The 72,089-nt window shown below is 39.3% G+C and overlaps 1 protein-coding gene across 2 annotated transcripts; it reads right to left on the reverse strand.

Moving 5' to 3' along the window:
- Nucleotides 1-7,889: 7,889 nt before the first annotated feature.
- On the reverse strand, nucleotides 7,890-40,312 carry C15H1orf198 (chromosome 15 C1orf198 homolog). 2 transcript variants are annotated; one of them, XM_049789664.1, is made up of 5 exons: nucleotides 39,962-40,312; nucleotides 29,645-29,695; nucleotides 16,525-17,064; nucleotides 8,737-10,541; nucleotides 7,890-8,700 (listed from the first exon to the last, which is right to left on the reverse strand). In XM_049789664.1, exons 1-4 carry the CDS (start codon nucleotides 40,292-40,294, stop codon nucleotides 10,485-10,487), a joined length of 981 nt encoding a protein of 326 aa, XP_049645621.1. In that variant the 5' UTR covers nucleotides 40,295-40,312; the 3' UTR covers nucleotides 7,890-8,700; nucleotides 8,737-10,484. The 2 variants fall into 2 exon arrangements, with proteins under 2 accessions (XP_049645621.1, XP_049645620.1); XM_049789663.1 differs by lacking the exons at nucleotides 7,890-8,700; nucleotides 8,737-10,541 and having other exon boundaries at nucleotides 16,424-17,064.
- Nucleotides 40,313-72,089: the final 31,777 nt, after the last annotated feature.

Genomic DNA, 72,089 nt, shown 5'->3' on the forward strand with positions numbered 1-72,089 from the left:
CTCCTCTTCAGACTTCTTAAAATGGGACATTCTTGAGATCCAGGAGCTGGCTCAGCATGAACCATGAGTTCAATCTCTGACTTGATCTGGTATTCCTGCACTTTGTGTCTGGCAGTTCACCTGTTGCTGATCTGCACCAGAAGCACTTTCTAGCTGTTGTGCATTTAGCTGTGTGCAAGCACCATATGTAAATGAGTTGCTTCGTGCAACATCAACAGAAGAAAGAAAGAAAGTAGAGGGAATGAAATATATATGCATAAAAGTCCCGATGTGGCCTGGCCAGTGAAAGGTATAAATGGGTTATCCCCTTTTCATTTGGGGTGAGGGAAGTGAAGCAAGATAGCTTCTATTGAAACTTAGAACAATGTGAGATGGAGAGAGATTTTCCCATTTTAATGTACCTATGCAAAAAGGAACAATGCCACAAGGTATTACTAGTTCATATGGGGACAGAGGTAACAAGCCCTCCAACCCTCATAACCTGGGTCTAATATGAACTCTAAACACTAGAGAACTTGGGGTTATACCTATTAAGGAAATACATATAAAGAAATATTCAAAGTATATATACATATCCCCTTTATATCTGGGAGGTGGGTAAAATCCAGAGAACAGCTTCAGCCTGTGATCTGGTCTTGTGGAGTCTGAAAATGGTTCCCAGCAGTCACATATCAAGAAATGTCCTTGAGCTTGGGGCTTCTCAGAAACCAACAAGGTGAATGGAGGTGGGGGAAAAGGGGCTGTGGAAAGCAAATCAGTAGCAGTAATATAACAGCTTCTCAGGCTGAGAATCTATCTTTTCACTTGGGAGCTGGTTGGCAGCTGGCTGGGGTGGGAGGAAGTGTTCTGCTTCATGGGGAGTTAAGAACTGAGGGTAAAAAGAGTTATATGGGGGGAAATAACAGATGGGAGATGAACTGTGAAGGGCTAGAAAAGGATTTGTAAGGTGGTAAGCAAATGGGGTTATATATGACAGGCAGAAGCATTATATATATATTACAAACGCATTAGATAGATATTAAGGTGGCCACACATACTCATGCACTGCACATATAGGCTTCATGGGTTAGATTATGTATAGAGCATTCTTAAAAACAATCATAATTTTCAAGTCTAGAAAATTAAGTGGTATGGCAATGAGCATTATAAGAGGAGTCTACCATGAAATACTGTCTGGCAGGTCTTAAGCATCCAGTTTCCTTTCCTAAAAACAACCTAAAATTATGAGCATTATGATATAATGATAAACTACCTACAATTGAAAACAGATTACAATAACACATTCAATGAATGAGCTCTGTAACAGGAGTTCATGGCATGCAGTTGCATATTTCATTGCTATCTGTGGACATAAACATTAGATTATATTACAGGCATAATCAAGTAGGAAATGAATAAATTAAAATTTTTGTTGTGATTTCTCATAATGAGCACTGTCTTCTGAGTCTAATATAGTATAGCATTGCAATGTGGAACTGGGGCGACCTACCTATATCTCCAAGTACCACTGTGGACAAAAATATCAAGGAGTTGTTATAAATATAGTAAAATTAAGACATAAAACTTCTTATAGTGAGCACTGTAGTGGAAGTCCATGGCTTCCAAATACATTCTGCACCCATTTCTGTGGATAAAAGCATTAGAACATTATTATAGATACCTATAAAGATCAGTTAATTGGACACCTGCTTTAACTAAATAACTGTTTTCATTCTTGACTGGAGAATTTAATCCACTGACATTGAAGGAAACTATTAACAGAAAGGTTGCTGTGCCATTATATTGTATAGGGTTGTTACAATTGGGGATTTGGTTTGTGTAATTGCTCTTTGAGTAGTAGCTCATTAGGGTCGGTTTGATTAGCAAAAATATTGTGAGTTCTTTTTTGTATGAGAATGTTTTTAACCCTCCCATGTAAGAGAGTTATGCTGGGTAGTGGACTTTAGGTTGAAAGTTTCTTTCAGTAGTTTCAATATGTCATTCCACTCTTTTCTTGCCTGGATTGTTTCATTTGGAAAATCTGGTTTGATTCTTATGTTTCCTTTATACTTGAGTATTTTTTCTCCCTTACTGCTTTAGAGTCGATCTTTTTTTTTTTTTTCCATTTGGATTACTCTTCCACCATTTTGAAGCTTTTACTTGTAGTTCGTTTTTATGGAACATCCAAGCACAGTTGAAATATATGTGTCATAGACCAGAAATAAGAACCACATGCAAACCTGGAAACCATTTGAGCACTTGCAAAGCCATGTGTGAGCTCCCTTTCTTTTCTTCCACCTTTATTTCTTTCTTCACTGATTTCATGCCATCATCTAACCCCAGCACTATAAAAATATGTTTTCTTTGTAATTTACAATTTTGGAACATGTTGCTAAACACAGAGAATTCAGTGATATCTAATACAAACTTCTCTGCTTCCCCCAGGGGGGTGTATCTTCTAGTCAAGGAGGCCTAAACTAGATTACTATACATTTTTTTAAAAATTGTCAGAAGAGGTCCTTCCCTCAGTCTCCTTGTGGGTTCCAGTGCCATAATTGTTCATCTGCCCTTTGGGGCCAGCCAGTTTGGTGCTTGGGATGCTCTCACAACCCATAGACTTTTATTTTGCAAAGGGCAAAAGAGAGTACAGAGAGGTTAAGGTGCTTGCGTTGCATGTGACCAAATCAGAGTTTAATTCCTGGCACCCCTTATAGGCCCCTGAACACTATTACCAGGACTAATCTCTGGCTACAGGAATAAGCCCTGAGTGCCATCAGGTGTAGCCCCAAACTATATATATTATATACATAGATATACACAATTTATATATTTGTAGCAAAATTTTTCTAAACAAGTATTCAGACACACTGAAAGCCCACAGTTCTCCTTCCAGGGTGCATGTAATACTAGATTATATATTTATATATACTGTATATGCTACACATCACATATATAGCGCATTTATTACATAACCATGGAATAACCATGGAAGAAAACTGTAGGCTTTTAGGATGTCTGAATAATCATTTACCAAAAATTTGCTGCAAAACCTCAGTACAAAAATTGTACTATAGGGGCTGGAGAGATAGTACAATAAGTGGGTAGAGGTCTTGTCTTGACATGAGGCCAACTTGGATTTAATCTCGAGCATTTTGTAATCCCCAGAGCACCACTAGGAGCAATTTCTGAGTACACAGTCAGGAATAACCTCTGAATATTATCAGATCAGGTGTGGGCCAACCTCCCCCCCCCCAAAAAAAAAAAGAAAAAAAAAACCTGTACTACATAGTTTTATAATACCCTTGGCACAAAAACTATATAGCTTCTTTATTCTAGGACTTCTCAACTTTGGACATATTGACAACTTAAACCAAATCATTCTGGGGTGGGCATTTTTGAAACAATTGTGATTTACAGAGTCCTTCATAGTTGACTTTCAGATATACAATGAGTCAGGGCCCTTCTCACCACCAGTGTCAACCTCCCTCCACCAATGGACCCAGAGTGCATCCTATACCACCACCCTTTGCCCCTGGCCTGCCAGTATTACAGTCCCCTTTAAGTTTAGATTGTTAAGATTTAGGTTCCTTTATTATCATTTACTTTGGCTTGGATATTTAGTTCTGTCCTTATTTCTCTGCCAATGCATCCAAAACCACTTGGCCCCTGGCCCCCAGCCTTTCTTTATTCCTTTCCTCTTAGTTTTATAGAAAAATGTGGGAATATGCGGTAAACTAACCTGTGGCCCAAGGTTCTATGACAAAGCAGGAGTCCCAATTTAAAGAATATTAAAAATATACAAGGAAAAAAAGGTGTATGGCATGTGGCAGGGTTTGTGTGTGTGTGTGTTTTTGTTGTTTTTGTTTTTTTGATATAGGCGCAGAAAATTATGGAAAAAATAGAAAATAAAAACAGGGAGACCTTATCATGAATCTTCCTGGCATAAGAACTACACACTCTGGGGATACTAAGTTGTCTAACCCCAAAGTCTTTCCCTGGGGTCTTCACAATCACAGCTGTCATGGTCAGGTTTCTATAGTTTTTGTGCAGATCCTATGCCAACGTTAGGGCGACCTAGAGCATCTTCTGGTTTCATCTCACTATTAGGTGGCAATGCAGAGAACTCTGCCCTGAAAGCAGGTTGTTGCTGTTACCAAGGTGTCAGGATGTCATATGAACCCACTCTGGAGCAAGTCAATGTCAGGGCAGCATTAGGGCCTTGTCTGGTGGAAGTCCTATTCCTGGTGCTGGTGTAGAAACTGTGCTAATTCCATAGATGGGAATCCAAAGTTCGGGGGTGAATGGCCAATGTCTGATATTCTGAAGCCTTAATCAAGTTACTAGACAAGTGTTCAGGGTGTAAGGCCTCACTGCAATATAAAATCTATGTGTTCCTTTCCCTATTAGATAATAACTTGTTTGCACACATAAGATTTCCCTATTTTAATGTGACTATGCAAAAAGAAACAATGCCACATAGTACTACTGGTGCATATGGGGGAAAAAATAACAAACTTGGGGCTGGAGCGGTGGTGCAAGTGGTAAGGCTAACCTAGGACGGACCGCGATTTGATTCCCCAGCATCCCATATGGTTCCCCTGAACACACTGGCTGTGGCTCAAAAAAATAAAAATAAAAATAACAAGCTAAATAAGCCTGATAATTTGGTTCTAACATGAACTCGGAACTCTAGAGAAACTTATCTACTAGAATTTCCTACTAAATAGATGCACAAATATGGAATGGGGAAAACTGCTGCTACATAAGATAGACAGACAATAAGAGTTATACTTATTAAGGAAACACATCTAAAGAACTATTCAAAGGAGATATACATATCCCCTTTAAGACTTCTGAAATAGTCTTGGGAGAGGGTGGATAAAATCCGGAGCTCAGCTTCAGCCTGTGATTTGGTCTTGTGGAGTCTGAAAAGAGGCTCCCAGCAGTCACATATCAAGTAATATCCTTGAGCTGGGGGCTTCTCAGAAACCGATTCTGGTAGCAAGCAATAAATATTTCATAGTGAAGGAAGTGTGAGGAAAGGGATCTCAGCAAATTAGCAGTAGTGGCATGGCAGCTTCTTGGGCTAAGGCAAGCGGCTGGGAATCTGTCTTTTTTGCTTTGGGAGCTGGTTGGCAGTCGGCTGGGGTAGAGGGAACGTTCCACTTCCTGGGTGAACCCACAGAGCAGATGATCAGTGATGGCACTGGAACCCAGGAGACTGAAGGAAGGCTGGAAAGAAGGCCCCATTTGTGCTTGGTGGAGGGGACAGACGTTTCCCTGTTCTGGCCCATACACAGTCCTGACTGTCCCCAGGGTACAAAAAATCAGCAATCCAAATCATTGTTTTTCTGGAGGCTTCTGCATATGTTTGGCAGCATCCCTGGCCTCAAACACTATACTCCAATAAAATATTCTTCCTTCATGGGAATGTTGCACTGGTGATGGGTGGTGTTCTTTACATGACTGAAACCCAAACACAATCATGTATGTAATCAAGGTGTTTAAATAAAATATATAAAAAAAAGAAAAAAATACTCTTCCTTCAGTTGTGATTAAAAACATGTCTCCCATCACCATCAAATATCCATCAAATGGGTAAGTTTGAGGTAAAATCAGCTGGTAAGAACCTCTGATTCATCTTATTCTGTCAATATGGCAACTGCTATTTCCTTGACTTTTCTGATTACTAGTCACTTTTCAGCACCTTTTTATATACTTTAATTTTTTAAAATTTTTCTCTGGTAAAATTGCTGACATCTTTGCTGGTCAGTAGGACTACTCTATATTATATTACCACTTGCCCTTTATTAGAATTGACCCAATAAATATCTACTCATAATGCACATAGTGGAAAATACCCTAAACTTTTTGAGTATTATCAATATTTTGTATTTTATACTTTAGAATTTTATTAAATAAATCTTAATTTATAGTTTATACTTTTGAACTTATTTAAATAAGTTGAATTCATCTGGAATTCATATGAAGCCTATCTTCTATGAAACAGTGGACAAGAATGTACACTTCTAGCTCACTAATGACAAAAATCTTTACTTCCCCTGCCAGGTTATGGTGCCACTTAGATTCAAGTTAAATTCTGAAAAACCAAGTTTTTATCTTTAAAGCCTCAATATATTTCAGAGACTAGTTGTTTATTGATCTTGTTTCCTCACGATCTGTTTCTATGGACTGGAAATGTTTTCATAAATAATAATAACCATAAATAAGAATAGCCTCCGTGAAATTGTATTTCCTCATTTAACTTAGCCTACATATTGAATTTCTGAAATTACCCAACTATTATTTTTGTTGAGATTGCACAATTATGAAGAGGGAAATTTAACTTTAAATGATCCCATTTAATGATCCCATTCCCAAGATTATGTCTGTCTTTAATCCCATTTTAATGATTTCTTTTAATAATAACTCCTAAATATTTTATATATTTTATGGCCACATTGTAAGTTGGAATCTTAATTTTCTAGCTAGTATAATTGCTCTTGATTTTTGCAAAGTTTATCTTATATTCAGGACTTCACTGTTCTGCCTAAATTTGAATATAATCCAAAATTACTGATTAGGTCCTTGTCCATTCCTCATTCTGTATATGGTCCTGAGTAATTCCTATGTGGAGCCAGGAGTTAAATTCTGAGCACTGCGAGGATTGGTCCCAAAACAAAAAAAAAAACCCACCAAAAAAAAAAATCATTGACTTTCTCCTAGTGGGATTTTCTATATGAAGGAACTTGGAAAGTCGATATGTTCATTAGAAGATTGCATATAAGCGATAAATCAATTGATAAAAAAAAGTGATTACTCTTTCCACAAGAGGGCATTCTTGTCCCCTACTAGGCTCCAAAGTGAAGATACTGAGACATATTTTGTCTCTATTTTAATGCACAGAAACATGCTGTATTTGTTCTTGTACTGAGACTCAAAGCTGGGGCCTCACAGATAGATACAAGGCTAGTATTCAATCACTGACCCACATCCCGAGTAAAGCTTTTATTAAAGAAATGAGATATGTTACTACTACATACTTAGCAACCATTAAAGTTGTAGGAATTACTAACCTCCTCTTGTAACATGTAAATGTAACAAATGTCTGCTGGTTCATCTCAATCACTAAGGGGAAATGAGCAAATGTGATTACTTTTTCACCAACCTTTGGTGTCCAAGGTGGCAAAAGTCCCACTACTGTGCCAGCAAGTTGGGATAAATCTGTCAAACTGAGTTACCATTTTCTGAAGTTGTATTAGCTTGAAAAAGCTAATGGATGGAAAATGATATATAAAATTTCCCCCTAATCTAATTGGTAATTTGCCATGATAATTATTGAGATAATATTGGTCTTGCTTACTATAGCATTTCTTCCCAGAGAAATCACCTTCACCAGATTCAGGTTGAAAATTTTCAGGAAGGTAACATCAGTTCTTCCAAGTCAGTTTCTTTTTTTTTTTTTTTGATTTTTCGGGCCACACGCATTTAATGCTCAGGGGTTACTCCTGGCTAAGGCTCCCCTGGCTTGGGGGGACCATATGGGAGCCGGGGAATCGAACCGCGGTCCTGATCCTTGGCTAGCGCTTGCAAGGCAGACACCTTACCTCTAGCGCCACCTCACCGGCCCCCCCCAAGTCAGTTTCTTGATGTGAAAAGCTTATTATCTGTGGAAAGACATTTGCCATACCATTTGAGGGTCAAATAAGAATTCTCTAGGACTAAGCCCATCCCTTCTGTGAGAGGCCTGTGCACCTTGGCTGCAACTTCCCCCTAACAGAGGGAAAACTGCAGCAGTACTGTGCAAAGTGGGCTTTCTGAAAGTGTATAGATGTATTACAAGCTAGTTTGTACAAACCATTTTCTTTCTCAGTTCTTAACTATTAAGGGCCCCCAAACAGACACATATGGCATAGTTTAAATGACTTTATTAAAGACTATTAATATAAAATACAAGAGATTTACATGAAGAACCTTTCAAATTTAAAAAGTATATCAAAGAAAGGGAGGCTGTGATGATAATTATGTGGGGTAAAGTACCAGTTGGGTGATTTTATTGGTGGGCAATATTCCCAAAAGTGGGGAGGGGAATCCTAAGAGAAAGAACTGAGACAAGTTTCTTACTTCCTGAAGGAGATTTTCAAAATAGTCACTCAAAAGCAGGCTAGTGAATCCTTGAGCTGAGTCCTATAAGCAGGAGGAGATGAGTAGTATTCAAAACTACAGATAGGCTTTGTAAAAAACTCAAAAGCATGTATTCTTAAAATAATAATTCCATCCTATGGAGGGAAACACAAGAGCTTATTTTCCCCCTCCCTGAAACACTATACATAACTTCTCAGGAGTATGGCAAAGTAACAACAGCCTGTATAGCCTGACTGAGTTCAGAGGAAGACCTGCATTTGTCTTCCTGCACTCTCCTCCCCTCATATTCTTTTATTTTAAAAGCCGTGTAATATAACACAAATTTAGGATTTCCTCTAGCACCTGTCAAGTTTTGTTTCAGATCTGATCTCAAGAGACTGTTCCGCTAAATATTGCTGGGTACTGTACCCTTACTACAAGTAGCAGAAGCTTCAGCTCATTGAGAGAATCTAAAAGGAACAGTACACTTCATAAGAACATGGGAATTAAGTTAGAAACATCTTCCAAAACATTAGTCAGAGGCTTGACTGACCCACAAATCTTTCTTCCTATTATACCAACCCAAGAAAAGCAAATCTTTCTTCCTATTATACCAACCCAAGAAAAGCAAACTCACATCTGGATTTCTTTTTAAAAAGAAAAACAATGCATTGAGTCATGCCACCCAAAAGTTAAAGTGAGTATTAGCCAGAGGCTGGGTATTGGCACCCTGCTGCACTATTTGCACTACTTTCTCCTTTGTTACCATGCAACCATACCCTTTTTCTTTCTTTGTTACCATACCTTTTTCTGTTTTTTTTTTTTTTAATTCAACTATACTTAAACAGCATAAAAGAACTTGTATTTGTCTTGATGCAGTCAGTCACCAAAAAAGGAAAGCAAGACCACAAGTGGTCAAATGAGGCTTAGAGATGTTAAGCATTTGGCAGGAACCAAAATACAGCAAAGCCACAGCTTTGGCAAAACCTTCTGGAAAAAAGTTACTGTGTGCTTTACTTTGAAATCAGATATTTTAGAAATCATTTAAGATGATCCTTTTGAAACGGAAGGCAATATAAGAGACATTTTTTATACTGAAACCAGGCTCTTACTGGCAGGCTTTAGGTTTCACAGGGGTTAAGGCTTTAGGTGAGAACACAGTGAAAAGCATTCTTGGAGAGAGTATTCTTGGATAAGTACTGTAGACTGAAACAGCTCAGGGTAAAGGTTTTCTAGGGTAAGGCATACAGTCCTCCCTACCAAACCCTGAGCAGCAAAGTCCATCGTGGGAAGACAAGTATGGCTCCAGAAGATGCCACTGCTAGGACCACAAAGACCACAAAGGTCTTCAGGGGATGATGCTGAGGCGATGTAGTAACTCTGACTTTTCTGCTCTGTCCAAAGTCAGGCACATGGTGATGTAGCTTGACCAGTCGTTGGGATGAAGGTGTCTGCTCACCCAGTATGGAAACTTTCAGGCTGTAAAGTTCTAACACAACTAAGTAGAAGAGCCAAATCATCCAGCCAGGTTTGCCATCAGTTCTAACTACTGCAGATGTGCCACCATCAGAGTGGTAGAGACCAGAGTGCCACAGACATAGCAGAGAACTTCCAAAAGGAAACTGCAAGAAACTTGGGAAACTGCTAAATCTATAAGTGCTAAACCCAGATACAAAATAATAAAAAGTTAATACATAAAACTGTTAAACATGCAACTCTTTAAACAATGACAAGTAGTTTGAATAAGAATCAGGGCAGTTTAAATATGATTTCTGCCATGTGCCAAAAGTCTGTTTTCTGTAAATGACATGAGGCTAGCACACTATTCAAGAAATGTGGCTTTAGAAATGAAGTCCTTGGCAGCTGGGTGAATTGGATGAGCCCACATGGCAGGGTGTGGCAAAATTCCCCCAAGGTTACAGTCAATATGCCAATACCTTTATTGCTGACAATATCATCAACAACTATCAATGGTAATCTCGTGTATACTTTTGTTTATACTTGATCTTAGCCAAAAAGCCAAGAAAAGATCCCATATATTTTGGTAAAAAAAAAAAATGGAAATCACTTTTATGGTTTTTCAGATATGAATAAGAAAAATCACCAGGAAGGGGGAAATTGGGTAAACTAGGAATACACGTTTCATATATAAGATTTACTGAATTCCTTATTGTCTTGTAAAACATGTTACAAATAATTGAAAATAGCATATGTCTGGTTTTGCAAAGAAAAGAATATACAAAAACCAGAAAAGTACAGAGGAAAAATACCATTCTCTTCCACTACACCTCTCTGGAAAACATTTTGGGATTCTTATTTTTTGTTTGTTTTGTTGTTGGTTTTTTTTTATTTTGTTTTTAAATATTCTACCCCAACATATTTTACCAATTGTCCAGAAAATCAAATCCCGTCTTCAAGACGATATTACTTGCACTGACCTGTGAAGGGACAAAATAAGTTATGAATTTTTTTAATCATGCACAATTTAAAAACAGTTTATTTAAAATGACCCAAATGGAAGTCTCAGCTTTCTGTTTTGAAATGTTCCCTTACATCAATTTGCCTTAATGTTTGAACACACACACATTCACACAAGTATAAATTTAAATGAAAGCTACTTCCTCTCAGAACCCAAAACCTCCCCTTCACAATCCTAGGCATGTCTGTAAGCAGCTTATAGACTTACTTAACTGCAGAGAAAAATGTTATCTTTTTTACTTCTGAATGACAGGCATGTTTTAATTTAGTCATTATGAAATAAAGTAACAAATACAGTTTTTTTTTTAAAAAAGACACATACAAGAAAAAACTATCAAAGCCGATGAAAGTTATTATGGCAAGGTTCATTAATTTAAAGGAACCCATACAGCTGCAGTTTCTTTGAATTTGCTGCTGCTGTGTTTAGAAATCTAACCAGCTACCTATGATTTAAGTTGCACTTTTCCTCTAGTCTAACAAAAGCTGACATTCACCTGGATTGAGATAACCTGGACAGGAAAATTTTGATCCCCTGCTAGTAACGAATAAAATACTTTACAAGGAAGGAACAACAGGCAATATGAGTGACTTCCTTTGAATTCTGCTTAGAATCAGTTTTACTAAATATGGGTTTTATGCAGAAAGAAAGAGCCAGGGCACAAAACATTGAAAAAGCTCAAGCTTATCTTTGCCTGATTTTTGACTTTCTTCAATGTGGCAGCAGTTTCCTCTCTGTGCTTTTTAATCAAAAGTTGTTCTTTCAAAGCATGTCATATGGGGCTGGTACAATAGTACAGTGGATGGGGCATTTGTCTGGTAGACCTGGGTTTGATCCTTGGCACCCTATAGGGACCTCTCAGGGGTCCTCAAACTTTTTAAACAGGGGGCCAGTTCACTGTCCCTCAGACCATTGGAGGGTCTGACTATAGTAAAAACAAAACTTATGAACAAATTCTTATGCACACTGCATATATCTTATTTTGCAATGAAGAAACAAAACAGATACAAATACAATATGTGGCCCGCGGGCCATAGTTTGAGGACCACTGCGAAGCTCTCCCAGGAGTGAGCCGTCAGTGTAAAACCAGGAATATGTAGTGAACAATGCTGGATATTGTGGAACAAAAGGTGTGTGTGTGTGGAGAGGATATCATATGACCCAGATAAAGGCTATATATATAAAATATTAAGGTCAACAAAAATAAACCCAAAAATCCTATCAAAAAATGGACAAAAAATAATGAATGCCTTCTCAGAGGGAGACAGATTGCCTTGAGGCACATGAAAATGTGCCCAATATTATCATTAGGGAAATCCATATCAAGACAACAATAAGATATTATCTCACATTAGTGAGAATGGCACATCAAAACTAGTAGGAACAATCTGTGCTAGTGGGGATGTAGTGAGAAAGTGCCCACTGCTAGTGGAATGTTGTCTGGTTCAACTCATGTGGAAAATGGTATGGAGAGTCCTCAGTAAACTTAAAAACTTAGAATTAAACTGCCTATGACCTAGCAGTTTTACTTTTGGGTATCTACCCAGATATAAGCATTAATTCAGGGGCCAGAGCAATAGTAAAGTGCTTAAGGCGCGAACCCTAGTTCAATCTCAGCATCCTGAGCACCACCAGGAGTGATTTCTGAGTACAGAGCCAGGAGTAACTCCTGAGCACTGCCAGGTGTGACTGCTCCCCTCCCCCCCATAATAGTCAAAAATATTAATTCTAGGGGTGGGGGAAAAAAAGGAAGAAAAAACCTGTTAATTCCAAAGGACATATGTATACCATTATTCATTGTTGCAATGAGTACACTGGCTAACATATGGAATTAACCTAAGTATCCAACCACAGATGAAAGAATTATGATGATGTGGTACATATACAAAATGAAATACTATGCAGCTGCAAAGAACAATAAAATCAAGCAATTTCCTACAACCTAGTTGGAAGTGGAAGATATCATGTTAAGTGAGGTTAGCTAGAAAAGACAAACATAGGGCCCGGAGAGATAACACAGCGGCGTTTGCCTTGCAAGCAGCCGATCCAGGACCAAAGGTGGTTGGTTCAAATCCCGGTGTCCCATATGGTCCCCCGTGCCTGCCAGGAGCTATTTCTGAGCAGACAGCCAGGAGAAACCCCTGAGCACTGCCGGGTGTGGCCCGAAAACCAAAAACCAAAAAAAAAAAAAGACAAACATAGGATTATATTGGTGGCATATAAAATTGTATTAGAAAATATAATGTAGTAAAGAGAGAATGCCTATATTACTTTTTACCCAGAGTTTAGGGAAGAGGACACAGAAGGGAAAAAAATCAAAGTAAGGAGAAAGAAAATGAGAAAGTGAAGTAATGGGGATCAGGGGTCTGGGAATTAGTCACACTGGGGATATGGGATAGTGGTGTGCATGCATAGACTCAACAACATTGAAAAAATGAAATTTAAACTAAGCCTGCAGAGCTTTAATGTGCCTGTTAAGGTGGCAGGCAGAAGTAGGGGAGATAGGTTGGGGGTGGGAGTTGGGATGACATATTATGGGAGCAATAGTAATGGGAGTTGATACTGGCAGTGGAAATGATGTTGAAATATTATATACTTAAAACTCAAATATCAATAACTTTGTAAACCACAGTTCTTTAATTAAATAAAAAAATTTTTAAATATACATGTGATCAGAAACATACTGATGAAAGATAACCCAATGAAAATCATTATTGCAGATAAGATAGATGCCATCTCATATTCACCAGAGGCTATTATAAAGAAAATAACAAGCAATGATGATATAGAAAAACTAGAAGCTTTGTATAGTGCCAGTGAAAACGTAAAATGGTATATCTGATAGTTATTAGAATGGCTGTTCCTCAAAAAGTTAAAAACAGAATGACCCTATACACCAAACATTCTTCTTTAGGGTGTATAACTCAAAGAACTGAAATCTGGAACTTGGGAACAAGTATTTGTACACCCATGTTTGTTTGGGTTTTTTTTGTTTTTGGTTTTTTGGTTTTTTGGTTTTTGGGCCACATCCGGCAGTGCTCAGGGGTGACTCCTGGCTGTCTGCTCAGAAATAGCTCCTGGCAGGCACAGGGGACCATATGGGACACCGGGATTCGAACCAACCACCTTTGGTCCTGGATTGGCTGTTTGCAAGGCAAATACCGCTGTGCTATCTCTCCGGGCCCCCATGTTTGTTTTTGATTTTCTCTTTTAATTACACTTGGATAAGTTACATTAGTATTAACACTTATAGTTTGATACCCAAAGTGACTGCACTTTCACTACACTCCACCACTATCCTTTTATTACTCATCTGCTTCTTCCTTACCTTCTCCTAGTACTTGATAATCTACCTCATAATCCAAGGTCAAAGGTTTGCCATTGTTTGATATCATCTTTTGTTTTATTTCTCTTTCTACAGATGAATAAAGATCATATTTTTATTTGGCCTCTCTCTGTCTTATTTTGCTTAACATGCTCTCCAGATCCATCTAAATGGTAGCAAATTGCAAGGTTTTATGTTTTCATATAGCTCCATAGTATTCCATTGGGCATATATACATTTTCTTGTTCAGTTGTTTTGGGGCCACATCCAGCAATGCTCATGTTACTTCTGACTCTGCACTCACGAATCACTCCTGACAGTGCTCTGGAAACCAGATGGAATGCTGAAATTCATACCCAGGGTAACTGTGACAAGTGCCCTTCCTGCTGTACTATTGCTCCAGCACTACATTTTTTTTTTTTAGTTTGACACATTTACTTGCAGCTTAGAAACTTGTTAATCAGCACAATGAGGTGCAGAAACATTCCAAGGGCCCCACCTGGTTAGGACATGTTTAGATCCCCCCACTTAGGGGATCCCAACCCCACCCAATTTGCATGCAAACCAGAGCGGTGGAAGCAACATCTGGGGGTTCCATCCACCCCCCAATCCACGACGAAAACCTCACGCAGGAGACCAGCACTACATTTTTAATTCATTCATTTTTGAACATTTAAAATGTTTCCATATCCCTAGCTATACACCCATGTCTGTAGCCGTTTTATTTATCATAGCCAAGGGGTGAAAATAACCCAAATTGTGTCCATTGGTGGATGGACGTAAAAACAGAAGCAACCACTTTATATAATGTGATATATATAACCTTTAAAAAGAAGAAAATCTGACATAAGCTACAATATAGATGAACATTGGGACATAATGCTAAATAAAGTAAGCCTGACAAAGAAAGACACTGTATAATTCCATTTTTATAAAATATCTAGAGCAATCAAAATAAAATGTAGAATGGTGGCTATCAGGGCTAAGGTTGGGGAATTAGTGTTTATTAGGATGTTTAAATAAACTCTTCAAGACAAACTTCGATGGCTAAATGATGGTACTGATGTGAATGGTACAATGTGAATTTAATGCCATAAAATTGGATACTTATTATAAGTATATTTTGTTATGTATTTGCAACCACATTAGAAAAGCTAGTGTATATTTAAAAAGTCAAGAAGTCCAACTGACTCTAAACACTAATGGCATGCACAGAGGTTGGGTAGGAAATGGGGGTGTCTTTCACAAGAACCTGCCTATCTTAACAGGTGATTTCCTCCAATTCCAAAATCCATATCCTAAAGAATTGTTGTTTATCTAGATAGTTCCCAATAAAAGGTTTCAATATAGGTCTGAATTATAACAATGCTACGTGCTAAGTCTTCCAAGGGGCTCCTCTGAAATAGTAGAAGATAGAGGCTGCATAAGCACTGACTCGCCTGTTTAAAAGTTAAATATATCTACCAATGTATGCCCTCATACTCCTGGGAAGCTAGAGCAGATCCCTAATTCCTCCCTGAAGTTCTCACTTTTGAGGAGACTTTCCTTCCCTAGGGGCTCCACAGTAATCTGATCCCTTCAAAAAGTGCTGTCCATTTCCAGGATAGATGGGGCCTAGAACTCTGCTTGTGGTCTTACCCAGGTACACTATCAGTCAAAGATTTCCTCTCTGAAAATGTTCTCAACTGTCTATCCAAAGGCTTGCTTGCTTTGTTCATCATAAAACAATATAAAACTATGGCTTCCTTCTGAAATATTACTAAATGTTTGGTTTTGTACTGTATGATCTCTAATATCTGAATCCATAAGTAAACATTTATCCTCTTTGCTGGCCTGTTTTCTTTTCCAGTGCTAAGGACCAAACTCATGCTTCATGTATAAAAAAGGCATTATATCCCTAGATCTGTAGATTCAATTTCTTTATTATTTAAAAAAATTAAATTAAACCATTATCATTTAAGAGGTTATTCATAGTTCAGTTATAGACATAGTCTAAAACTGATGACACAAAAAACTGGAAACATTCAAGAGTCTCTCATTACTACTTCATTTGCAGAGACACTATTGCTTCCTTACACACTAACCCTCATCCAGTAGCCAGTTCAAATCTATTTCTCTTCCACAACTTCATAAAATTGAGACTTAACCTCATCCTGAAAATGAGAAGCTGCCCATCACTTCTGGAACAAGTCTAAATTTATGGTTCGCAAGAACCAATATGGAGGCTCTTTGTTGAGGCTCTGGGATATACTTTCTTCAAAACATCTGTCAATCCCTTCATCATTTGCACACCAACCTAACCTAAGAGGCTGCTTGAGTAAAGTAGGCATCTAAATCCCTCCACACTAACCACTTCTCCCAAAGATTCCTGTTTTACCTGATCTCACATATCTGCAGGAAGGGGACGATGAGCATCAGGACACAATCACAAGGCAAGTCACAGAGGCTCAGAAAACACAATTCTGCATTATTTGTTAATATCTTTGCTGAGTAAAAAATATCAGCTCTTCTGAGGCAAAAACAGACAGTAGAAAAAAGGTCCTATCTATATCCCACACCTCCATCCTATGTGATATTTTCCATCAGATTTTGCTTCCTGGTCTAATGCAAGGCCACCCACCTGTGCAGGTACAGCTGCATCTTCCGTATCCTCCACATCCTCTTGTCTGGCTTCAGGAGAGGACAATTTGGGCACAGGTTCTGTTATGGTAGCATCATTCTCTGTGCTAGTAAAGGCCTTCGTGAGCTGGGGTCGCTCCTGCTCCACACTAATGCTGGAAAGGACACTTTGGTCCTGGCGTGGATTCCCTGACCTTTCTATCTTGGCCTCCCTATCCTTTGAGGCAGGGTCATGCCGGTAACAGGTGGGTAAGATCTTTTCACCTTTCTCTATGGACTTAATCTGACTGGGTGTTAGTGACTGAAATTCAGACTCAGGTCCCTCTCCTCGGGACCGTTCTGCATTGATCTTCCAGAAAGATGCTTCCTCTTCCTTCCAGGCAGGACCCAAAGCATCCAGGCTGGAAGACTTGCTGCCTTGGGAGGGTCGCAGGGCTTGTGAGCCCTGAGTAGTTTTGGATGGCTGCCTCAGCTCACTGGTGGTGGAGCCACTACTTGGCTCTTGAATGGTTAAGGAAGAAATGCTGAATTCCATCTGACTCTACATCCAAGACAAGAAAATGGAGAAAACAGAGTCACTTTTAACTAGCCAAAACAAATGTTCCCTCCCCAGCAGCAGTCAAATTGGTCATAATTCATTTACTGTATGGTTATTTCCAGAACTAACCAATGAATACCTGAAATAAAGCAGAAGCTTTGAAATAACAAAGCCTTGCCATACTTCACACTACTAACATATCGGAGATGCCCGAATCTTGCTGATGATTAAAGTCTCTCTGGTTAGAGAGCATCTCATCCTGCAAATACTTCAGTGGTAGATTGCAGGTAAGAGGCCACAAGTTCCAACCTCCCTCACGCCGAGTTCAATTCCAATGGCACTACTTTTAATGATACCTGGCACCAGAATAAAGTGCAATCTATATTGCTCACCACAACTACAGTGTGCCTATGCCCACAAACAAGTATGCAACTCAACAACAAAGGATGTAAAGAGGAAAAATAATAAAACAGCAAATAAAAAAATAAGCCAAGTATATATAGAAAGAACTAGAAATTCTACAATAGCCTAGACATGAAAAGTTGCCTGTGTTTATTAATATAAAGATACAGAAGTAGGGGCCAGAGAGATGGTACAGAGGTTAAAGCACATAACTTGCATGCAGTGACCCCCTTTCAATCCCCAGTTAACATATGGGTCCCAAATATTACTACATGAAGCCTGGGAGAAGTTCCTTCCCAAGAAAGTAAAGATGGTTTCTGGAGAAAAATTAACATGTGCATGCATATGTGTATTGCTTAATATAGCCTAATATTTACCTAATATTTTAATGTTTACCTAGTTTAATATAGACCTAAAAGTTCTGAAGTGAGGCTGGACCCAACTTCCACCTTCTAGGTCTCTACCCTCCTGATCTAGACAGGAAAATGTGAAAAGAAAACCTACAGAGCTAAATCTTATTTTCCTGAATAAACTAAGAAAGTCAAGGGCAGGCTTGGGTGATCCTGCAGAAACCTGAACGTTCCTCCATTTGCTTGAAATGCTGCTTTATTGCTCCTATAAACTACATATTTACCTCCCCACTCCCACGTCTAAGTTGAAGCTAACTCCCAACAGAAAGGCAGAGGTAGGGCCTTTCAGAAAGTAGAACAGTAAACACAGATGCTCTCCTAAGTTTTATGTGAAATAAGGTGAGCTAACCTCACTTCTATGACAAGTTATGGGGTAACACCAGTGGCTCCCCTCTGCCCTCTAACTCTTCTTAAGCTTTTCTCAGGCCTCAGGAATTTGGCAGATGTTACTAGCACTCTTCAGTGAGACACACCATCTCTCCCATATATCCAGATGAGTGGTATCCCCATCTGAATACCTATTCCCAAGTAAGTTTTGGGTCCTGAGCTAAAGCATTATTCTACCAGAGGTTCTGAGAGATAGTGATGAGGCAGTCCCTAAACACCTGTGTAATATAACCATGGAATAGATTAATAAGCAAGAAGTAGATAGTCCTGCCACATGCAACAGAAAAGCCAGCAAGAAGACTAACTCTGGTTCCTGAGATGAGCCATGTCACACCTTGACCTGAGGCAAGAGTGATTGTAGGGCCAGGAGGGTTATAAAGAGGAAAGTCGATGATGTTCTAGATGTGATATTATTTCTGGCCTTATTTTTCAAATGTGGAGAAAGTACTATTGGGAAAGAAATAATGCGCCAACATGTCCCATCCATATCAAGCACCACTAAACAGGGGCCCAGTTGCAGAACACTGATGTAAAGTCTGTGGGAGGGTCAACAAAATCCAACTTAGCTGCACTGTGGTCACTCAGGAACTCAGCAGTGTCTGAGGCAGGCAAGATGGGGGAGTAAACAGGAAACCCCCTTTTCTGGCAGCAGCAATGCTGACCACCCACTCTTCAGGGTCCTAAACTCAAGCTACAGGCCCAGGGAGGATACTCTGAGGGGAATTAGGACTGGGAATCGTCACTCCATGTGGCCAATAGTTCTCAGCTCACCATGTCTGTTCTGAAAACAGAAAGATGAGAACTGAGTCCAGAATCTATTTTAACAATCCACTCACTGGAGAGGAATGTGTAGCATTTCAGCACGGGGATAAATACATGTAGCCAAAACTGTTTGCCTTGGCAGCAAATCTTGGTTGCAAATCTAAATTATTGAGACCAAGGCAACAGAAACTTCATCAGAAACAACTGTGTGCTGAAACAAATCCTAAAAAAAAAATTCTGTTGTTCTCCACATTGTCCCTAAAATGTTGAGAAATCACAAAATTCTACAGAGAAATGAACTACTAGATAGACCCTTGTAAAGTCACACAGTAGTGCCATGAAGAAGAGAAGCAGTGCCTGTCCCTCCAGGACTGAATCCTGAGGCCCTAGCATGGGACAGGGGCCATTTAAATACTCCGCATTTTTGTCTCGGGAGGAAAAAAAGAGACTGTAAAGCTAGAAAGCAGCTGCTCCAGATCACACCCTCTTCTGCCAGGCTTTTGAAAGGCTTGAGGAAAAGTCAAGAGCCTTAGGAGGTGGTAGATGCACAATGCATGGGCCAATAGGTTGTAAAGTTAATAGAAAAATATAAGTCTCCGCACTGGAGGCTTGTTATTAAATATCAATAAATATAATTCATTGTGGTATGACTACATTTAAGATAACAGAGGGGTCTTGACATAGAAATTTGGTTCACATCACTTGCTTTATGTCTGTTTCCTGATCTGCAAATGGAGTGTGGTGAGACTTAAATGAGGAAATGTCCAAAAGTACTCAATATTATGGGAATACTTGGTGAGTATGCTTAGACTTTGCTATAATCATAAAAATCTTAACAAACTGCTTTTTTGGGTCCAAGGGCTGGCTGGACATTCGGGGTGGCTTAAGCAAAACAATATCTGATGCGAGAGGCTGGGGCTGTAGGAGAGACCTGGAACAAAGGGGCTGACCTGGAATCCTGAGCATGAAGGCTAAGACAGCTGTTTCATTGCTCCACACAAGTGAAAAGTCAGGTCTACATTGTGGGCGACAGGGATGCGACCAAAGAGAAGGACAGCTGGGCACAATCTGAGCTATGAGCCTAGGGAGTCTTTAAAGATAGAACATCCTGATGGAATGTCCTTCTGTCCTATTGGACAACCTCTGAAAAATAAAAAAAAAAAGATGACACAAGCTCCCACAGATGAAAAAATTCACTGTGCAAACCCCTAATATAGGCATAAATACAGGAGGCATTGTGTTCCTAAGTGTTTTCTTTCTTCCTAAAAGGCTGGTAGGGAGAGGGAGAAGAGTACCCTATTCGAAGATTACTTCTTGGCCCTCATAAGGCTTCTGATACTAAAAGATAAAGGTTCCCATCTCCACCCCATATACTTAGCTATCCCACAAAAGGTCTGAACACTGGAGGAAGGACTGATATCGACAGAAAGGAAAAACATCAAACCACCTAGATGGGGAAATCAAAGGGGAAAAGTCCCTAGAGCCTGGCAACTCAGCTCCAGGGCTTGACCTGCCTCAGCAGGCATCTCCCTCTAACTCCCAGTCCAGAGTGGAGAATGCTAAGAATCTTCTCTGTTCCTTTATTCCACTTCTCTTCTCTGAAGCATTGCAAAACCCGAAAAATATTTTCTCTTGAAACTTAAGTACCATGAGAATCTATTGTGGAGTGTTATGGGTTTCCTCCCACCCTATACAGCTGTCAAGTTGATGAATAAGTGGTAAATATAACAGCAGACCCCATCCCCACCTGTAAGATGACACCCAAATATCAACCCCAAAGATGTTCCTCCAACTTCCTCCTTCCTTAAACTTATTCTTTTGATATTTAAAAAGCCCAGTAGACAGGTACTTTATCTCATTCTCTACCTTCCCCCTCCTAGTGGGTGGGTATTGTTATAATAATGAAAAGGGAGTTGTGGCTTGGTGCTCAGAGATACCAACAGGTGCAGAGGAGCTCCAGGCTCTCTCCTGACTGGCTAGGCTTATTACTTCTTCACCACTACCCTACTTCTTCAGACCTGTCTGGCTAAGGTGTTAGAAACACAGCATGTAGGGTGATCTCACAACTTGTGGATTTTTATTTTACAACTGGTGGCCAAACAGAAACCCAGGGACCCAGGGACCCAAGAAAACCCCAACAATGATGCGTACCCTGACCCTCTCTGGTGGTTGATCACTATCACAGCCTCCTTGAACTGGACTCAGTGTGCAGTGCCCTTCACCAGAACATTGGTGCACCTGGGCCCTGTTCTGAATGTGGCAAAGGTTCCCTTGGGCAGAACTGAAGCAGACTGTAAAGAGGAGAGAGAGCTGAACACTCTGAGCAGTGTCCCAGAGGCAAAGGCCTTTCTTCTACCAAAGGTGCTCCCCACCACCACCAACCTGCAGCAGTTTATTGAGGTCACTGATGGGTGCAGAAGCCAAAGAGAAAGCTCCATTTGAAGGCCTCAGGACCCTCAGCAGGGAGATGAACTGGTCCTCCCGTCCAACTCAGGAACCAAAGGCTTTTCAGTCCCAGGTGACCTCAGCAGATTACCACAGAAGATGGAGAAGATGGGGGATCCAAGCCTAGCTGAAGAAGCCCAACTGCTTTCAGTACCTCCTGCAACTTTCTTTTAGGTTAAGCTCTCAATCTTATTTGCATCAGTCATTATAATGCTGGTTAAACAGTGTGTTCAACCTGTATTAAACTTTTATAGCTACTGTCCTTTTCTATGCCCCACTACAAATAGATAATTTTGTATTCAACTTCAGTTATTTACTATTAGTTTGCACAGTTCTGGGAAAATGCATAATGTTGTTAGATTTAAAAAGTTCTACTGAATGTTTCCCAATTGCTGTGATATTTGATTGTGTACATTAGTTAGCAACTTATTCTCAAATTTTGTTTGCAAAAAATGTTCTAATTTCTAATGTCTTTGTCCACAGAAGTCAATGGAAAAGATATTTAATACTATAGACTCTTATTACAGTGCTCATTATTAAAATGTTTTAGCAGGGGCCAGAGCAGTGGTGCAAGCAGTAAGGTGTCTGCCTTGCCAGCACTAGCCTAGGATAGACCACAGTTAGATCTCCTGGTGTCCCATATGGTCCCCCCGAGCCAGGAGCAATTTCTGAACACATAGCTAGAAGTAACCCCTGAGCGTCACTGGGTGTGGCCCAAAAACAAACCAAAAAATGTTTTAGCAAACTTATTTTCAAACTGTACATATATTTGCAGAAATGTTCTTGTGAGTTTGTTTAGAGAATTTCATAAAAAGTACTTGGATGTTCTAGATTTGTATCGCAATGCTCGGTATAAGATGTTTAAGAATTTTCAAATTAAATGTATCTGCAGAAAGGTTCTAATGTTCATATAATGTTCATAGAAGTCTATGAAAAAAATTGTGATATGCATAACACAAAGATATGAAAAAAGCTGATTGTTTTGAGAACAATGTATACAATCTAACCTTTGATGCTTTCATAGCCAACTTTTACTGTGCTTATGCGAAATAACAACCCCTTTCTAAATTTTGATCTGGGGTTCCTGCCTCTGGTTATATTCTGAGGCATGATCCTATAGGAGCCACTTTTCTAGTTTTTTGAAGAATATCCATATTATTTTCCCAAAAGTTTGGACCAGTCAATACTACTAGCAGCAGTCACTTCTTTGTCCCTGCCTCACTATTACATCAGCCAAGCTAAAGGATCCAGTAAAACTTCAACTGTTTTCTGAGTCACCCCATAAAAATATTCATCTTCTACCTACAGAGTATCTACCAGGCTATTATTGCCTCTTCTAGTCTTCTGCATTCTTTTCTTCCTGCATTGATGTTAGCAAAGGTTGCACTTGTTCTTCATATATGCCAATCTCTGTGGTGTGTGATATTATCACACTGTAGTTTTGATCTACATTTCCTTTATAATAATGTGAAGATTTTTTTTTTTTTTTTGGTTTCTGGGCAACACCCGGCGACACACGGGTTACTCCTGGTTCTGTGCTCAGAAATTGCTCCTGGCAGGCTCGAAGGACCATATGGAATGCCAGGATTCAAATCACCATTCGTCAGGGTCAGCCACGTGCAAAGCAAATGCCCTACTGCTATGTTATCTCTCTGGCCCCAATAATGTGGAGAATATTTTCACATGCTTTTGGCCATCTGTATTTCTTCTTTGAAGAAATTTCTGTTTATCTCTTCTTCCCATTTTTGGATGGGGTTAGGTGATTTTTCTTGCTAAGCTCTACCAGTTCCTTATATATCTTAGATATTAACCCCTTATCAGATGGGTATTGGAATAGTTTCTCCCATTACCTGAGTAGTCTTTAAACCCTGGTCCTCATTTCCTTTGATGCAGAAAAAAAAAAGCAGGAGCTTTTTAATTTAATGTAGTCCCATTTGTTTATTTTTACTTCCACTTGTTTAATGGTATTTAATCCTTGAAGATACCTTTAGCTTCAATATCTATGGAGAGTTCTGCCTATGTTTTCCTTGATAACTTATTGTTTCAGGTTTGATATCAAGGTCTTTAATCCATTTTGATTTAATATTTGTGCATGTATCAGAAAGAGATCTAATGTTGAAGGACCTCCAATTGGCCCACCATAATGACAGTTGAACCTGGACATACCCCCTTGGAAACGCCCCATCATGTCGGGTATAAAAGGAAAAACTTGGACCTCTGGAGGGCAGGGGGCAGGATAGGGACCAGAGCAGTGCCTGCTGGTCAGTGGGGGCCCAGAGATAAAGCATCAGAGAGATACTGTCTGCTTTGTGTCTATTCCTTTCTCTTTCTTTTAGAGCCTGGGCCTCCCTGATCACTTCTGGCCAGAGAATTTCCATCTATCTCTCCCTCTCTCTCAGAAACCTCCAGGTGGAGGCAGCAGGCCTCAGACACCAGGAGGAATAAAAAGTATACTTGTTTTCTACTTCTCTCTTCTTTCTCTCAGTCCCAGGTGGGCAGTCGTTACATGTTGGCATACCTGGGTGAACACAAGGCCCCAGCTGGCAGCTGGACCCCACAGGGTCCTGCAAGCCTTGCAGCACTGGGCCTGGCAATCTTGGGCCCTTGTAGCCTTGCAACAGCTGAGCAGCAGGCAGATTTGCAGCTTATTGCAGTAATGTGCTGGATAACGACAAATTTCTACAAAGTCTGAGTTTAGTTTCTTGTACATAATTGACCAGGCTTCCCAGCACCATTTTTTGAAGAAGCTTTTCTTGTTCCACATCACATTTTTACTCCTTTATCAATATTAACTCGTCATCTAACTGGGGATCTGTCTCAGGATATTCAATTTTATCCCACTGATCTGAGAGTCTGTCTTTATTCAATTACCATGTCTTTTTTTTTGGTTTTTGGGTCACACCCGGCAGCTCTCAGGGGTTAGTCCTGGCTCTAAGATCCTGGCGGGCTCAGGGGACCATATGGAACGCCAGGATTCGAACCACTGACCTTCTGCATGAAAGGCAAACGCCTTACCTCCATGCTATCTCTCCAGCCCCACCATGCCATTTTAATTACTGCTTTGAAATAGTTTGAAATTGGGAAAGGTGATGACCCCCCCCCCCATCTTCTTTTTCCCAATGGTTATTTTAGTTATTCGAGATTTACTGTGCCATATGAACTTCAGGAGTGTTTGATCTATTTATTTGAAAAATGTCATAGATATTCTATCAGGGATTGCAATAAATCTGTATAATGCTTTGGGAAGTACTGTTGTTTTGATGTTAAGCATCACAATCCATAAGCATGGGATATGTTTTCATTTCCTCATGTCCTCTCTTATTTCTTATAGTGTTTTGTTTTGTGTTTTTTTTTTTGAGGTCTTTCACCACTTAGTTAAACTTATTCCAAAGTTCTTGATTTTCTGAAGCACAATTGTGAATGGGAATTAAAAAACATGTCTTACTTCTCTCTATTTTTTTTAAAGAAATCCATGGACTTCTGTGCATTGATTTTTGTAGTCTTCCACTTTATTGTAGAGATCGATTGTTTCTAGAAGCTTTTGTGTAGGAGTCTTTTTTGGCTTTTCAAGTATAGTATCATATCATTTGTAAGCAGTGAGAACTTCAATTTTACCCTACCAATCTGGATGCCCTTAATTTTTTTCTTTTTTTTTTTTTTCTGCCTAACTACTATGGCACATACTTCCAGTACTCTATTGAATGGAAGTGACAAGTGGTCAACTTTGTCTTGTGCTAGTTCTCAGAGAAAAGGCTCTTAGTTTTTCCCTCATTGAGTATAATATTTGCCATGAGGTTGTGGTAAATGGCCTTGACTATACTGAGAAAAATTCCTTCAATTCTAGTCTGTTTAGAATTTTTATCATGAGTGGTTGTTGGATGATGTCAAATGATTTCTCTGCATCTATTGCTATGATCATATGATTTTTTTTATTGATATGGAATATTGTATTGATTGACTAGTATATGTTAAACTATCCTTCTATCTCTGGAATGAATCCTATTTGGTCATGGTGTATGACCTTCTTAATAAGTTGTTGGATTCTATTTGCTAATATTTTGTTGAGGATCTTTACAACTGTGTTCATCAGTGATATCAACCTGTAATTCTCCCTTCTTTGTGTATTTCTCTGCTCTTGGTATCAGGATGATATTAGCTTCATACAACTATTTGGGAGTGTTTCTGTTTCTTCAATTTCCTAGAAGAGCCTGAAAAGGATTGGCAGTATGTCTTCTTTAAAGTTTTGAAAGAATTCACTAGTGAATCCATCTGGGCCTGGGCTTTTGTTTTTGGGAAACCTTTTGATTATCATTTTAATTTCTTCAATTGTGATAAGTCTGTTCAGATATTCCAGATCATCTTGGTTCAACCTTGGGAGATTATAGGAGTCCAGGAATGTATCCTTCCTTCAAATCTGAACGAAAGTATGGTGAGTGAAATATTCGTGAGGCATTCATTTCTTTCAGTTGTTTCACTGTATCCCACCCACTGTCTTCAGGCCTAGAAAGATGCTTGTGATAAATCCAACCTTTTCCAACTTCTTCTGTTGTAGAGGTATTATTAAACTTAACTTTCAACTCACTGATTATGTCCTCAGCAGTTGTTACTCTGCTGTTGAGACCTTTCAGCAAGTTTTTCATTTTGCCTACTAAGTTTTTCAGTCCTGTTATTTCAATTTGAAGTTTTGTCATTTCTACTCAGATCCTCTGGAGTCTTATTTGTGGTCCGTTCAGTTTGTTCCGTGGTTTCTTGAGTTCTCTGAACATTCTCCACATTTCCTCTCAAAAGTCCTTAACAGAGAAGCTATATTCATTGGTGGTGTTTGTCAGGCCTTCAGAGCTTTTCTCTTTATTCTCTAATAATATTGGGTTTCTGCGTCATGACTTTTTTTTTTCCCCCGGTTTTTGGGTCACACCCGGCAGCACTCAGGGGTTACTCCTGGCTGTCTCAGAGCTCAGAAGTCCTGGTAGGCTCAAGGGACCATATGAGATACCGGGATTCGAACTGAGGTCCATCCTGTGTTGGCCATGTTTAAGGCAAATGCCTTACCACTGTGCTATCACTCCGGCTCCCTCATCGTGACTTTTGCAGCACTGTGTCTTTTATGTTGTGCTGGAGCTCACTGACTAGAAGTAATGTGCAGCCAAGAGTGGCATGATCATGCCAGTCTGGTTTTGCCCCTTCCTTGACAGGGCAAGGAACCTCACTGTGCTTGATGGGGCTGTGCTCCATTAACATGCTGGTCTGGTTTCATCCCTTCTTGGGTGAGACTGGGCTCACCTTGTTGAGCAGGTCACAGGCAGGGCTGGCCAGGTTCCCTTTCTAGGCGGGTCTGTACTCACCTCACAACCAGTCACATTGCAGGTAAGGTGAGGCCACACTCCCTTACCACACCGGTCTAGTTTGTCCCTTCCTAAATTCAATTTTATTCATAAAATTTTTAATTGAATCACTGTGAGATAGTTTCAAAGTTATTCATGATTTGAGTTTTAGTCATACCATGTTCCAATACCCATCACTTTACCACTGCAATTTTTCCTACCACCAGTGTCCCCAGCTTGCATCCCTCAATCATCCAGACTACATTGTTTCTCTCTCTCTCTCTCTCTCTCTCTCTCTCTCTCTCTCTCTCTCTCTCTCTCTCTTCCCACCCCTATGTCTATCACACATGTTCTCTCTCTCCCTCTCATACTCATTCTCTTTTCATTTTTCCCTTTCATTTTACCCTTTTAGGTACTGTGGTTTGAAATATTGTCACTGAAAGAGTTTCATGCATATCACTTGCTTTTAGCACCCAATTCTTGACCAGAGTGATCATTTACGACTATCACTGTCATAGTGGTCCCTTCTCTGTCCTAACTACAATTCCCCATTTTTTGTGGCAAACTTCCTACCATGGATTAGTCCTCCTGACCTTTGTCTGTATTATCTTAAGGTACTATTACTATATTATTTGGGGTTATTTTAGTATCCCACAAAAAAGTGTGATCATTCTGCCTACCCCTCTCCCTTCATTTCACTCAGTATAATACTCTCCATATCCATCCATAATTAAGAAATTTCATGTCTTCATTTTTAATGGCTGCATAGTTTTCCATTGTGTAGATGGATGTACCTTTTTTTTTTTTTTTTTGCACTCATCTGTTCTGAAGCACTTTATTTGTTCCAGATTCTGGCTACTGTGAATAGTGTTGCAATGAAACGTAGGAGTACAGAATTTTTTTTTCTGCATTGTGTTTTTAAGTCCATAACATATACTCCCAGAATTGCTGGGTCATATGGACCTTACTTTCTAGTTTTTTGAGGAATATCCATATTGTTTTTCAAAAAGTCTAGACCAGGTGACATCCCCAACAGCAATGAATGAGTTTCTTTCTTCCCATATCCAGGTGTGAGATAGTATCTCATTGTTGTTTTGATTTGTATCTCCCTGATGATTAATGAGGTGGAGGACTTTTTCATGGATCTTGTGGCCATCTGTATTTAATCTTTGAGAAAGTTTCAGTTCATCTCTTCTCCTCATTTTTCAGCTGGGATTAGATTATTAGTTCTTGGTAAGATCTATCAGTACCTTAGATATTAATTCCTTATCAGATAGGCAATAGATAAAATTTTCTCCCCATTTATGGGTAGGCTTTGTTTTCTGACCACCATTTTCTTTAAAGTATACAAGCTTCATAGTTTAATACAGACCCATGTGTTTATCTTTGAGACGCCACCTCTCAACTCTAGTCTAAATTCATCTTGATGAGTTTCCACATCCTAGAGTCAGCCATTTCATTTTGGGGGATCAGCAATCATTTAAACAACATTATACTTCTACATGAAAGCCAACTAACTATCCTTAGCCATCTAACCCTTGTCAAGAATTTCATTTTCATATATGTCTCCCTCTTGGAGGCTCTTCCATATCCCTAATTATTTTGTCACTTTATGATTTAACCTATTTGCCCATCTGTGGATACCCCATTTCTGCTGAGCAATGTAGACACAAATGAAAAAAAAAATCCCTTCCAGTCTGCCAAAGTCCTGGTCTGACCTTAGATTCAAGTCCTCATCCTCATTCATCTTGGTCAGTCATTATGGGAAGAATACTGCAACACGGTAGAGAATGCCCCCAATTCAGAAAATCCTGATCTGTTCTTAGGTTAATGATTGCTCTTAATCATTTCAGTGCTTACTACTGCACTTCTACTTTAGAAAATAAAAACAGGGAAATGGATTAAATTCAATCAAGCTAGGGCCAGAAAGATAGTATAGGTGGTAAGGTGCTTTTTTTGCATGCAGTCAACCCTGGATTCAATCCATGACATAGCATATAGTCCACCAAGTCAAGAAGAACACCCCCTGGGCACAAAGCCAGAAGTAAGACCTGTGCACTGTCAAGTACGGCATAAAGCCCCCAAATGAATGAATGAATCAGTTAAATAAAATTAGTTAAGCTCAATGCTCACAAACAACTCTGGGGAGAAAGATTATGATATTAAATAAATATGACCAGGAGAGTAAATGAGAATTAAATTACCAATCCATGCTGGATTGGATTCATTAGTATATGTATATAGCTTATGTAGTCTATAGTATATGTACTAGCTTAACACTTGCCTGTTTTGGGTTCATACAATACAAAATAATCTTTCTTTTTCTCTTATATCCTTAAGACTGCACTTTAATCAGCACTTTAGAGCTGATTGTTCCCAGCAATATTGCTACATCAGCAATCTTGTCTCTGCCACTCTCACCAATCCACCCAATTTCCTGACTCTGTTGCCTTTTTGACTTTATCAGTGACGACAGCTATAAATCCCTAAAACATAACTGTAAAGTCTTTCCTCAACGTTTTATCTTTGGAGCACCCCAAAAGTGCCAAGGGCCAATAAGGGAGAGTTATGAGTAGAGAAAGGGCCATTTTCCTACATGAGAAGGGACCTTAGTCAAAGGACACCATTAGGACCAGGAGATAGTACTGATCACTGTAATTCTATCACTCACTAAACCACAGAAGAGTGCTTCTTAACTCATCGCTATTCTCCACTCCCCCTTCTTTTCTATAGGAGTGGGCACCTCACCTATAAACTAGCAGTAAAGTCAATACCCTCTGAATCCACCATATGCAGAAAAATTTATAAAAAGATAATTCCTAAGGGATCACATAATCTAAATTTAATTCAACTTACCCTTGTCTCCCAGGAAAATGGGGCAGAGTGCTCATCTTGCCAAGTTATGTCCTGGAAAAAAAAAAGTTCAAGAATAAAACTAAAATATAAAACTATATCCAAACATACTGAATCCAATGTCCACTCAAGGCATTGGAGGAACCAAAATTAAAAATAAACTCCATTGGGTTATTAAACAAGTCTGACACTGATTCTCTGCAGAAAATGTGCTGACCTCTTTCTGGGTTCTTACTCCCCTGCAGTAGTGGGGGTAGGAGGCAGCTGCCAGTCACAATCATGTCCCTCCACTATAAGATGACATTTGAAACTCTGGAGAGGCTCATGACAGGGGACCTGAGCAGAAAAGGAAGAGAGGTTTTCAAGCTCAGGTCTCAACCTAGCAGCAATAAGCTGTGTAGTTAAGGGAAGATGACAATCTTTTAGAATTGCAGTTTATTCATCTGTAAAAGGAGATGTCTGGTCCCTCTGCAGGGTTATTGGGAGAGTTAAATGCAATAACAGATGAAAATATGATTTTCAGATTTGTCAGTCAGCACCAAGGTATCTATCTAGGCCCCTTCCTCATTCTATGTCTATGGAAGATAATAATCAGCAAACTCAAAGAAGAAAATGTCCATTTAAGCTTAATTTGTAAGAACTCTGTAATAACTGCTGACACTCACCAAAAAGAGACCTTCAGAATAATCAATGAAGATATGACCCTGAATCTATTATGTTTCGTTCTCTTGCCCAAATTAATGACAATACACCTTTTTCCAAGGTTCCCCTCTCAACCCCATACCAACCCGTGCTCATATAAGTTTCAACTCTGCCCCGCTTCAAGTAGGGATCATATTTTCAAACTAAATACTGAGATATGCTGGATGATAGAGATTGAAACAGGTTAAATATAATAAATGGATATTATCCCAACACAAAAATAAAATTAAGGCAAATTATATCTTTGTCCCATACTTCCTGCCCTCAGTCAGGCTCTCTGGCTCCCCATTCTCTTCTTCCAGAAACAGCATCCCCAGATTAGCTTCTGAGTATCATACTTGGCTCTTAGAAAAAAATTTAAGAGAGGGACTCTAGCTCGGGTGTCAAAATACATGTAGAGCATATGTGGGGCCCTGCCATCATCCTAGTAATACAAGGCCTACCAAAAATGGCCTTTGTGGACCTCCACTTAAAAGTAACCCCTCAACCCCAGGAGCATTCTGCATGTGGACCTACAAAAATGAATAGTGGCCATGGAAATAACCCAAAGGGCTGGAGCACATGCTTTTTATAATGGAGCCCAAATTCAATCCCCATACACTATGAAAAGAACAACCCCAATATCATTTATTATGGTCCCCAAATATATTAATTTAAAATATTTTAATAAGGAGAAGTGGACCACTGTCTTCCTATCTGGAGTTTCAGGTAAGCCCATTATTTCTTCAATTTACAAATTATACCCCCCAAATTAGAAATGAGATACTGGGAGAAATGAGTTCAAATCTTTGTGAGCAGAATGTTATATAGCCTAGCCTTCAACTCTGTGTGCGGTGTATATGTAAAGATTGGGGAGCTGCAGTTGACATAAATAATCTAAATCCTTAAAATTCTGTGATGTCAGACATTCTAAGTACCTCTTATGTAAGATAGAATAAGAATTTTAGTTTCTGACTGGACAACTAAAGAAGAACAATGAGGTACAAGTATTCCTTACTTTAGGTCTGTACTTGTGGAAATCAATTGGCAAAGCTGTTCCTTTTATCCCAAGGTGGGAGAGCTGCTATCTACTTGGTGTACTCAAAGGAGGCAAGCAGAGGCAGGGAAAACAGTAGGACTCCTGGCTCTGGCCAGAACATACAAAAGCTGCTCTTTCCTTATGAGATGGCAAATTAAGACCTATCCCTCAAAATTAGTTACGTAATATCAAGTCTCTTTGAATTCTAAGAAGATTAAAATAATGGTTTTGGCTTACAAAGATGATTGAGAAGATAGCCTAGCAGGAGTCCTCAAACTTTTTAAACAGGGGGCCAGTTCACTGTCCTTCAGACTGTTGGAGGGCCAGATTATAGTAAAAACAAAAATTATGAACAAATTTCTATGCACACTGCATATATCTTATTTAGAAGTGAAGAAACAAAATGGGAATAAATACAATATGTGGCCCGCGGGCCGTAGTTTGAGGACCACTGGCCTAGAGCTTGGTCAGCTAACAACTCCTTGGTTGCAGCCCACAGTAGCTAAAATTCCAGAGGTGGGAGGGAGAGAGAGAGAGAGGCCACACTTATTTTACCCAACTTGGTTATTAAGTCAGCCTTGTTTGTTCCAGTAAGAAACTAAAGCCAAGGGGTAAATTCCTGAGATTTCTGAAATTCTGAGCTTATAAAAAAAAATAATAAAGCACTTAAAATAAACATGCCAAACAAATAAGAAATGTGACTGAAGCTCTGATATCTCCTGAATACTCCACAAAAAACACAGGCAGCAAGGCAACAGGATAAAAAAATAGGATCAGAATTGTCGAGTGGCAGGGCCGGAGAGATAACACAGCGGCATTTGCCTTGCAAGCAGCCAATCCAGGACCAAAGGTGGTTTGTTCGAATCCCGGTGTCCCATATGGTCCCCTGTGCCTGCCAGGAGCTATTTCTGAGCAGATAGCCAGGAGTAAGCCCTGAGCACCACCGGGTGTGGCCCCCCCCCAAAAAAAAAAGAATTGTCAAGTGGCAACAGTCCTGATGCATATATATACAGATATACTATGATCTTCAGCTTTCAAGATGACCAGCAAGCAATCAAAGTGAGCTAAATCACATGTGAAGGAGTTCTGTAGGACTGCACTTAAGCTCTCCATCTGTCTCCCTGACAACTAAGATCTGAAACTATCTAAGCTGAAAAGCTAATTAGCAGCTTTAGACTACAAGACAACTTTGGATGGAATTCATTTCGGCTAGGAGTTATCCTCCAAGTCACATTCCTCTCCCTCAAAGACATCTATGCCAAAGATAACACTCAGTCTCTCTGGAAATGATCTCTCTTCTAAAGGAAGCCTCTGCCACCAAATCTCATAGGACAAGGCGCAAAACAATAGAGAAGCTACTGAGAGTCTCACAGGAGAAACAGATTCTGGCAATTATCAGAGGCCAAGTCAGGGCTATATTTTGTGATTCCAAGGACTTCAAGATGGATGGATGGACAGGACATTCTCTAACATCCAGGAGACTTTGAGTACCGATTGTTATTTAGGAAATCTTCACCCAACACAATGTTCACCTCCTATTGAAAATTAAAGACAAAACAAAACATATGCTCTCTGCCTGGAGTATCAAAATACATGTTCAAAAGAAAGCCCCAGCACATAATTATTTATGACATGGTAAAAATAAACCATTGGTGTTTTGGTACCATTGGTGTTTTAAGATCTCACTAGGCTCAAAGTATTTGACTTCTGGAAGCTGAAAATAGGCAAGTGGAAGGGGCATGGGATTAATTTATCAGAGCTGATAAAAACTTGAGGGATTAGTACTATTAAATATTAAGCTGTATAAAATTAAAATAAATGTTATTAAAATAAAAAGTAATATGTTGTGGCTAAATGCCAATCTCACAATATACCCACACCATGATGATTCTTTAAAAAGAAACAAACAAAAGTAACAAGTGTTATGGAGAAGCTGAATCTTTGAGTACTGTTAGTAGGAAGGTAAATTAGAATAACCACTAAGAAAAACAGTATGGTAGTTGCTCTAAAAAATCAAGAAACAATTGCCATTTGATCCAGCATTCCACTCCTACGTATAATAAACTGAGCAGGAACTAGACAGATAATAAAAAAGGAAGGGTGCATGCATTGCAGGCAGCCTACCAAGATTTGGTCCCAAGTACAACTGGCAGTGCATGGTCCTCCAAGCACTGCCAGGAGTGATCCCTGATCACTCAGAGCCCAGAGTAAAGCAGCATCAAATCAATAGCACAGGCTTGAATTTACATGTCTGTGTTCCTGGCAATACTATTCACAATTCAAATAGCCAAAAGGGGAGGCAAGATTTTTCTAAAAGATAAATAAACAAAATGTGGGTTATATACTTAATGGAGTGCTATTTGAACTAGCATATGTTACAATGTGGATATATATTGAAAACTTTATGCTAAGCTAAGTGAAATAGGCCAGTCACAACTGGACAAATATTTTGTTTTCCATATTTGAGGTCAAATAAAATGGGCAAATTCTTAAAAAATTCAAAAACTTCAAAATAGGAAAATTCACAAAGTAAAAAAATTCCTCAGGAAAGAAAAGAGGTGTTTCTATTTGAGATGAAGGGAAAGTTCTACAAATGATAGTGGTGATTTTCAATGGGTTCTTTAGGGCATCTGCTCCAGGATTATCAGCAGGTGTTACACTTCAGAGGCATCTTAGCCCTTAAAGGTAAAAAACTCAAGTTCTGAAATACTTAAAGCTAGAGAAATATATTGAAGAAAGCAGAGTCTACAGAAGAGGGATCATCTCCAGTTGCTGACAAATTGAATGTCATCATAAACAACTCATTTCATGAGCTTGTCATAGTCAGTACCAAGATAAATAAGACACAGCAGCATATTACAAACAATTGAGGCAACCAAATCCTTAATATTAAGACAAGAATTGGAATTAGAACATTATGACCACACAAAAACCTACACATGGGTGTTTATGTCAGCTCTCTTTAGAAGTTTACCCAAACCTGAAAGCAACCAAGATGTCCTTCAGTATATAAATAGATCAGTGAACTATAGCTCAATGGTATATCAGTCAGCTCTTTGTCTTTTCTTTTTTCTTTTCTTTTTTTTTTTTTCTGTTTTGAAGCCACACCCGGTGGTACTCCTGTCTCTGTGCTCAGAAATCACTCCTGGCAGGCTCAGGAGACCATATGGGATACCAGGGGTTGGACCTGGGTTGGTTTGGGGTCAGCTGCATACAAGACAAACACCCTACTATCTGTCCAGCCCCAGTAGCTCTTTTTATAAATGAACTATTAAGTCAGGAAAAGTCATGGGGAAATCTTAAATTTTGAATAATCTTCATATATGATCCCAACTCTAGTTTGTTTTGGAAATGTCAAAACTACTAAGGAAGTAAGATGAGTAGTTGGAAGTTAGGGGGAAAGAAAGGATCTGTAGGCTATCCACCTAGGATTGCTCGCATGGTGAAACTATTCAGCATGAAGGATGAAAGTTATTAGATACTCATCTAAAGCCAGGATATATGTACAAAACCAAGAATGTAAAACAAACTATGTCTTGAGAATGATCATGTGTCATGTGTTGGTTCTACATTTGTAATAATGTCCCACTCTCTTAGGGATGTTAATGGTGAATGAGGTTTATGAGAAATCTTTGAATTTATAACTTAATTTTTGCTGTGAACCTAAAACTGCTCTAAAAAAAATAAAGACCTGGGCCAGAAAGATAGTATAAGGATTAAGGGGTTTGCCTTGCATGTGCCTGACATAGTTTCGTTCTATGGCACTGAGTATGGCCCAGAATACTGCCTGGAATCATCCCTGAGCACAGAACCAGGAGTAAGCCTTGAGAATCACAAGGTACTCATCAAATCAAATCAACACACACACACACACACACACACACACACACACACACCTTAAATTATACATAAAAGGAGAGAAGGATAAATAGTTAAATATGTTCTTTTCTCTCTCCACCAAATGCTTATTAAGGACTACTATTTATATATTAATAGAATCGATGCCTTTGACTTTGACTTTCAATAATTCTGATGAGATAAGACTATTTTCATAAATGGAAGCACAAAACTGCAGTTCCAACAACAGATAAGCAGTTATGCTTTAACTACTGGACAAATTCCAACATGAACAGAAATCCAGAAATTTGGGTCTCTACAGACAACAGCAAAAACTAAGTGCCAGGATGGTCAAGGAGTTTTTCAGGAAATGAACATTAAAAACATATATAAAGCTTACAGTGACAGCACCCTGTCCTTCCTTCTTTCCTGATTAATATAAAAGTGTCTCTTGTCAATTAAAAGAAGACTCTAGACATCAAAAGCCTTTATTGTTCTACCTGCTCTCTCTCTCTGTAGGAGAGAACATTTTGACTTATTTATAAAACCTATTTCCTGGAAGTCTCTAGGTGAGCCTCTCACTGAGCCTGAGAAATAGTATGGCCCATTTTCAGAACTCACAGCTAGCCCAGGACAAATGCATCATCATCTTGAGTGCCCAGAAGTTTGTGGCAGAGGGCCAACAAACTCACTGTGGGAGCTTGTAGGACTGGGTTTGGACATAAAACCATTTTCTCAACTCCTGTACAAAGTCAGTAGCTTTTTTTTTCTTTGGTTTTTGGGTCACACCAGCAGTACTCAGGGGTTACTCCTGGCTCTGCGCTCAGAAACTGCTCCTGGCAGGCTCAGGGGACCATATGGGATGCTGGGATTCGAACCACCGTCCTTCTGTGTATAAGGCAAACACCCTACTGCTATACTATAAGGTTCATGCTATTGTTTATTTTTTTCTAAAAGGCATTTACTTGTGAAGGAGGCCCAGTACCGTGGTTTGGGGGTGTATTTGACAGGAAAGGAGAGGGGGCCACAGGGAATAACAGGAAGGACCAGACCCCTACTCTGCTCTGCAGCCTACCCGAGGTAGTAGAGCTGGGCCAAGCCTGAGACTTGGAGGATCCTCGTGAAGTCTAATTTCCGAGGGAGGTCAATGGGACTACCCATGACCCCCAAGAACAGTACCTGAGACCGTACTGCCTGCTTGCCTTCTGCTGTGGGAACTCTCATCAGGACAAGAGGGAGGATGAAGTGCCCTGAACCCTGGTAGGGATGGAGTCTGCCCCATCTCCCAGAAGATATACCTGTTAGAAATGGAGGTATATGTGCAGACCCTCCTCCAGGACGGCCCTATTGTGCCCATGGGCGGTAACCTAAGGACCAGGATGAAGCAGATGTTCCAAAGGCAGGACTGAGTGAGGATGACTCAGTATCTAAGAACTCTATGTCTTTCTATATGACACATCCACCCTGCCAACTTCCCTAAAAATTACAGGGATCAGTGGAAGAATGGAAACCAAAATTCCACCTTCCTAAAAGAAAAGTCCAAAAATACTTAGACTGTAACTCTAAAATTTCCCTTTTTTATTTTTACCAAACATTGAAAAAATAGAAAGGGAGTGGGGTCTAAGTTGATGACTTGAAGAACTCATTAGAAGGCAAATAACCAGATGCCAAAAGTCCTAGTGTCTAGGACTGGGACAGAATAAACATCAAAATGACTCAGAGCTAAGCTTACCAGACACCCATTTCCCAGAGCCTGCTTTTAGATGCTGTGGTACAGGAGATAGAAGTTAAGTGACCCAATTTGCAAAGAAGGAGGTCAAATGCAACTGAGCTTTCTGTAGACAAAATTCCCTATTCCCTCTACTCTTTCTCTTTTATACTAATAAGTGCCCAGTTTTAACAGACACTGAAAAAAAAATGGTGCATAACAAAACTAAAGAGCAGGTCAGCAGTTAAGAGATCTTGAAGCTGGACAAAATCAATACACAAAAGACAGTTGCATTCCTTTATATAAATAAACAGAGGAGAAAGAGATCAGTCTATATCATTTAAAGTGTCAAACCCCATCACTTACCTAGGAATCAACCTAACAAAAGAGATGAGAGGCCTATATATACCATGAAAAATCCAAAACAATTAAGAAACACTTAATAAAGAAACTGAAGACCTAAAAAACATTCCATGCTCATGGATCAGAAGAATCAATGTTATCAAAATGACCATCTTACCTAAACTACTATACAGATTCAATTCAATCCCTATCCAAATTCAGACAACATTCTTCAAGGACTTAGAACAATCACATAAAGTTTATGTGGAACCATACAGGCTTAGGACAGCCAGAACCATAATGAAAAACAAGAAACTAGGAGGCATCTCTTTATCTAATTTGAACCTCTACTACAAAGCCACAGTGATACAGCATGGTATTGGAACAAAGACAGACTTTCAGACCAATGGGTTAGAACAGAATATCAAGTGACAATCCCCCAAGTATAAAGCCAACTAATCTTTGACTAAGGAGCCAAGAAAATGAAATGAAATAAAGACAAATCTCTTTAACAAATGGTGCTGGGACAATTAGATAACTACATATAAAAAATTAAAGATTGATCCTTACCTCTCACCTTACAGAAAAGTCAATTCAAAGTGGATCAAAGACCTTGAGATTAGATCTAAATTTATAAAGTTCATCGAGGAAAACTTAGGCAAAACACTCCAAGACTTAAACTTCAAAGGAGTCTTCAATGATAGGATGCCAATGGCAAGGGCTAGAGTATAATATCTGAATAAATGGGACTACAGCAAACTAAAACATTTTTATGGTACTCAGGAACCATATGTTATATAAAAGATAAAGCCAGGATTGATAAATGTAAAACACGCACGTTAATCCTTATACCATCTCTCTAGTCCTAATTTAATTTTTTTTTATAACTTGGGGGCCATATTCACTGCTGCTCACATCTATTTATCTTGATGTTCAAAGCACCAGAGATCAAACCTGAGCCTCTAACAGAAAATCTTAAATGCTTAGTGTTTTAAACCATGTCTCTCAGCCTGTACCTCACTCCATTTGAAAAAGCTGAGTTCAATTCTGAAAAAGAGCTCGATTTTCTGCTGGAAGGACATAAGACACCATAGTAACTTCTAAATTCCACTGGGCTTACAAATTCAAAATCTGGTACTGTTTGGCATTCAGTTAGGGAATTAAAGAGTACAGAATTAGCTGGGGTTTGTGGTTCCATATCAAGGATAAACCCTTATGAGCAGGCTTTTTGATGATGAGCAGACCTGAGAATACATACCAAGCTAAGGAAAAGAAAGGGACACCCTGCAGCATTTCTTAAGTATTTCCAGGTTTACTTCCCCTCATGTTATTTATTCATGAGTCTCTTAAATAGATGCCATCTGTTTTTTCATCTTCCAAATCTGAGCACAGACACTGCAAATATTTTATAAAGGCATATTATATATTCCTACTGAAAATGTTTCTACTTTAGGAATAAAATTTGAACTTGTATTTTTTTTTTTTGTAAATATCTTCAGTTTATCACACCTTTGTTTTTCCAGGCAAAGCATTGCATTTAAAATCCAACTATACTTCTCTTTTAGCTAGTTAGACTAAAGCAAAGCTGGCAGTGTATTTCTGTACTTTCATCTCCATTAAAGTGCAATACATTATTAATTAACGTCTGATGATGGAAAAAAATTCAAGTAAAATTTCCTCTTCCCTCTACTCTCCCCCCGCAGGTCTATAACTTTTTTCCTTGGAAAAGTTTCCAAGACTAGCTTCTCCACAGCGGCCTCACAGACTCACAGGGAGCCGTTTTATAATCTTATACTGTTCACTCCTCTAGATTTGGCCTCTCGAAGCTAACATTTAAGTTACAAAGTGGAATGGCATCAAACAGGTCTGACTAGAAAAACTTTCGAGATAAAGGCCAAGTATCTGAGCCGAGAACACTCAGGCCTTTGTGACTGAGGGTCACCCCTAAATTGTTTCTGTAGATATGTTTCAAAGTTTCTTTTTTTTTTTTTTTATAACGACTGTCCCCGAAGAACTCGCCTAAGAGCGCAGATCTGCAGCGACCCAGGCAAGGATGACCTTGCCATCCAATTCAGCAAAGATTTGTGGGATGTCACTCACTCAACTTCTCGCCAGTTGTTTGGAGTTTGAAAAGTTAGGGTCCCCATACTCACCGCCTCAAATAAACCAACCAACCAACAACAATAACAAATCAGCCTCTCATACTCCCTTAGGAAAGTTCAGGACTGGTCTGTGGTTTTGTTTCCCCATCTTGGAAGAAAGACATCAGAGCCCTCCTCCTGGTACTTGGCTTAGGAATTTCACTGTCCCCCATGAAGTTCAAGACAAATATGAACAATTCGCTGCAAAGCCTTCCCTGGCAGGTATGGAGGTGGATATCATCCTTTTTGTTGTTGATATTGTTAATACCAGGGAAAAACTCAGGCTTGAAAATGATCTGCATCTAAGTGCCAGGGCTAGCTTAGAACCGAACTGATTCTGATTTAGTTAGCCTCGCCTAAGGGCAAAGCAGCCTTCTCCTCCGGGAGATGTCCCTGGAGCCATCAGCCTGGCATTTCCAAATAAAGGCCCTAAAAAAATAAAAAAAAAAAAAAAAAAAGCAAAGACTTTCTTCCAGAGATTCTTAGAAAAATCCCTCTGGAGACCCTCCATCGGAAGAAGCTTAGGAACGCGCTTTGGGGGAAAGGGTCCCCGCCGGGCGGCCCGCACCTACCTCGTCCCCAAAGCGCACCATCTTCAGGCCGGTGGGCCCGTGCAGACTGGGGAAGCGCGCGCGGTCCTCCGAGGCCCCGGGGTCGCGAGGGGCCCCTGCGCTCGGCCCCACCAGGCACCGGTCGATGATCTCGTCCTGCTGCGCCGGAGGGAGCCGCGCCCACTCGGGCCCGTACTTTTCGCGGATCTTCTCTTTGTCCAGCATGATCTTCCTGGCGATGGGGCTCAGCGAGGAGAAGTAGGTGAAGCGCTTTCGCTCCCAGTCGTCCAAAGGCCGGTTCCTCTCCATGACCGCCGAACGCGAGGCCGCGATCGCAGCCGCCATGGACGCCATCGCCGGCCGGCTGCCCGCTCCGCCCCGCCCCGCCTCGCCTCGCCGTCAGCTCGGCCCCGCCCTCCCTCATGGCCACGCCCCAACTCTAATCTGGCCACGCCCAATGCCTGCAAGGCCACGCCCTCTCAGACAGGCCACGCCCCGACGCCCGCAAGGACCGCCCCACACCGCCTCAATGCCCGCCCAGCTTCGTCTTGCCCCGCCCCTCCCCGGAAGCTCCGCTCTTATTGCCACCACAGCCCCGCCCCTCGAGCTGTCTCCAGCTCGGCAACTGCGTCCTCTGATCCTCTAGTTGTGTCCTCCGAATTCTCCAGACATCCAGCGTTGGCCCGGCTTCTCCCACATCTTTTTTTCTCCGGCTCTAAAGCTTAACGGGAACGTCTCCTAGACTATAGCTGCTGCCCTGGGAGTGGGGGGGGGGGGGTTTCTTTTGTACCGCCTTGGCCACTTCGCCACGTGGCCACTTACTTGACAAAAGAATACTGTTCTCCCTCTAGTGGACTCCTGCCGCTCTTACTCCTGCCCTGTCTTTTTCCTGATGCGTCAGTCATCCTCGGCTTTTTTTTTCTTTCTTTCTATTTTTTAACTGATTACTTTATTTAAATATCGGGGTTACAGAGTTGTCCATGATTGAGCTTCAGTCAATGTACACCATCCTTCACCAGTGCATATTTCGCACCAACGATCAATGTCCCCAATTTCCCTCCCACTCTCCCTGATGCCTGCCTAAGTGACATTCTCTCCTCCCCCCCCCTCTCTCTGTTTCTCTGTCACTCTCTCTCCCTTTTAGACACTGTGGTTTGCACTATTGTTAAGGGGTACATGCATGTATACATATCTACACATATCATTTATCTCCATTCAGCACCCAGTTCTTGTCCTGAGGGATCATTTCCAACTATAATTGCCACAGTAGTCCCTTATCCTAACTGCCCTCCTCCACTATTTGTGGCTCGTTTCCTTCCATAAACTAGTCCTTCTGGACCTCATCTCTATTGTCTCTGGCTATTATTACCATGCTATCTTTTTTTTCTTATAGTCAAAAAATGAGTGAGCTACTTCTATTATTCTCCCTCTGGTTCATTTCAATCAGCACAATACTCTCTATATCCATTAGCAAATTTCCTGCTTTCTTAAGTCATCTCCAGTTGCTGGGTCTTGGGACTGTGAGTTTAAAAGAAAAGTGGGCTATCTGAGAATATGCAGTGTGCTAAGGGATGTCCAACCTGGGGAGACAGGTCTAGGATCATGTCTGGCAAACAATTTTCAAAGAAAATTAGTTCCTAACCACAGAAGTGCCTTTTTTTTTTTTTTCTGGTCCTAGGAGTTGAGTACCTACAGTGCAGATATACTGTGTTTCTTTTTGCCTTGCACTTAAAAACGTTTTCCGAGTTGGCCAAAGGGCTATTGCTACGGTTGGGGGTACAGAGTGGAGACTTGAGGGGACTTCAGGTGGAGCCGGGAGGCCGGCTCAGGGGAGCCATCAGATCGTGTGACAACCAGGTTCCCCGGTTGTGTGACTCCCGCAACAACCTCTGCTCAGAGAAGCAAGCCGAGGTGGGGCCACGTCCTGCTGGGTTGGTCCTCATGGCTCGTGAACCAGTGGCTTCTCGCATGTCCCAGAAGCCCCTTCTTCTTAGTCGGGGAACAACCAAGAAGTGTCTGGCCCAACCCTTCTTGGGTGTTGGTTTTAGGGCCACAGCCCACAGTGCTCAGGCCTGACTCCTGGATCTACTCTCAGGGATCACTCCCGGTGGGCTTGGGGACCCATGTTGATGCCGGGTTGTTGTGTCTGAGGTGAGCATCTTCCCGCTGACCTATGTCTCGGTGCTTTCCCCCACCTCTTTAACAGAGCTGTGACCTGGCGTTGGGAGCCCGGGCCTATGGGGTACTGGCCATTAAAGCGCCCCATGTTATGTGGCTTGGAGCATGTTCTAAGACGGATGGACTTAACAATCAGTGCAGAATGTCTGGGTTCTGTTGCCCAGGGAGACGGGACGCCCCCAGGAGTTGGTGCCCAGTAGCTCAGGGGGAATTGGACACCAGAGAGGCAGCTGCTTCTTGAGAGCACTTCAACTGGGCTGCTTGTTCTCCTTGCAGGGATCCCCCAGCGCCCTAGAAGGACGCCCCCAAGCCCCACCGAGAATGCTCCCGACCACAGAGATAGGAGTCAGGTTGGGGCACACAGTCAGGGGTGGCCCACAAACAGAATCCACTGCATCTGTCTGGGGCCACCTCAGTCACTCTGGCAAGTGCTGGACAACCAAGACTGGTGAGAGTTGCTCTCTGAGCCCCCATGTAGGACACAATCTAATCTCAGGAAATCTAAGCTTCAGAAGTCTAATCCAGGATGCCATTGGAACCTGTCTGGCTGGAGGAATCCTTCGGTGTGGGCCAAACCCAGCCATGCTCAGCTGTGCATATGTGGAAGAAATACCTAAGTCAGGGCCCGGAGAGATAGCACAGCGGCGTTTGCCTTGCAAGCAGCCGATCCAGGACCAAAGGTGGTTGGTTCGAATCCCGGTGTCCCATATGGTCCCCCGGGCCTGCCAGGAGCTATTTCTGAGCAGACAGCCAGGAGTAACAGCACCGCCCGGTGTGGCCCAAAAACCAAAAAAAAAAAAAAAAAAAAAGAAAAGAAAAGAAATACCTAAGTCAGCAATAGCATGAAAGATGAGAAAGTAACTACTATAAGCAGATAAAGATGCTTGTACTATACAATAAATGGTATTTATGATTTTCAACATCAAGAATTAATTCAGGGGCCAGAGCAGTGGTACAGCTGTAGGGCGTTTGCCTTGCAAATGGCTGACTTAGGATTGACAGTGGTTCAATCCCCAGGCGTCCCACATGGCGATTTCAGAGCACAAACCCAGGAGTAACACCTGAGCGTCACCGGGTGTGACCCAAAACCAAAACAAAACAAAAAATTAAAACTTATTGGTGTGTAGAAATACAACTTAAAATAATGAAACTGGTAAATAAATATTTTTTTACTAATAAGAGAAATACATACAAAGGGAGTAAGCCAGTAACAATGAGATAAACTAGTTAAAAAAACCTGAACATTGATGAGAAAATGTAAAGTGGATGGCTCTATGTGCTTATATGAGTGTAAAGAAAGTAGATTGGAATTCACATTATTCCTGTTTAATTGTGCAAGTATCCAAAATGTAAACATGGATTAAAGTTTCTTGACTGCATAAAAATTCTCGAAGTAATTTTTGATCCTCTTTGAAAATCTGTAGTGTCTCTTGTGACATCCCCTTTCATTTCTGATTTGGTTTCTTAGGGTTCTTCCTCTCTTTCTTCATGAATCTTGCTAATAATTAATTGATCTTGTTTATTTTCAAAGAACTCTTGTTTTCCTTGATCTTTTGGATTGGTTTTTGTGTTTCCAGATCATTAATTTCTCCTCTAAGTATTATTTCTATTATTCTTCCTCCTGCTAGCTTTCTGCTCATTTTGGTGGACATTTCCAATTTCTCAGGCCATGCAGTTAAGTTATTTAGGTCCTTCTTTCCTTTCAGATGAATTTTTGCATCATAAATATCATATACATTTTCCTCTTAATATACTATTGATGTGCCCCATAAATTCTGATAATTCTTGCCTCATTCTCATTTTTTTCAAAAATCTTTTGATCTCTCCGATCCACCAGTTATTTAGTAGCAAGCTGTTTAATTTACAGATTTGAAATTTAATTCTCAGTTTCTGTTTGTAATTCACTTATATGTATGGCATATTGGTCTGAGAAGATAGATTATTCAATTTCAAATTCTACTACTGTTCCAAATTCAGGATGCTTAGTGTACAAACTAAGGTGACTAGTTTGTACTAGTGATTTTCTAGGTGACTCTAACAAATTAATTTCTGAAATTATTTGTTCCATCTCTCTTGTCAGACAGAAGAACTCTGAAAAGTCCTGGGAAACTACCAGGAAAGACATACATGTAGGAATAAACGTTAGCTTATGTTTATGCATCAAATCTATGATATATTTATTTGTTAAGAGGGGCCACATCCAGAAGTACTGGAAGTTTGGGTCCACTTCCAGTGGGAGCCAGGAATATAGCCTGCAGTGCTCTTTGGGTAATGCAGTGCCTGGGATCAAAGTCACAGCTCTGTATATAATACACTTGGGCTCCCCAGCCCCACAGACAGCAGACCAAGAAACTCAGAGCAAAACTCACTACTTATTATTAATTTCTACAAAGATCAATCCTTGCTCCTGACTGACACACACTCCTCTTGAAAGATCAGGTAATGGGGATCATGTCCCAATTTGCTGAGTTCAACTGAACTCTCAGTGTATTAGTGTATCAGTCCTTACAGGACTGGTGGATTCCATAGTCTCCCATGCTGGAGCTTGTGGCTGACTTTGATGAATCCAGAGTCATCATCACTGTCACTTTTACAGGTGTGTTAAATAGGATGGCAGAAACCTTTCTCTAGGGGGGCTACAACCTCTTGGTTCCCTCTTCTCTCACAGACAACTCCACTCTTCTGCTTTTCAACTTTCTCAGATATCAGCTCTACTTTTCTGGCTTTTAACTTTCTCCCCATTCTTTTTGCCTAGACCCCAGGTGCCGCCTTCAACCTCACATCTGCATGCATGATCCCTCATTTCTGCTTCTTCCCATGCTTTGTCCTGAGTAGAGGCTCCTCTTTCAGCCTCATAGTAAACTTCAGTGGACATTCCAGGTGGAATGAGGAGGCACAGAGCTCCTCCCTACCTGGCAGAAATTACCCAGAATTTCCCACAGATCCTTAGGTACACCAATTTAGGACTGACGACACTTACCAGAAGTCTGTACAAATCATTAGAGGAGGCCTGTTGATTTTGGATCCTGCTTTCTGTTGATGTGAAGCAAGATGATGAATAAAAAATTGTCTTTGGTGATATCAGTGTCCACATACTATTTCTCAACTTAACAACCAATACATGTCATAACATAAGATTTGTCACAACTTTGCTATTGTTGCTCGTAGAAACAATCACAGGAGACAATGATAACTATAATACCATCTGTTATACTGTAAAATCAACTTGGAGTATATACTTTTGTCAACCTTTTTAGGAACAGTAATTTCTGGGCAGCAGAAATTAGTCTTGATTGATAAAAAAAAGTTTTATTTTAAATGAAAAGTATGAAAATTCTGTTTATGGTCCACACCTAACTGTACTCAGGGCTTACTCCAAAGGACTGTTCAGGAATCACTCGTAGTGGGATTATATTAGTTGCTGGAAATCAAATTTGGGATGGCCACATGCAATCCAAATGACTTCCTGCTATACAATTGCTTTGGTCACGGTGTATAACATTTTTAAATAATCATTGGCAAGAAAGCTAGAATACTAGGTACACATTGCTTGCTTTTCATGCAGATAACCCAGGTTCAGTGTTTGAATGATAGTACAATGGGTAGCAATTGCATTGTATACAGCCAACCTGGATCTAATTCCCAGCATTCCATATAGTTCCCCATCCTTTCTAGAGTAATACTTGAACATAGAGCATGGAGAAAGCCAAGAGAACTGCTGGTGTTTCCAAAAGCAAAAACAGAAAACAAAAGTCTGGTTCAATCATTGACTGGTCTTAATCTTCCTGGTCCCACCCACAAAGCCTCTGGAAAGTAAACTAAACTTCACAAAGTGAACTATCTATACACTACTGTATATCTCATCTGTAAAAAAGGTTACTTTTCTAGAAAGAAGGAACAGTATCTTTATAGAAAATGTTTTAAAAAGTTATTGCAGTTTGCCTTGACACCAAGAGAGACATGACATCAAGGAAAACAGATCCAAAATAAGCCATGAAAATATAACAACATGGGCCCGGAGAGATAGCACAGCAGCGTTTGCCTTGCAAGCAGCCGATCCAGGACCAAAGGTGGTTGGTTCGAATCCCGGTGTCCCATATGGTCTCCTGTGCCTGCCAGGAGCTATTTCTGAGCAGACAGTCAGGAGTAACCTCTGAGCACCGCCGGGTGTGGTCCAAAACCCAAATATATTTATAAAACAACATGAAGATATAGCAACACCAGAAAATGGTAAAGAAGTGAGAGCAGCCTTTATCTTGGGGACTTCCTGACTTTTAGCAATTCTTTGGTTCATGTGACATACAAAAAACACTCTCAGATTTTGACAGAAGTTAAAAGATAAAAGAAATAAAATTATAAATATTTAATTAAATAATGTTGCACAACATAATGCCTTGAAAATGTAATTAAGTAAAAAGAAGTAATATCTTTACTCCTATTATCTAAAAATAATTCTTGAACTGGAATGATAATACAACATGAGGGGTATTTTCCTTGAAAATGGCTGATAAGAGTTTGATCCCTGGCATCCCATATGGTTCCCCTCAGCACCTTTAGGAATAATTCCTGAATGTAGAAATGGGAACAATCCCTGAGCATTGTTGGGTGTAACCCAAAACCAAAATAAAACAAAGAAAAGAAAATAAATGAAGGGGCTACTCTAAGGCAGATCAACTTTATAAACACTACACTTCTCAGAAAGAAGGCACAAAACTCTATGGAAATAATTTCTACAATATTACTGATAATAGTAACAGTCTTAACACACCAATTAAGAGACATTGTGTGACCATATGGATCATAAAATTTAATCCAACATTCTGTTGTTCAGAAAAAAACATCTGGGGGCCGGAGAGATAGCATGGAGGTAAGGTGTTTTCCTTTCATGCAGGAGGTCATCGGTTCGAATCCCGGTGCCCCATATGGTCCCCTGTGCCTGCCAGGAGCAATTTCTGAGCCTGGAACCAGAAATAACCCCTGAGCACTGCCGGGTGTGACCCAAAAACCACAAAAAACAAAAAACAAAAAACAAACAAAAAAAAAAAAAAAGAAAAAAACATCTGAATAGTCAGAGCAAACAGAGTCTTAAAGTCAAAGATTGGAAGACAATTCTTCAAGAAAACAACTCCCTCAAAAATACTAGGGTGTCCATATTAGTATCAGATGACAATGACTTTAGGCTTAAGCAGTTTATAAGAAACAGAGAGGGGAATTTCTTACGTATCAAGGGATTTATATATCAGGAAAAAGTCACACACCAAAACATATAAGCATTAGTGAGGGATGAGCAAAATGCTTAAAAGAGCAGGTAGGACATGAACCTTTTATGCAATGCAGCATGTTTGATCCCTGAATTTTATATTGTCCCCTGACCACCACACTAGTAATTTCTGAATGAAAGAGCCAGGAGATAGTGGAAGTCTCATAGGTTTTGGGGGACATTGGTTTGGAAGCAACGCCAACAAAGCAAATAATACACACAAGGTCAGGGAGATAAAACAAGTTCAGAAACTTCCACCACAGCTATCTACTATCAGGCAAAAGATACCATTAAGCAGACAGGCTAGCTGTGGAACCAAAACTGAAAGTAGTCTAGAGAGACTAGTCTGAGGTCCTGGACAGCAGGACCACTCCCTTGGGTGAAGAACAGGTAGGAGTAGGGGACCAGTTCAGAGGTACTTCCCACTCAGGTGGAACAAGCACAAGCAAAGGGGTATTATCGTGAATAGTGTAAAATCTATTACTCTAACAACTTCCCCTTTTCTTATTTCATAGAAAATGCAGGAATATTAAAAAAATGCAGGAATATTAAATAAAACAAAGTAAATCGTGTCCCTAAAGTTCTAAGCAAAAGGAGAAAGGCTCTTATCTGAAAGATAAAACAGGTGGCAGGTTGCTTTTGTTTGTTTGTTTTTGTTTCATTTGTTTTTTGTTTGCATAGGCACCACAAAAGTTGGGGTAATAGAAAAAATACCTTTGGCCTACAAACAGGTGTTCCTACCGAGGAACATCCTGCCTTAAGAACAACTACAGAGTCCAGACAGACTAATTTGTCTAACCCCAAGGTTTTTCTTTATGGTCCCAGAAAAAGTTCTTCTCATCACGATTGTTTCAGTCAGTCTTCAGTAATTAGAGATATTGGGTTTTACATTGATCCTTTGTCGATGTCAGGGTGTCAAGAAGCATCTCCTGATTTCATTTCACCATTAGGTGGCGTGACAAGGGAAATCTGCCCTGGAGACAAGTTCTTTCTGTTTCCAAGTTGTTGTCAGAGTGACATAAGAGTCCACCTTAGTGCAAGTCAGTGCCAAGGCAGCACTAAGGCCCAGTAGAAGATTGATTCCAGGTGACAGTGCAGAAATTGTGTTGGTTCCAAAGATGAGATCCAAGGTTCAGGGGTGAGCAGCTGATGTCTGAGCAACTGAAGCCCAAGTCAGTATGACAAATTCAGGATGAAAGTCCCTAATGAACAAAAATATTGGAGTTCCTATCCTTAATAGATAGGAACATCTCTCCATATGATTCTAGCAGAAACACAGTACCCAAGAAATACAAATCTACTAGAATTTTCTACTAAACAAGTCCAAAAGGGGAACTACACCTACATAAGGAAATACACAAGAAAGAAGTATACATATTATTAAAAATAATATCTTAAATTAAGCACCATAATTACAAACATGTTTGTAGTTGGATTTCAGGCATAGAAAGCACACACACACCACTTCACCAGTGCAACATTCCCACCACCAATGCTCCCCATCTTCCTCTTTCCCCACCGCCTGTCTGTATTTGAGTCAGGCATTCTATTTCTCTTATTACCTTGGTCATGATAGTTGTTAGTGTAGTTGTTTCTTTAACTGCACTCACCACTCTTTGCGGTGAGCTTCATATTGTGAGCCAGTCCTTCCAGCCCTCATCTCTATTGTCACTAGGTATTATTACAATAATGTCTTTTATTTTTCTTCAAACTCATAGATGAGTGAGACTATTCAATGTCTATCTCTCTCTGACTTATTATACTCAGCATAATAGTTTCCATATGCATTTATATATAGGAAAAATTCACGACTTCATCTCTCCTGATGGCTGCATAATATTCTATTGTGTATATGTACTGCAGTTGTTTGGTTTTTTTTTGTTTGTTTGTTTTTGGGTCACACCTAGCAGTGCTTAGGGGTTACTCCTGGCTCTACGATCAGAAATAGCTCCGGGCAGGCTCGGGGGGACCATATGGGATGCCAGAATTAGAACCACCATCCTTCTGCATGCAAGACAAATGCCCTACCACCATGCTATCTCTCCATGTACCACAGTTTCTTTAGCCACTCATCTGTTGAAGGGCATCTTGATTGTTTTCATATTCTAGCTATTGTAAATAGCACTGCAATGAATATAGGTGTGCAGAAGGCATTTTTGGATTGTGTTTTTGTGTTCTTAGGGTATATCCCTAGGAGTGGTATGGCTGGATCATATGGGAACTAAATGTCCAGTTTGTTAAAGAGTATCCTTATTGTTTTACAAAAAGGCTGGACTAGATGACATTCCCACCAGCAGTGAATGAGAGTTCTTTCCTCCACGTCAGCAGTAGTTATTCTTGTTCTTTGTAATGTGTGCCATTCTCCACGTTGTGAGATGATATCTTATTGCTTTGATTTGCTTTTCCCTGATGATTAGTGATGTGGAGCATTTTTTCATATGCCTGTTGACCATTTGTATTTCTTCTTTGACAAAGTGTGTGTTCATTTCTTCTCACCATTTTTGATGGGGTTAGATGTTTTCGGGTTTTTTTTTTAAGTCCTGTCAGTACCTTGTATATCTTTGATATTAACCCCTTATCTGATGGGTATTGGGTGAATAGTTTCCTCCCATTCTGTAGGTGGATTTTGTATCCTAGGCACTATTTTCTTTGAGGTGCAGAAGCTTCTCAGCTTAATATAGTCCCATCTGTTTACCTCCACTTCCACTTGTTTGAAGAGTGATGTTTCCTCCTTGAACATGCCTTTAGTCTTAATGTCATGAAGTGCAGGGTCCAGAAGCCCCCCAGGGGGGCCCGGCCAGCAGGAATTTGCTGGGAAGGCTTCTCAGACGACCGCACTTCTATTTTGCTGAGTAGAAGCACAACCACACTGTAAGAAATTTAAGAGAGGTTAATAATAAATGGCCTAAGACAATATTTCACTGCTCAAAGGCGTTTATTGAAATACAACTCCTTCTTTTATAGTGAAGGAGAAGGGGGCAGTACAAAGGTGCTGTCAATCATACTTTTGGCGCGAAATGGACAGTGGGCTAGGGGGCTGGATGACCTTCAAGCTATGCTGAACGTGCTGTTTCAATGGAAACTTTTAGTGTCCTTCTAGCTGCATTCCTAATTGCTTGACTATCAGGAAATGGTGCAAGATGTGCTTGTCTCAGTGATCTTGAACAGACAATGTAGCATATACTTATTGAAAACAGCCTAATTCACTCCGGAATGTGGTCTTAAGGAATGAGGCCTAGTTTCTGATAACTGTACCAGGCAGTTTTTACTCTCCTCCGGGCTTAGAGCTAAATTATGTCCTGCAGCTGCACATTCTTTTCTCTTAGCTCAAAAATTTGCAGCAAGACTGCATATTGCTTTTAGGTGAAAAGCTGGGCTATGGCAGAAAGAACCGCAAAATGTCCTCAAACAAGTCAGTTCCCAACATCTCCCCCTTTCTCTTCTAATAAAAGAAGGAAAGTCGTGAGCGGGTGGAAGAACCGTGTCTTAGGCATACAAGGTTTGACCAGGTCGGACACGGCCAAAGCCGCATTTAAAAGGTGGCTACAAACGCCGTGGGTGTGCGCAGAGATCCGAATTATGCGTTGTAGCCTTTTAGGGCCGTGCCCTAACTGGGACCTTGCTAATCCCGTCGTAGGTGTCTCCACAGCCGAGAGCACAAGTGCCGGAGCGAGCTCCGTCTGTTAGCTATGCGCTCTATCTCCTGGAAACTTAGTGGCTGGAAAGGCGGCTTGGTGACTAAAGCCAAGTTTTCACAGGAGTCACGCGGGGTTAGACGCTGGTAGTTAACCTGAATAGAGGTTTTTGCCTTTTCATCTACCTGGTTTTTAATAAAGGCAGTAATTTTGCGGAAAATCCATGGGCCAAGAGAAAAGAGCAGCATGAGGCTAATAAGAGGGCCCACAACGGTGGACAAGATTGTGTGGAACCAAGGGGAAGAGAAAAACCAATCCTGGTACCAACCTTGTTCTTCATCGAAATGTTTTTCAAAATCTTTTATACCATCACCAATATGTTGAACGCTATCTCTAACTAAACCTGTTTTGTCTTTAAAAATACAACATTGTTCCTTAAGGGCTACACAGACTCCCCCTTTCTTCAAAAAAAAGGAAACCAAATTAAAGCATGGTGGTTTTGCTGCACTATCTTTGCTAGGGATTTAACAATGTGCTTTAAGTGTTGTAAACTTAGTTTAAGTTTGTAAACATTATTAACAACAGTTATACTTAAGGCATTGACAGATTTTAGAGTATGAACCAATGAATAAATTATTGTGCTTACAGCGGTAGCACCCAGGCCTATGATTAAGGCTAGGGTGAGAGCAGGTTTGACAGGTAAGTTAGGCATTAAAACAATGAAAACACAGTAGTTTTAGGACTGAAAAAACAAATGTGAAACAATGGGGGAGATAAACCAGTGAAACAGGCAAGAAACGTTAAATTGGGGGCAATTATGAACTGAAAGGAGGAATTAATGACAAGAATTTGATTACAATTTTCAATAGGGGGAATTATATTGGGTACCAAAAGGCAAAGTTCAAGTTTCACCACCTGTTTGAAGGTGATGCTGAAGTGAGGCTTGGGGCTGGATTGCAGAGCGAAGGGGTCAGAGACAGGCAGGGGGTTACCAAAGCAGAAGGGCGGTTGAGATGAATAGCAGATAGGCAGGGTCAGTGATGGTGGAGGCGTTGGCCATCTGCAAGATGAGGTTCGAGGTGGGTGAATAGCAGGTACCGAAGGCGTCTGCGTTTGGACGGAGGGCGGAAGCGTTGATCATGACAAGGATGAGCTGAGAAGAGGAGGGGGGTCCGGAGGACAGCATGGGCAGCAAAGGGTGAAGAGAAGGAACCAGAGGTGTTGTCATCGTCTTGCAAGGGAGAGTGAAGTGGAGCAAACAAATTAATGAAGCCTTGGTGCGAAGGGGATGGTTGGTGGCAGTGGGCATCAAGGACAGCCAGGCAGAGTACCAATTTCAGCATTTTCTTTAGGCAGAGTCAGTTAGAAACAGGTCCGGGAGGAATGGTGGGCTAGCAGGGGGTGACAGGCTGTTTTGAAGTGGGTGAAGATAGGACTGCAGGAAGCTGTAGGAGGTCTATAAGAAAACAACTTGGCAGGAGGTAAAATGATTATTTTTGAATGCCACAGGAATGCATTTTGAAACCTTTAAACTGAACTTAAATGATTTCTTTTTAACTTCTTAGTTATTATTTTAAAGCTAGATGCTTCTTTTTCTAGCCACATTTGGCCTTATAGTATTGGCCTTAACTACACACAGCAGAAAAACTGGGGATTGCAAAGTCCAGAAATTCTCCAGGAAAAAGTTATTCCTGATGGCCATTTGAGAAATTTTTGGGGTTTACCATCCCCTACCTTTTTTGCCATGCTGATAGAACAAAGCTAGCTGAGCACAGGATTTTTGGCAGGATTTCACAGTTTATAGATGACGAGACTAAGCCAGGTAAAAAAATTAATTGAAATTTTAAAAATGGATAAGGCTTTAAAAATTGTATTTATATGAAATGCAAAAATAACAAATAGACAGAACAAACACGAAACACAACATTGTGGCCACTTTCACGCATAACACACACACATGAACAGACAAGAGGACTTATTCAAAATTTGCATTGGAAAAATTGACAAGCGCTTTTAAATATTTAGCCGGCATGTTTGTAAAAAATTGTTAACGTAGCTGGAGTGGAACTGCTGAAAATAAATTTTAAGGTTTAGCTTTAACACAAAACATTTTTAAAACAATTTTAATTTGAAGTTTAAATCATGAAGGAAAATGTTAGCAGTTAAAAAATGAGCGCTGTAGAAGGAGTTTTTACTTTGAAGTATGATATCATTTGCTGTAAAGGAACAGGTTTGTTATAAATTGGTTTTACAGTAGAATAGTAAAACAGCTGTAATAAAGTGTTAAAATTTTTATGATTAAACACAAGAGCATGAACTATGATTATTAAAGGTATAAAAAACTGACTTTAAAAAACAACTGTTTTTACTTTGAAGACTTAAAGTGAATAATTTGTAAAAAATATTAGATACCAAATTAACAAAATGTTTAGACATTATAAAATATAGTTAAAGACATTTGATGCATTTACACACCTAGAGCTTAAGACCAAAATTATTTTTAATACTTGTTAATTTGCTTATAAAATTTAGTTACTTTTATGATACTAATTAACAATATTATTTTAAAAAGGGCTAACCACAACATGAACAGAGACAACTTAAGATTAAACTTGGAAAATGCAAAATTATTTGTACTTACCTTTGAGTTTAAAATTAAGCTTGAAATTAAGAAAAGAAATAAAGCTACTTAAGGTTTAAGTTTATGAACAATAATTTATGAACAAATTTATTTAATTAGTTATTATATTGTTTTTGTTATTGAAATGGCTTTTATGCCACTATTTGAACTGCCTAACCACTTTTAAGGTTTAGATTATTTGGTTTAAGTTTTTCAAATGGCAATGCTATTTTGCTATATTTATATGCATTCAAAAGAGCTTAGGCTTAGCTTAGAGTTTTGGAATGTTTACACATTATTGTTAAGGAAAGCTGACCAACTTATTTTGCTCACTTGTATTATTTTAGTTTTTAAAAAATTAACTTTCTAAACATGTGCAGTAATTTTAACAAAGGAGTTTTGCTTTTTTTCCCAATGCAGAGGTAAGAAAGACACCTGTGTTATATTTACAAATTATTCCTCAAAAACAAAGTTAAAAATGTTACAAAATGTTATTTGACTATTAGATTTGAATAGCAAACATGGAGAGGAAAGAGCAATTAAAAAGACAAAATATGAGAAACATTTAAACGCAGATTAAGGAGCTTAAACTATTAAAAAATGCCCATGACCTGAACCACTTTACAAACTTCATATACTTTTAAGATTAAAAATAATTTTTTTTTTTTTATGTTTTGCACTTAGGTACAGAGAAACTTACAGTTTTAAAAACAGGTACAAAGTATTGCCACACATACGTGACCTTTGCATAGGTTAAAGAACTTTTTATGACATTTTGTAACACATTTAAGACTTTTTGATTTTACCAACTGTGGCCTTTATATTTAGAAAAACATTTCAACTTAGGCATCCCAACTCAGGAAAAAAGGAACATTTGTAGCACCAGAGAGACAATTATAAAAGCCTGAGGGAAGATAGGCATTTGTATAGTAAGGGATGGGAGGTTTTCGCCCTGCTCGCTGAATTTTGCTGAAGCTGCCGCATGGCCAAGGGGGGGGGGAGTAGCAAAAGTTTGTTGCCACGTGTGGAACCGGGTTTAAGCTGGGATTTGGAAAATGGGCGCTGTCCCTTTAAGGTGAAGCCAGCGATGAGCTCAGAGATTAGAATGTGTGCTTGCTTGCTGGAAGGAAAGATTTTACTGCGGAGAAAAAGTTAACTTTGCAAGAGTTCAGCTTTTCAGCGGGGGAGACAGCGCCGCCCCCAATAGATTTCAAGCAGGAGAGCGTGTAAGGGGCTGGGGTCACACTGCTTGAAACAGCTGTGTGGCTTTTTTAATTAAAGGCTTTGTATTGTTGCAATTGCTGGCTAAGGAGGGGAGGGTGGTTGGTGGAACAGGGACGGAGCTGAGACTAGGGAAGTGAAGGGCTGTTTAGGATTTTGCACAGAGGGTGCAGCGGCAGAAGTAAAGATGAAGGGTCAGAAGAGGAAGGAAACTGAGAGACAGAGTCAGAGCGAGAGGGAGCCCAGGAACACTAGATTTCTGGCAAACATCATGAACAAACATTAAAAAATTACAAATATCTTTTTTGGTAACCTCTACATGTCTGGCTTTCAACTCAGACTGTATATATTTAATGAATTTAAGTTCAGTACTCAACGAAAACACCCATGGTAGCGTATCCTATGGGTGAAGCCCCAAAAGCCAATCAGGGGCGGCGATCAGAACGACTGAAAAAACTGCAGTTTAAATTTTTGATTAAGGCTAACTCGTTTCAACGCTTACCCTGATGAGGTATTTCCTGCGATTTATGAAACAGCTCCGGACTCGCCGACCTATAGTCGTTCGGAGTGTGGCGGTGGTCTTCGAGCCCAGCGTTGGGCGCCAAAATGCAGGGTCCAGAAGCCCCCCAGGGGGGCCCGGCCAGCAGGAATTTGCTGGGAAGGCTTCTCAGACGACCGCACTTCTATTTTGCTGAGTAGAAGCACAACCACACTGTAAGAAATTTAAGAGAGGTTAATAATAAATGGCCTAAGACAATATTTCACTGCTCAAAGGCGTTTATTGAAATACAACTCCTTCTTTTATAGTGAAGGAGAAGGGGGCAGTACAAAGGTGCTGTCAATCATACTTTTGGCGCGAAATGGACAGTGGGCTAGGGGGCTGGATGACCTTCAAGCTATGCTGAACGTGCTGTTTCAATGGAAACTTTTAGTGTCCTTCTAGCTGCATTCCTAATTGCTTGACTATCAGGAAATGGTGCAAGATGTGCTTGTCTCAGTGATCTTGAACAGACAATGTAGCATATACTTATTGAAAACAGCCTAATTCACTCCGGAATGTGGTCTTAAGGAATGAGGCCTAGTTTCTGATAACTGTACCAGGCAGTTTTTACTCTCCTCCGGGCTTAGAGCTAAATTATGTCCTGCAGCTGCACATTCTTTTCTCTTAGCTCAAAAATTTGCAGCAAGACTGCATATTGCTTTTAGGTGAAAAGCTGGGCTATGGCAGAAAGAACCGCAAAATGTCCTCAAACAAGTCAGTTCCCAACAATGAAGTGTTTTACCTATGTGTTGTTCTATATACCTTATGGTTTGGGATCTGATGCCAAGGTCTTTAAACCCTTTGGATTTGACCTTTGTGCATGGTGTTAGATGGAGATTTGAGTTTGCTTTTTTTGCATGTAGCTGATCAGTTGCCCAAACATCACTTGTTGAAGAGGCTTTCTTTGCTCCCTTTTGCCTTTATTGTTCCTTTATCAAAAATTGATTGTATGTCTGGGGAACATTCTCTGAATACTCAAGTCTATTCCACTGATCTAAGGGTCTGTCTTTATTTCAATACCATTCTGTTTTTAAAGTTCGGAAAAGTGATGCCTCCCATATTCCTTTTCCTAAATGTTGCTCTAGCTATTCATGGATGTTGATTGTTCCAAATGTATTCAGAGTGTTTGATCCACTTCTTTGAGGAATTTCATAGGTATACTTAGAGGAATTGCATTAAATATGTACAGTGTTTGGGTAGTATTTCCATTTTAATGATGATAATCCTCCCAATCACGAACAGGGTATGTGTCTCCATTTCCTTGTGTCCTCCTTTATTTCTTGAAGCAATGTTTTGTAGTTTTCTTTGCATAGATCCTTCAACTCTTAATTAGGTTGTCTCCGAGATATTTGAGTTTGTGTGACACTAATGTGAATGGGGTTATTTTTGTTTTGTTTTGTTTTTTTGTTTCTGTTTTTTGGGCCACACCCGGTAATGCTCAGGCATTACTCCTGGCTATGTACTCAGAAGTCACTCCTGGCTTGGGGGACCAAATGGGATGCCGGGGAATCGAACCGCGGTCCGTCCTAGGCTAGCTCTGGCAAGGCAGACACCTTACCTCTAGCACCACCATGCTGGGAATGGGGTTATTTTTAATGTTCATTTCTTCTTTATCATTATTTGTGTATAAGAAGGCCATTTAATTTTACATGTTAATTTTGTAGCCTGCCACTTTGCTATATAACTTTTATTGTTTCTAGATGCTTTTTGGTAGACTCTTAGAGTTTTCTAAATATAGTATCACGTCATCTGCGAATAGTCAGAGTTTGACTTCTTCCTTTCCTACATGGATGCCATTGATATATTTTTCTTGCCTAATTGTTATGGCAAGTATTTCCAGTACTATGTTAAATAGGAGTGATGAGAGGAAGGCAGCTTTGTCTTGTATCAGATTTTAGAGGAAAAGCTTTTATTTTATTTCCATTGAGTATAATAATTGCCATTGGCTTGTGGTAGATGGTCTGACTATATTGCGAAAAGTTTCCTTTCATCCCCATTTTGTTGAGTTTTTTTTATTATAAATGATGTCTTGACATTTTTTCATAGAATTAGATGCTTTTTTCTTCTTGATAAGTTTTAACAGTGCATTGTGTAAATGAGATATTAACCCTTTATTTGATCTTTAGTGGGTGAATAGTTTAATCCATTTTGATTTGATGCCATGTATTGTGTTAATTATAAGTCTGTGTTCACTTTTTTTTGCATCTGTTTACCTGTTTTCTCAACAGCACTTGTTGATAGCTTTCATTGATCCACTTTGTATTTCTTGCCACTTTATCAAAGATTAATTGATCATGTACCCAACGGTCAGTCTTAGGATAGTCAAGTCTATTTCACTGATCTCAAGCATACTTCCCAAAATCTTGCAGTAGCAGGATTCAAGTACTTGAGATTAACCACAACCTGAACTTGGCGATAGTTCAATGGTAGTTCTAGTCTAAAGTAACCTGACACTGGCTTCAGCTCCAACTCAGGAACAAATAAAAAATGAGAAATTGGGTGCAATTTATGAGCTTTCATAATATCTGGATGTCTACCAGAGTCCAATAGAGAGCCAAGATTTTCTTTTATGCTCTCTAAAAATATCTGACATTCACCAATTTCAGGAGTACATTAATCCTCTCAGCCAAGGGAATAGCCTTGTTCTTTTTTTTTTTTTTTTTAGCCTTGTTCTAAAAAATAAAATATAGTCTGAATACATTGAGGACCAAGAAACACTTGAAAAGGGGATTAAAACTAAAACCTAGTTTTGTAGGCATGAATACATTAGTGGAATATAAATATACATCTTTTCCAGCTGTTTGATTCCTGGAAAGATTTTGATTAACCCAAAGATCTTCATGAAATCACTAACAAAGTGAGTATCATTCTGAATCAGGTGCAAGAAAATACTAGTGCCATGAAGGACCCACCTAATCAATCCAGAAAAAAACTAAAGCAAGGCCTCATAAACTCTTGAGAGTGAATGCAATAATAAATCCTAGCCAATAAACCCAGAGTGCCTGTGAGGGGGAATATGTGATTATTTTTAGTACTTAGACAATGACAGGTCTCTGGTGGACATGGCCTAATATGACAGCAAACCTGAGAGGGTTATATCCACCAGCAACAAGACCAAGAGCCACAGGCTGGAGAATATATAAAGGGCCAAAGAAAACAACAAAAAAGAAATCAGATGTGAGTAAGTAAACAGGGACCCAAGTCAAGACAATCATTTCCAACATGAAATGAAAGAAATATATATATGAGCTTAGTCAGGAACCCTTTAGAATTTCTATGACTGCAATAAATCAAAACACTTTTGTAACTAAGGTGCTTAGATAAATTATATAATTCTAAAATGCTCTGAAGATGCCTATGCATGCTCATACTGGAGCCTGTGCAAGTTTTTCATGCGCTAAGGAAAATAGTGATCAAAAGACTGGACTCTTTCTCCTGAGTAACTCAAGAAAGCCTGAAGGCTCTAGCGATCCTCAACATCCAACCCATGGCTAGATGTTACATATCGGAAAAACAACTTAAGAAAATTCACATCAAATGTCAGAAAACAAACAACAGTTCTAAAACCAAACAGCTCCATCCCTTTATGTGCTACCACCTCCTGGAAAGGTCAAGTAGTTCCCTTTGTATTTTCCAACTTAAACAACCCTCTGCTCAACCTGTTATTCAGAAGGCCACAATCTCTGGCTTCATGTTGTTGTGATGCAGCTAATCCCACCTTGCCTGATTTTATCACTTCAACATAACCAAATGCTGTCAATTTATCCCAGTAAAATTCTGAATCTCTGACAGGTCATGCCAGAACAGCTCAGCCTATTTCAATTAGCCCATTTCTGAAAAGTCGGAAGAAACCTATTAGTCAGCCAATTTGTTAGTCTAAAACTTCGAGACCTACACAAATATCATCTTGCACTTCTCTCCAGTAGACACCTAGTCCCTCTCAATAATTAAAGCCCAGTTTCCACTCAAGACTTAGAGTCTGTTTCTACTCCAAGAGTTCTCATGAGTTTTCAAATAATTTCATGGAGAAAGCCCACTGTTGCCAAACCAATAATATCAGAGGTCATTATAAAAAAGCAGAGACCAGAGCATGAGGCAGGAGCATGAAAACACTGCCAAGTATAGCAATGTGGGGAAAGTGCAATTTTTCATTAAGAGAGAAAAAAATATGAACATTTATCAATACAAAAGCTATGCATTATGAATTGCTAGGATTGTTGGGGCTACCTTAGGTACCAGTAATTTTCTCAATAGACAAATAGATATACATTTATTTGTTCTGATATTTTTTGACACTTAAAATTGGATAGATTCATTAAAGCAAATACAGAATAAAAAATCCTGAATTTTAAGATGTTATTCTGTGAAGCTGCTATTTGGAGAAGGTGAGTGTTGAAAGGTGCACAAGACAGAAGAGGAAGTTATACAAGAGATAATTGAGAAAAGAATAAGATTTGAAGAAAAAGAAAGGAATTTGGTCCAGGGCTTGAAAGGCCAAAAAATGAGAAATCATATGTAACTAATGAAGAATGAGGGAAATGGTAAGGTGTGAAGCTTGGGGTAAAGAATAAAATTTGAGGGCCTGAGAGATAGCACGGAGGTAAGGTGTTTGCCTTGCATGCAAATGGATGGTGGTTCGAATCCCAGCATCCCATATGGTCCCCGAGCCTGCCAGGAGTGATTTCTGAGCATAAAGCCAGGAGTAACCCTGAGCACTGCCGGATGTGACCTCCCCCAAAGAAAAAGAAATAAAATTTGAATAGGTTGAAGAGGATATGAGTCTCGGTTGACCAGAAGAATTGTAAAAGTTCTTTTATGAAGGCTGTCTTTATGTCTCAACCATCTTTGGAACATAAGAGATATGAGATTCCTCTTCAAAAGGTTTGTTTCATCTTATTCATAAATAATTACAGCTGAGGAGCATGAGCACATATATATCACTGGGGAATGAAACTAACAGATGAGTGCTCAGGGCCAACTGTTAACATAGGTCAAGCCAAGATAACTCTGTGCACAGAGATCAGTGACTTCCACTTGTAGGGAGAGATCACCAGCCCCAATGACCAGGGTTTCCAGATATACCACTTCAATTAAGCTCCCAATAATACACAAAGCCAGTATCATGGTACCACTTTACTAATGAGGTTCTATGATGATATTTTCAAGCTCCCTAAGATGGTCAAATTGGGTTTCAGAGCACAACATCTGCTATTACTGATGGAAGGGTCCAAAGTTCTGGAGGCCCAAAGTTTTATATATTTTCTCACACATCTGGAGTCCACAAGGCCTAAAACATAACCCTTAATTGAATAAAGAAGAATCAATACAATAGAAAATGATGGGATAAGCTGAGCTGGAGATACTTGATTCGATATGCATACTAGGTCACCACTACATCAGCAGTTGGTACTCCTTAAGGCTAGGGGCATTTGTGGGAAGAGATGTCCCAAGATTTATGGGATGACAGTTGGAAATTAAGGGAAGATATTGGCAAAGTGAATAATCACAAGTGAATATTGTTACTTTACATAAAAATGGTTTTGAGTGGAAAATCATATTCAATGAAAGAGAGAAAAACATAAAAGAAAATTAAATTTTTATATGCTTGAAAATTAGACAATGATTACCATTATGTTATTAATATTTTATTTCCTTATTCCTTATACCCACATATAACTTTTATAACATATAATCATATATACATCAACTATATGAGATTTTTATTTGTCAAAATATGAGATTTAATGTAATAAACCAGAAAAAACTGTGTGAAGTAAAATAAAATCAACGAACTTTATAAAAACACAGTCAGCAAATGTCAAATTCAAAACTGAAATTAGACTTAGAAATTTCCAATTTAATATTTTCCTTCATAATTAGATATTATTTTGATATTAATGATTAATTTATAAGTAAGACATTTTTACTTTTTTAAATTAAAATATTTAAAAGTTTTCTTTATTACCTGGCAAGGTCACAGAAGAGAAAATATTAATTAAATATATAAGGGATGAGGAGACAATCGAGTATGTCTGAGCACCGAAGCAGAAGACTGTGAGTGTCCCGTATCAATAAATGGTCACTGATCATTGGCACTGGACTTTGGTCATTGCTCACATTCAATGATCCAAATATATTTATACTCAACTCCATGGGAAACCCAAGATTCTAGAAGTTGTGGGTTTAGTGGGAGAATGATGTCATAAAACAGTTTAATGGTAGGAGCTAGCCAATAGGGATGCCAGATTCACAACAAAAAGACCAGAAAGGGTAGAGAGAGATTCCTTGCTTCTGATCTTCCTTGTTTGTCTGCTTTGGGTAGATTGAACTTTCATCTCTTTTCTGTTTTCACTTTTTACATTTTCTATAAAGAATAGATGAAATAATGGTTATATATTGAAGGAATTCTTTCTGGGGAAAGTGTGGTCTTGAAATCATTGTAGGTTTTGTTTTGTTTTGTTTTTAGCCACACCTGGCAATGATTAGACATAATTCCTAGTTCTGCACTAAGGAGAGAAGTCTGTTGATGCTCTGGGGAGCATATGGGACGCTAAGGAATGAATCCAGGTTGGCCTTGTAGGAGCAAATGCCCTACACTCTGCCTGTGCTCAGGCCCCTAAAATTCATTTTTGGGGAAGAGAGGGGTGAAAGGAAAGGACAGCCCAAGCACTACTCTGGGCAGGCCTGGGTCACTTTGGGTCATTATTGGTCAAATTGGAAGCTGTACAAGGGTCTGAGGCTGCAGTGTTAACAAATCCTAAGGTGGTAGGAATCAACCGGACCACTCAGGATGTGTTCAGGGTTTCCAGACATACAATTGGTGTTGCATAGGGGGCAGGAGGCAAGGACTTCCTGGAATATTCCAAGGTCAGATGCTTAAAAACATGTACTTTAATCTTTGTAATTTACTCAATCTGACATTATTACACTCCAGGATATTTTGCCTATACTTTTCTGCATACTTTGGCTATTTTTGGCAACTGCAGGGCTTACACCTATCTCTGCATTCAGTTAGCACTCTTATCATGCTCGAGGATCATGTACTGATTCCAAGAATACAATTTAAGTTAGTAACATGCAAGATAATTTCATGACATACTGTACAAACTCTCTGGCCCTCTTTTGAATTATCTTTCTCATAAATTTCTGTCTCTGCTTCAATACACCCTCTAGGCACCAAGCCTCCTCACTCTTTACTTTTTAAAACTTTTATTTGGGGGGAGATATGTTGATTTCACTTGGTGTTATTCAGAGTCTTTTCTACTCAGGTGTGATCATTGGTGGTGCTTGGGGGCCCACATTTTTTTTTTTTTTTTTTAGAATTGGATTTGGACTTGGGAATGCAAGGCAAATGCATTAAGCTTTGCAATGTCTCTTCAGCCCTCTTTTAGCTCTTTTAGATGTGAGTTTTCAACATAAAATCTCTTTTCTTTTTATCTAAGTGATTTGAATACAGCACTAACTATACCATAACTATGAACACCTTAGAATCTTGATATCCAGTATTTTGTCTGTCAGGGTTTGGGTGCAAGACCAGGCAAATAAGAGAGTTCAGAAAGAAGGGAACATTTGTACAAAACAGGGAACAAGCAAGGTCCAAGAGTGCAAATTAAGAAAGATTCATGAGGATTTCTTTTGTTTTCTTTTAGTGCTATATCTGGAGGTGCTCAAAGTCATCCCTGACTAGTATGTGTGGCCACTACTGACAGCTGAGTAATCCTGCAATGAGAAAGGTGAAATCAGGCATCAAGCATGTGAGCACACAATCCAGCCCTTTGGACTCTCTTCTTCAGCTCAGATAATTTCATGAGAAACAAGCTCACATCTTAATATGCATGAAAATTATACCCACTACCCTTTAGACCACAATGCCACAGAGTTCAAGATTGATTGTAAAGGTAGATGTGGAAAAAAAAATCCAATACCTAGAGACTAAAAACATGCTGCTCAACAGCTGCATGAAAGGGGAAATTAAAGAATAAAGACATTCCTTGAGACTAATGATAATGAAAAAACAAATTACCAAAATCTATGGGACACAGTAAAAGTAGTAATTGCAGAGAAGTTCATAGCCTACATAACAGAAAAAGAAAAAGTCAAAATCAACAACATAAAGGCACATCTTAAATACCTGAAATACCAACAAAGGAACCCAACATAAACAAAAGAAAAGAAATAATAAAAAAAAAAAACCAGAGTAGAAATCAACAATATAAAAACAAGAAAAACAATACAAAGAATTGAAATCAGGAGTTGATTTTTTGTTTGTTTGTTTGTTTGTTTGTTTGGTTGGTTGGTTTTGGGCCACTCCTGGCTATGCTCTCAGAAATCGCTCCTAGCTCAGAGGACCATATGGGACATCAGGGGTCGAACTGAGGTCCGTCCTGGGTCAGCTGCATGCAAGGCAAACGTCCTACTGCTGTTCTATTGCTCCAGCCCCAGGAGTTAAATTTTTTGCAAGAGTAAACAATATAGATCACTGGCATGATCCATAAGAAAAAAAAGGAAAAAGTTAAATAAATTAGATAAAAAATAAAATGTGAGAGAATACAACAAAACCCCAAGAAATCTAAGACATCATGAGAGCTTATTATGAACAATTGTACTCTATTAAGCTAGAGAACCTAGCAGAAGTAGCCAGATTTCTGGAAAAATATAATTTCCCAATACTAAAAGAGGAGGAAGTAGAAAGCCAAAACAGGCCAATCACAAGTAAGAAAATTGAAACAATCATTAGGAAACACCTCAAGAATAAAAGTCCAGGACCAGATGGGTTTACATGTTAGTTTTATCAAACATTCAGAGGATAGTTACTACAATAGTTACTACCATTGATTCTTAAATTATTCCAAACTATCCGAAGACAATAGTCCTCACTAATACTTTCTATGAAGTTAACATAAACTCATTCCCAAAGCTGACAGAGATACTACCAATAAAGAAAACTACAGACCAATCTCACTGATTAACAGTGATGCAAAAATCTTGCACAAAATCTTAGTAAATAGAATCCAACAACACATCAAAAAGATTATATATCATGACCAAATGGGTTTTATCCCAGGGATGCAAGGAATGTTCAATATATGTAACTCAGTCACATCATACCACATACAACATCAGTAAAAGGAAAGATAAAAATGTGCATATCAATCAATGCAGAGAAAGCATTTGACAAAATCCAAGGATAGAAAAGGATTTGTAGGGAATTTTCCCATATGAAGAAGGAATGCTTAGCATCTATCATAATGAAGTTTTGAGATTATAATTACAGTATTGTCATTGCCCTGCTATATACATAAAGAAAACCCTTTTAGTCATTGAACCAGGTCTATCTTCAATGATTAAAACTATACATATCAGCCGGACTGATAGCACAGTGATAAGGTCTTTGCCTTGCATGCGGCCAACACAGGATGGACCCAAGTTCGAATCCCAACATCCCATATGGTCCCCCACGCCTGCCAGGAGTGACTTCTAAGTGTAGATCCAGGAGTAACTTCTGAGCACAGCCATGTATAACACAAAAGTAAAAAAAAAAATCACTATATATATCAGATAAGCATGTTTCCTTGTTACTAAACTGATGGCTTAACAGTTTTGACTAATGGATATTTTAGTTTATCCAGTAGTTCCCAAGTGTAAGCATTTAAGTTTTATTTTTTATGTTAATGTAAATGACACCCAAGTAATATTAAGTTTTGAAAGCATCCCTGTGTATTGGTATAAATTATATAAATAAAACTTTAGGGTCAATTGAAACTTGTCTTGTTGAAGTAGCTGTGCTAAAATTCTCCCCAGAAAAGTTGAGTTGTAATGGGTAGTAAAATGATAGACTAGAAAGACAAATATTTATTAAATTATTAAGTTATTATATTAAAATACTTGCAAATATAAAGATGCAAAATAGTGGCAGAGCTAAAAATTATCATTGAAAGTATGATGATGGGGTACAGAAAGTTTAAGTGAACTAGTATTTTTCACATTTCTGAACTCTGATTATGCTGAAATATCAAGCCACAACCTCCTCCCTCTTCCCTTCATCTTTTTCTCACTCAAGATCTTGCTTCTCTTACTACACATTTCAACAGATTTTTTTCATATCTTTGTATTCCTTGAAGTAAAATGCTGCTAAGATTTATATTTTGAGGATTTTGCAATTGTTTATGAGTGTGCAATAAATATTAAATTGAAAATTAAAAGGATTTGTAAAGTGGTAAGAAGGGGTGAGAGAAAGAATGGTTATATATAATATAACAAAGGGAAGGACTATATACAATATAAACATACATTATACATAATATAGGCAAACATTAGACAGACATAGAGGTGACCACTAAACACACACACACACATATAGACAAGAAAGCCTTTTTTCTGTAAAGTTTCCCTCACCAATGATGATTTGCCTAGGAACTGGAAAACCTTTCCAACTGACCTGCCAGCTTTAATTTTTTATGCGTTCTGACCCATTCCACCTGAGTCAGCTTTTCAAATGCAACCTATGGATTGTGATAATCAAATTTAAACCAGTGTTGTCTTGCTGCACTTTTACAACAGACCATAGGATAACTTTTGTCCATGCCACCCTAAGGTTCAAAGCAAAGAATAAGTTGTATTCTTCAGGGTTCTTCCTTGAATCCATAATGTACTGTGACAAGTCAAAATTTTCTAAAGGGAAATCCACATAGGTCTGTAGATTTTGCATCTGCTTGCCATTGTAGGAAAAGCATAACATGTTTTAAAACCACAGGTGATAGTTTTCATATTTCTGAAGAGAAATATGAGAATCCTGCTGCAAATTGCAGTGACTGCAAGAAGATCTAATATATTGAAAAATAACCTGAGGCAATCCTAGAGTGTACATTTGGTTGTGGATGCTAGTGGCAGAAATCGATGCATAAAAGTCTCAAATGTCCAAGACATTTTATGACAGGTGATGTACTGAACTCTGGGTTTGAACTGACTTTAAAAAAGTATAACAGATGAGGAGTAATTTTCAAAAAAAAAAAAAAGTATAACAGGCCGGAGAGATAGTGAGAATAGTGTTAAGAATAAAAGGCCCATCGGTGGAATGTCCCTTTTTCTGTATTTCTAATTGAGTTTTGAGGGTTCTGTGAGCTTGTTCTACTATCCCTTGTCTTTGAGGATTATAAGGGATCCCAGTAATGTGTTTGATTTGCCATTCTTTACAAAATAATGGAAAACTTTTACTGTTGTAAGCGAGACCATTACCAGTGTGATGGAATGGGGAATGCCCTTGACAGAAAAACAATATATATGGCTTGCCTCCATAGAATATGATAGTGCAAAGGAATGCAGCAGGTGTTTGTATGAAGGACTGCATGTTCTTCTGGAGGTGACTTAAATATTGACATGATCAGCAATTTTGTTACCTTGAGCCATCAGCCCTGGGAGGCCAGAATGAGATCTTATATAGTGATAAGAAGCCCTCCCTCTAAAACCAACCTAACCCTAACATTAATCCCAACACTAACCCTAAAACCTAACCATAAAATCTAACCCTAAACCTAAATCCTAACCCAACATAACCCTACACATACACCACCACTAACCCTACACTTAACCGCTACACTAAACCCAACCATAACTCAATCCAAACCATAACTTTAATTCCAAAACTAACTCTAAACATATATCTAATCCTAAATCCTAACCCTAAATCTAACCCTAAGCACAACCACTGCCCCAACACAAACACCAACCCGAACTCCTATATGTAAATAAACCCTAACCTAACTTTTACTCTGAACCTAATTCAAAAATTAATCCTAAACTCTAACTTTACCCTATCCATACCTATACCCTTATCTCTACCACAATGACATTAAATCCTAATCCTAAATTCAATACTAATCCTAATACTATTTTTAATATCAACACTAAATTACACTAACCAAGTAACATAACTCTAACCCTAACCAAGCTCAACTAACACTAACACTAACTCTATATCTAGACATAGCTATAGCTAGACTTAACCCTGAACTAACCCTAACCCTAACCCTAACCCATAAACCTTTTCCCCTAAATCCTAACTCTAACCCTAACCCAGCATTACCCATTCCTAACCTTATCCCAAACCCTAACACCTTAAACCCTAACCCTCACACCAAATCCAAACCTCAACCTCTAACCATAAACCCTAACCCTAATCCAAGACCCGTTTTTCTGATTCTATCCATTACTCTGACCTTACCCCTAACCCCAATACTAACCCATCCCTAACACTACCCAACCCTGAACCTTAACTCATTCTAATTCTAAACTAACCCTATCACCAACCCCTAAACCCTAACCTCAAATCATTTTAAGCTCAATCCTAACCCTAAACCCTAACCCTAACCTCAATCCAATTCTCATTCTAACCTTAACTATAACTCTTCTTAACCATAACTCTAACCCTAACACTAATCCTAAACCTTAACCCTAACACTAACCCTATTCCTACACTAAGCCTACACCTTCACTTTAAAGAAGATCACATTCTTTCTTGAGAGCATTACTCTCACTCTCTCTTTCTCCCTCTCCTTACTAAGAATGACTAAATAAGGTGAGTCTTTTCTGCTTGGAAACTGTGGATAAAAATGACTATGCTGGGCCCCTTAAGCACGGCAGCCATTTTGAGGCTTCCCCGTACTGACTCCAGCCTGGGAACTTGGATCACCCCTGACATCCATCCTTCAGGACTTGCTCCTTCTGAGGTGAGTCTTCTTGCCACAAGGGGTGGAAGCAGAGGAGCGCATCGCTCTGCTTCACTTCACGGCCGCACACTCCACCTAGCCAATGAATACCACCACAACACGTAGAAAAACCCACAATATAAGCATGACAATGGGGAAACTATGCAGACCAACATCAGGTATACAGAATGAAGATGGCAACTCTGATGACCCAAGAATGGCCAACCACCTAGTCAGTCTTTCAGATATGGAGTTTAAAGAAGAAATATGGAGGATATTCACAGAACTCAAAGAAAGTATAGAACAGAACACTAATAAGAATCAAGAGATTATGAAGATAGAAATCAGAAAACTCCAAACTGAAATAACAGATCAAATAACAGGTTTGAAAATCTCAGTAACCAAATTGACAGACAAAATGAATAAGCTCTTCTACAGGGTAACAGCAGCCAAAGATAGAATTAGTGTGCTGGAAGATGAGATGCATAACAACTTCATACAGCAGAAGATATTGGAAAAAAGCCTTAAAGATAATGATTAGACAATGGAAAAATTACACAAAGAATATAAACAGATGAAAACAGAAGTCTTTGATAAGCTCAATAGAAACAACTTAAGAATCATTGCCCAGAGACCCAGGAAGAAAATCTCCAGGAAGAATCAACAGTCAAGAACATCATCACAGAAAAACTACCAGAGCTAAAGAATACATGTGACCAAATCCTGCATGCCCGAAGAGTACCAGTTAAAAGAAACCCCAGGAAAAATACCCCAAGACACATCCTTGTCAGAATGATGAAAGCCACAGAGAGAGAGACAGAATACTGAAAGCAGCAAGATCAAAAAGGGAAATTACATTCAAGGGAGCATCCTTTAAATTTACAGGAGAAGGCCAGAAGGCAGTGGTGGGACATAGTGACAAAACTCAATGAAATAAATGCTTTGCTTAGAATACTACACCCATCCCAACTCACTTTCATGTTTAAAGGAAGTATACATAGCTTCACAGATAAACAACAGCTAAGAAACTTTACAGACTCAAAACCAGCCTTAAAAGAAAAACTGAAAGGTCTAATTTAAGACAAGACAGACCAACAAACACATCAAACTTCTAGACAAAGATGGCACTAAATCCCATGAAAATTATCTCTCAATGTCAATGGACTAAATGCACCTGTTAAGAGACACAGAGTGGTGAAATGGATCAAAAAACTGAACCCAATCTTCTGCTGCCTACAAGAAACACACCTGAATAGTCAGAACAAACATAGACTCAAAATCAAAGGCTGGAGAAAAATCATCCAAGCAAACAACACCCTTAAAAAAGCTGGAGTGGCCATACTAATATCAGATGACACAAACTTTATACTCAGAAAAGTTGTAAGGGACAAAGATGAACATTTTGTACTAATCAAGGGATATGTACACTCTCCTAAACATATATGCACCCAATGAGGGACCAGCAAAGTCTTTCATACAATTATTGACAAATCTGAAAAAGGATATCAATAACAACACATAATTGTGGGAGACCTCAATACGGGCCTGTCAATACTTGGTTGTTCAACCAGATTGAAACCCAACAAAAATATACTAGACCTAAACAGAGAAATGAAAGAAAGAGGACTAGTAGATATATATATAGGACACTCCATCCTCAGAAACCTGGATACATATTCTTTTCTAACGTACATGAGTCATTCTCCAGGATATACCACATGCTGGCACATAAAACACCTCCATAAAATCAAGAGGATAGAAATTTTGCAGGCTACCTTTGCTGACCACAAGGCTCTGAAGTTAGCTGTAAATTACACAGGGACACAGAAAAAATACTTTAACAACTGGAAATTAAACAGTCTACTACTGAACAACCAGTGGGTCCGAGAGGAAATCAAAGAGGAAATCAAAACTTTCCTGGAAACAGATGACAATGAAAACACTATAAGAACCTTTGGGATACAGCAAAAGTGGTACTGAGAGGAAAATTTATAGCTTTGTAAGAATACATCAGGAAGGAAGAAGGAGCATATATGAATAGCTTAATGACGCAGCTTATAAAATTAGAAAATGATCAACAAAAGGAACCAAAAATAGGGAGACAGAAGGAAATAACAAAGCTAAAAGCAGAAATCAATGAAGTCGAAACCCAAAAAAACAATCCAAAAGATCAGTGAAAGCAGAAGTTGGTTCTTTGAAAAAATAAACAAAATTGATAGACCATTGGCAAAGCTCAAAAAGAAAGAGAGGGAGAGAAACCTGATAACCCGTATTCGAAATAAAAAGGGGGAGATCACTACAGATACTGCAGAGATTCAAAAAGTATTCAGAGACTACTTTGAGAAACTCTATGCCACTAAATATGAGAACCTGGAAGAAATGGATAAATTATTGAACTCATATAACTTTCCATGGTTGATAAAGCGGATGTAGCATATCTAAACACCCCCATCACTAGTGAGGAAATTAAAACCATAATCAAAAGTTTGCCCCAAAACAAAAGCCCAGGTCAGGATTGATTCACGAATTAATTCTTTCAAAATTTCAAGAGGAACTACTACCAATCCTGGCCAAGCTCTTTCATGAAATTGAAAAAACAGAAACAATCCCAAATAGCTTTTATGAAGCCAAGATCACCTTAATACCAAAACCAGATAGAGATGCTGCCAAAAAAGAAAATCACAGACCAATATCCCTGATGAACACAGATACAAAGATCTTCAACAAAATCCTGGCAAACAGGATCCAATGCCTCATCAAGAAGATTATTCACTATGATCAAGTAGGTTTCATCCCAGGAATGCAAGGATGGTTTAACATCCGTAAATCTATCAACATAATACACAACATCAACAACAAGAAAAATAAAAATCACATGGTCATATCAATAGACACAGAGAAAGCATTTGATAAGGTCCAACACCATTCTTGATGAAAATTCTCAGCAAGATGGGAATGAAAGGAAACTTTCTCAATATAGTTAAAGCCATCTACCACAAGCCAGTGGCAAATATAATTCTCAATGGAGAAAAAGTAAAAGCCTTCCCTCTAAATTCTGGTACAAGACAAGGCTGTCCTCTCTCACCACTCCTCTTCAACATAGCACTGGAAGTCCTTGCTATAGCAATTAGGTAAGAAAAAGATATCAAGGGAATCCAGATAGGAAAGGAAGAAGTCAAGCTCTCGGTGTTTGCAGATGATATGATACTCTACTTAGAAAATCCTAAAGACTCTACCAAAATGCTTCTAGAAATAATAGATTTATATAGCAATATGGCAGGCTACAAAATTAACACACAAAAATCAATGGCCTTTTTATACACCACTAATGATAGGGAAGAAATGGACATTAAGAAAACAACCCCATTCACATTAGTGCCACACAAACTCAAATATCTTGGAGTCAACCTGACTAAAGATGTGAAGGATATATACAAAGAAAACTATAAAACACTGCTCCAAGAAATAAGCGTGGATAAGCGAAAATGGAAACACATACCCTGCTCATGGATTGGCAGGATCAACATCATTAAAATGGCAATACTTCCAAAATCATTGTACAGATTTAACGCGATTCCTCTAAAGATACCCATGACATTCTTCAAAGGAATGGCTCAAACACTGCTGAAATTCATTTGGAACAATAAACACCCTCGAATAGCTAAAGCACTTCTTGGGAAAAGGAATATGGGAGGCATTACTTTCCCCAACTTTAAGCTGTATTACAAAGCTATAGTTATCAAAACAGCATGGTACTGGAATAAAGACAGACCCTCAGATTAGTGGAATAGGCTTGAGTACTCAGAGAATGTTCCCCAGACATATAAGGACTTAGTTTTTTTTTTATAAAGGAGCAGGAAATCCTAAAGGGAGCAAGGAAAGCCTATTTAACAAGTGGTGTTGGCACAACTGGTTAGCCATGTGCAAAAAGCAAACTCAGACTCCCAGCTAACACCATGTTTGAAGGTAAAATACAAATGGATTAAAGAC

This window comes from Suncus etruscus, chromosome 15, assembly GCF_024139225.1.
Source record: "Suncus etruscus isolate mSunEtr1 chromosome 15, mSunEtr1.pri.cur, whole genome shotgun sequence".
NCBI classification, from domain to species: Eukaryota; Metazoa; Chordata; class Mammalia; order Eulipotyphla; family Soricidae; genus Suncus; species Suncus etruscus.

What these genes read in the sequence shown, in the direction of transcription:
- C15H1orf198 (XM_049789663.1), bottom strand. Translation starts at nt 40,294, where the DNA reads ATGGCGTCCATGGCGGCTGCGATCGCGGCCTCGCGTTCGGCGGTCATG. An exon ending in TGGTGCGCTTTGGGGACGAG is followed by an intron (nt 29,696 to 39,961) that starts GTAGGTGCGGGC and finishes TTTTTTTTCCAG; the next exon opens with GACATAACTTGGCAAGATGA. An exon ending in CATTTTCCTGGGAGACAAGG is followed by an intron (nt 17,065 to 29,644) that starts GTAAGTTGAATT and finishes TCTTGGATGTAG; the next exon opens with AGTCAGATGGAATTCAGCAT.